Source organism: Scyliorhinus canicula, chromosome 8 (genome assembly GCF_902713615.1).
Source record: "Scyliorhinus canicula chromosome 8, sScyCan1.1, whole genome shotgun sequence".
Lineage (NCBI taxonomy): Eukaryota > Metazoa > Chordata > Chondrichthyes > Carcharhiniformes > Scyliorhinidae > Scyliorhinus > Scyliorhinus canicula.
In genome coordinates, this window is record NC_052153.1 from 184818744 (window position 1) to 184890832 (window position 72089).

At 47.6% G+C, this 72089-nt stretch overlaps 1 protein-coding gene across 1 annotated transcript; it reads right to left on the reverse strand.

Annotated features, from left to right (window-relative positions):
* Positions 1-916: 916 nt before the first annotated feature.
* On the reverse strand, positions 917-40848 carry LOC119970726 (microfibrillar-associated protein 3-like). The gene is made up of 3 exons (XM_038805800.1): positions 40546-40848; positions 37846-38258; positions 917-2311 (listed from the first exon to the last, which is right to left on the reverse strand). The coding sequence occupies exons 2-3, from the start codon at positions 38108-38110 to the stop codon at positions 1377-1379; spliced, it is 1200 nt and encodes a 399-aa protein (XP_038661728.1). The 5' UTR covers positions 38111-38258; positions 40546-40848; the 3' UTR covers positions 917-1376.
* Between the last annotated feature and the right edge of the window lie 31241 nt (positions 40849-72089).

Here is a 72089-nt window from a genome sequence, read left to right on the forward strand (position 1 = left end):
CCGGGGAGGTTTGAACGGCAACATCAGAGGGAAAAGCATGGAAAATCATGGGAAAGACTCCTCCGGCCGGGGAACGCTTCGGGGAACATTGGGTCGGCCCCGTGTGGCGCAACCCCCCCCCCCCCCCCCCCCCCACCACCACCGCTGATAGGGGATCCCCAACGCCAGCCCATACATCCCCCACCCCTAGTGGCTCTGATTTGCTGCATCATTGGAGCATCTCTGCGAATCACTAGTTCAGTAACAGAACCGTTCAGCACCACAAGAACAGGACTTTCCTTTTTCCTTTTATGTTTTTCCTCCTGACGGGTCAGCTGGGGCTCAGTGGGGCTCTTGTCTCTGAAGCAGAGCGCTGCGGGTTCAAACCCCTGGTGCAGAGAGCAAAGCAGCGAACCCCACGTGGAAACCGGTCTGGTATTGGGGAGGGCAGGTGGGGAGTGTGTGTGTGTGTGTGGGGGGGGGGGTTTGGGAGGGCCGCTGAGACTCTTTTCTGCCCTTTCAGGTGAGTGTAAAAGACCCCACCGGACTCTAGGAGCAGGAATTCTCCGCAGCCAACTCTTAGGCCCGAATCCAAGCCACTAAATCAGATTGCCGCTAATGGGGTCTTGTTGTGTACAAATAGGCTGCTATGTTTTTCCACATCACGACACACTTCGAAAAGTGCTTCATCGTAAGGTGCTGTCAGAGGTCTGGAGGTGGGTGGGTGCTACACAACTGTAGGTTATATTTTTCTCCTTTCTTTTGCCGTGTAAAATAATTCTCATCTCCCCAGTTCCGAAGAACGATCTCCATCTAAAACACTAATCGATCTTTCTTTGACTGATTTACAGTGCCTTGCCAGTATTTTCTGAGTGATTTCCAACCCTCCGCCCCCTCCCAACACTCCCTTTTCAATCACAGGAATGAGATACTTGCGTACGGGTGTTTGGAAATTTACTCCAAAGATTACAGAATTTCTAGCAGGCCACCTGGTTTCTGCTTGAAGCATGTGCGCGACAACTTAATAACGTACCTGACCAACTGAGAGTGGGGCAGTGAGCTCAAATTGCCAGAATAAATAGTTCAATGGATGGTTACATTGGCCTACAAGTGTCTCGCTGAGCAGAATTTTGAAGTGGGAGTTTACTTGTTTAAGGAAACCTTCAAAGTCGTTTTTGTTTTGTCCCCAAGCCTGTCAAGCACCTAGATACAATGTCAGTGATAACCTAGAGCATCCTAATGCAACAGAATTTAAACAAAATTCATGCATTATTACATTTGCTTCTCTTCTGCAATGATCCTCGTCTGGTTAAGGCTTTTATTGTTAAGGTCACATCATGTGGTGGCCCCCCCCCAAGCACGAAGGGGTATGAGGAGGGTGCCCAGCTTTGGCCCAGTTACACATGGCTCTCGTAAATAACCCGGGGGGTTCTCCCAATCACGGCCGGCTTCGGAAGGGTGCCGTTTTCCACCACCACTGCCGTGACGTTGTTGGCCTTCTCAGTCACCGCTGGCTCAACCTCGACGGCACCTTCCGTCACCGCCGGCCCAACCTGCGGGCTATTTTCAACCCCAGCGTGCTCTGCCTCCACCTGCGTGGTCTCTTGCTCTGGCGGCCGTTCGCTAGCCTGTTGGCACTCGCTCTCAAGGTTCTCCTCGCTGCTCAAGGGGTGCACCGAGACTTTAATTGCAATGTGCTGGGGCTGCTCGTGCAAGGACGACTCGTCCGAGTCCCCGGCCGAAGAGTTACTCCGCTTTAAAGAATTGGGGATAGTGTACACTTCGTCTCGGGGGTCTTGGCTCGCTGGCCCAGCTCCGACGTAGATATGGCTGGGCTCCTCCATGCCCACAACCTCCATCATCTCCTCCACAAACATCTTGCAGTTCATGATGAGAGGCGGAAGGGGAACACTTCGGGCAAGTTCCTCAATGTACCGGGCAAACTCCATCGTCTTAAACTGGGTGACTTTAGCCAGTTCCAGCGTCTTGGCGGAGGTGATGATCGGGATGCGCTTGGCGATCTCAAAGGCCTTTTGCAGCTTCTCCGCTCCCTCGGTCCTGAAGAACTCATTGATGGCTTTCTCCGTCTTCTTGAGGTGGCTGCTCATCATGCACAGGCGGGTGATGTTCAGGATCATCACAATGGTGAACGCGACTAGGCAAACAATCATATAGTAAATGCCCATATCTCCCGAGGTGAAGATGACCCTGAGAGTCACCGTGTAATTGACACTGCCATAGAGGTTTGAGGCCACACATGTATACTTGCCTCGGTCACCAAACGAAACCGTGGTGATGTTTAACAGTCCACTATCCGAAATCCAACTATTTTCTGGTGAAACAATAAAGAAAAACCTTTTTAAGTCAATCAAGCAGCAAAACGCTCATCAAGAATAAAAACTATCTCACACCAAACTTTTTATTTAAGCTTTTCCAATAATTTGCCCCCCTCCCACACATATGTAGTTTTTTTGGGGGGGATTAGATTGTAGATTCAAAGAACATACAGTGCAGAAGGAGGCCATTCGGCCCATCAAGTCTGCACCGACCCACTTAACCCCCACACTTGGTTGATAATTCCCCTATTGTAAAGGTAAGATAAAGTCACCAGAGTCCCAGATGACCATAGGCTGCTCTCCCCTTTGAGGGGGAGAGAGAGCTGGCCGGTGGTGGTTTAACCTGAGGGTCGCCACGTCTCAGGCGAGGGGCAAGGTTGAGAAGGTGGGGCCTTCATGGATAACCTCAGATCTTGACTAGGGCACGGCGGGGGAGGGGGGGGGGGGGGAACACTTTCTTCAAAATATTGCCATGGGATCTTTTTCATCCACATGGGTACACCTTGATTGAAAGCGTCAATTGAACCCACGCTGATGGCCTTGCCCTGCATTGCGAACCAGCCATCCAGCCAACTGAGCTGAAGTCTTAACTGCCCGTCCGTTGCTGCCCCGAGGGCAGAAAGAGTGTCATGCCCATGTTGCCCACAACCTAAGTACAATGCTTTGTGTAAACTAAGCCAATATCAATTCACAACCATTTTCGCCAGACAGAATAACACCTTCACTTTGTTAGATTTATAGGACCATAACTGGAGTATGAGGCCCAGAAATCTCAGTTCTATTTCTTTATTGTTGGTTTGTCCTATTTGTAATAGAACAGCACCTTGTATTTATTTAAAGTCATGAACTTAGTGAGGCATAGGTTTTTATAAAATGCCAAGGTACTTCTCAGGAGCATAATCAGGTCAAAACTAGCACTCAACCAAAGAGGAGGCATTAAGACAGACGAGGAGGCATTAAGACAGACGAGGGGGCCAAATGCTTAGTCAAGGAGGTTGGTTCTAAGCAGCGGCTGAAAGAAGGAGAGAGAGGGCGGGGGGGGGGGGGATAGAGAGAGAGGTGTGGAGACAAAAAGGAATCTCAGAATTTAGGACCTGCATGGCACGGGTACTAATGTCAGGGTGAAGAAAATGGGTGATGTGGAAGAGGTCAGGGTTGGCCGGGGGGGGGGGGGGGGGGGCAGAGAGTTGTAGGACTGGAAGAGGGTGCGGAGATAGGCAGGAGTGAGGCCATGGAGGGAATACAGGAACTGAAGTACTTTGATTCTCACTGTGGTTTGATAACGGCTTTTCTTGGCACCGTTGCTTCTTTGGTAGATCAGCCTTAAAGCGGAACACCAATATCTGTTACATCTACAGATCAGCGTTGATGCAAATTAATGGAAATTTAATAATTAATGGATTAGAAGCAAAGTAATGAAGTTGCATCAATGTAACAACCTCAAAGCACTTTACAGCCAATTAAATACTCCTGAATTGCAGCCACTGTTGTAATGCAGCAATAATGGCAATTGACTGGCACAGAGCAAGCCCATAAATAAATGGAAATGCCACCTGATTGGAGAAGAATATTGACTAGGGCACTGGGGGGGAGGAACACTTTCTTCAATATATTGCCATGGGATCTTTTTCATCCACATGGGAATACTTTGGTTGAAAGCGTGATCAAACCTGCAACAGTGCAGCACTCTCCCAATACTGCACTGGAGTGTCAGCCAATATTTTTTGTTCAAGACGACAGTGGGATTTGAACCCACAACCATGTCCAAATGCAGAAAGACCTGGACAATATCCTAGCTTGGGCTGACAAGTAACAAGTAACATTCACGCCACACAAGTGCCAGGCGACGACCATTTCCAATAAGAGGGAATCAAATCATCGCCTCGTGATATTCAATGACATTAACACCACTGAGACCCCCACTATCAACACCCTGGGGTTTTACCATTGATCGGAAACTGAACTGGACTCGCCACATAAATACTGTGGCTACAAGAGCAGGTCAAAGGCTGGGAATTCTGCGGTGAATAACTCACTTACAGACTCCCCAAAGCGTGTCCACCACCGACAAGGTACAAGTCAGAAGTGTGATCATAGAATTTACATAGAATAATAGAATTTACAGTGCAGAAGGAGGCCATTCAGCCCATCCAGTCTGCACCAGCTCTTGGAAAGAGCACCCTACCCAAGCCCACACCGCCACCCTATCCCCATAACCCAGCAACCCCACCCAACACTAAGGGCAATTTTGGACACTAAGGGCAATTTAGCACGGCCAATCCACCTAACCTGCACATCTTTGGACTGTGGGAGGAAACCGGAGCACCCGGAGGAAACCAACGCAGACATGAGGAGAACGTTCAGACTCCGCACAGACAGTGACCCAAGCCAGGAACCAAACCTGGGACCCTGGAGCTGTGACGCAATTGTGCTAGCCACAATGCTACCGTGCTGCCCCTACCGTGTAATGGAATATTCCCCACTTTCCTGGATGACATTGAACTCAAAATGTTCCATGTCATCCAGGACAAAGCAGCCCGCTCGATTGCTCCGCTTATCCAGGGCGAAACACATTGGGATTATCATCACCATTGGCAGCATTAAGATAATCAACTGCATCTCGGTGTGACAGAAATGCCCAGCTGGATTGTTTCCTTACAATGGCCAAACCACTGATGGATGACAGTACCAGACATCAAGCAGTTGGCAAGAGTGCACATTATATCAGCAGGCTTCATATCTCTGCAAGGCTTTGGGGGTTATTTAAAAATAGCATGGTGAAGTGCCGCGTGGGACTTCCAGAAGTGCTGAATTACATCAATGTTCTTGCAATCTTGAAGAACAGGACGGCGGGAATAACTGACTCCATCCCCTACAGTGATAATTTGAAACAAAATGATATCTTCTTATTCCTGGCCCCAACTTGCAATGTACCAAATCTCTGTCTTACCCGTCAAACACACCACCACGGGCCATCCAGCATCGACCTCAGAATTGGAAACCACGATGGCAAGTCCAGCCCTGTCGACATTCCTTACTAATATCTTGGAGCTGGTGTCAAAATGGGGAGAGCTGTCTCACAGACTAATCAAGCAACAGCCTGACATAGTCACACTCACGGAATCATGCCTTACACGTGAACTGCTTCAGTATCTGAGGAGTCACGAATGGTGCTGAACATTGTGCAGGCGTCAGCGAACATCCTCACATCTGACCTTATGTTGGAGGGAAGGCCACTGGTGAAGCAGCTGAAGATGAGGACACTACCCTGAGGAACTCCGGCAGTGATGTCCTGGAGCTGAGATGATTGACCTCCAATCACCGCAACTAGCTTCCTTTGTGCCAGGTATGACTCCAACCAGTGGAGAGTTCCCCCCTTATTCCCATTGACTCCAGTTTAGCTCGGGCTCCTTGACACCAAACTCGATCAAATGTTGCCTTAATGACAAAGGAGGACACTCTCACCTCACCTAAGCCAAAGCTGTAATGAGGTCAGGAGCTCAGTGACCCTGGCAGAATCCAAACGTCCCAGACACCACTATCACCATGCCTGGGTATGTCCTGTCTCAGCGGAAGGACAGACCCAGCAGAGGTGGCGACACAGTGGTATCTGGGCGGGAGGGAGTTGTCCTGGAAGTCCTCAACATTGACTCTGGACCCCATGAAGTCTCATGGCTACTACTGGCCAGGCCTTAAGGGCATAACAGCTAGACTGGGTCTGCGACAGGTAGTGGGGGAGCCAACAAGAGGGAAAAACATACTGGAACTCATGCTCACCATTTGTCCATGACCACCTCACAGTCCATGGGGAGACAAAGTCCCGATTTCACATTGAGGATACCCCGCCACCGTGTTAAATGGGACAGATTCAGAACAGATTTAGTAACTCAAGACTGAGGCGCCGTGGGCCATCAGCAGCAGCAGAATTATGCTCAGCCACAATCTGTAACCTCATTGCCTGGCCTTTCCCCCATGCTACCCTTACCACAGGGGCTGGTTTAGCACAGTGGGCTAAACAGCTGGCTTGTGAAGCAGAACAAGGCCAGCAGTGTGGGTTCAATTCCCATACCAGCCTCCCCGAACAGGCGGCGGAATGTGGCAACTAGGGGCTTTTCACAGTAACTTCATTTGAAGCCTACTTGTGACAATAAGCGATTTGCATTTCATAAGGGCTGGTTTAGCACACAGGGCTAAATCGCTGGCTTTTAAAGCATACCAAGGCAGGCCAGCAGAATGGGTCGGTTCCCGTACCAGCCTCCCCGAACAGGCGCCGGAATGTGGCGACTAGGGGCTTTTCACAGTAACTTTATTTGAAGCCTACTTGTGATAATAAGCGATTTTCATTTCATTTTTTCACAAAGCCAGGGGACCAACCCTGGTTCGATGAAGATTGCTGGAGGACATGCCAGGAGCAACGCCGGGCATACCAAAAAATGAGGTGTCGAACTAGTGAAGCTACAACTCAGGACTACTTGTGTGCCGAGCAACAGAAGCAGCAAATGATAGACAGAGCTAAGCGATCCCACAGCCAACGGATCAGATCTAAGCTCTGCAGTCCTGCCATATCCAGCCGTGAAACAACTCACTGGAGGAGGAGGAGGTTCCACAAATATCCCCATCCTCTATGATGGAGGATCCCAGGACATCAGTGAAAAAGACAAGTATTCACACTAATCTTCAGCCAGGGGTGCCAAGTGGGCAATCCATCTCGGCGTCCTACACAGATGTCAGTCTTCAGCCAATTCGATTCACCCCATGTGATATTAAGAAGCAGCTGAAGGCACTGGATACTGCAAAGGCTATGGGCCCTGACAATATTCCATTAATAGCATTGAAGCCTTGTGCTTCAGAACTTGCTGCACCCCTAGCCAAGCTGCTCCAGTATAACTATACCACGGGCATCTACCCGGCAAAGTGAAAAATGTATCCTGAACACATAACCCAGGACAAATCCAACTCAGTCCTAAAAGTCTACTCTCACAATCAGTAAAGTAATGAAAGGAGTCATCAACAGTGCTATCAAGCAGCACTTACTCAGCAATAACCCGGTCACGGACACTCAGTTTGGGTTCTGCCAGGGTCACTAAGCTCCTGACCTCATTACAGCTTTGGCTTAAACATGGGAGAAGGAGCTGAATGCCAGAGGTGAGGTGAGAGTAACTTCCTTTGTCATTAAGCCATCATTTGATCGAGTTTGGTGTCAAGGAGCCCGAGCTCCTTGGAGTCAATGGGAATAAGGGCGGAACTCTCCACTGGTTGGAGTCATACCTGGCACAAAGGAAGAAGATGGTTGTGGTGGTTGGAGGTCAGTCATCTCAGCTCCAGGACATCACTGCAGGAGTTCCTCAGGGTAGTGTCCTAGGCCCAACCATCTTCAGCTGCTTCATCAATGACCTTCCTTCCAACATAAGGTCAGATGTGAGGATGTTCGCTGTTGACTGCACAATGTTCAGCACCATTCATGCCTCCTCAGATACTGAAGCAGTTCACGTGCAAGTAACATTCACACCAGGCAAGTGCAGGACAATGACCATCACCAACGAGAGAGAATCAAACCATCGCCCAATGACATTCAATGGCATTACCATCACTGAATCCCTCATTATCAACATCCTGGGGGTTGCCACTGATCAGAACCTGATCTGGCCTACCCATATTAATATTGTGGATACCAGGGCAGATCAAAGGTTAGGAATTTTACAGCGAATAACTTACCTCCTGACCCCCCAAAGCCTGTCCACCAACTGCAAGGCACAAGTCAGGAGTGTGCAGGAATACTCTTGCCTGAGTGAGTGCAGCTCCAACACTCAAGAAGCTCGACACCATCCAGGACAAAGCAGCCCCGCTTGATTGGCACCCCTTCCAAAAACATTCAAACCCTCCATCACTGACGGACAGTAACAGCCGTGTGTACCATCTGCAAGATGCACTGAAGCAACTCACCAAGGCCTCTGAGGCAGCACCTTCCAAATTCATGCCCACTGCCACCTGCGAACACCACCACCTAGAGGTTCCCCTCCAAGTCACTCACCATCCTGACTTGGAAATATATGGGCGTTCCTTCACTGTCACTGGGTCAAAATTCTGAAATTCACTCCCTAACAGCACAGTGGGTGTACCTACACCTGAAGGACTGCAAAAATCCCGTACCAGCCTCCCCGAACAGGCGCCGGAATGTGGCGACTAGGGGCTTTTCACAGTAACTTCATTGAAGCCTACTTGTGACAATAAGTGATTTTTATTTCATTTCATTTCATATGAGAAGGCAACTCAGCACCACCTTCCGAAGGACAATTAAGGATTTGCAATGATGCAGGCCTAACCAGGGAAGCCCACGTCCCGTGAAAATAAATTTAAAAAGATATTTCAAATGTACTTTTCAGCAGTCAATGAAATAGGCTCGAACAAAAGATAGATAGACAGACTTACATTTATATAGCACCTTCCACATCCTAAGACCATCCCAATCCCTTACAGAATCACAGAACTGTTACGTCGCAGATGGCGGCCATTTGGCCCATCGTGCCTACATTGGCTCTTCCGGCGAACATCATGATTCAGGCCATCTCCTTGTCTTTTCCCCGTATCCCCTGTTTCTGTTTGGTTCTGTTCAAATAATCATCTAATGCCCTCTTGAATTGAACCTACATCCACCACGTTTCCAGGCAGTGCGTTCCAGACCCGACCCACTGGCTGTGTGAAAATGTTATTTCTCACATCACATTTGCTTCTTTTGCAAATCATTTTAAATCCGTTCCCTCTCTTTCTCGATCCTTTTCCAAGCGGGAAAAGTAAAGGACTCGGTTATCAGGAAAATCGCAGTTTATTTGTACACAAGCGAGGCGGTCCCACACAACTCCAATGTGATGAGGACCTGTAGTTTTCTATTGAGCGATGTTGGATGAGCGGGGAATGTTGGCCAGGAGCTGGGGATAGGTTGCAGAGAGCGCGGGGGTTCACGAGAGAGGGAGTATAGATCCTCGGTTTAACGGATCACCCAGACGGCAAATCCAGCAGTGCAGCATTCCCTCAGCACCGCACCAGTGTATTAGCCTGGACTTTGGATACAGAACTGGCTAGGTCATAGAAGGCAGAGAGTAGCAATGGAAGGGTGCTTTTCTGATTGGAGAGCTGTGACCAGTGGTGTTCCGCAGGGATCAGTGCTGGGCCCTTTGCTGTTCGCAGTATATATCAATGATTTGGAGGAAAACGTAACTGGTCTGATTAGTAAGTTTGCAAACGACACAAAGGTTGGTGGAATTGCGGATAGCGATGAGGACTGTCAGAGGACACAGCAGGATTTAGATCGTTTGGAGACTTGGGCGGAGAGATAGCAGATGGAGTTTAATCCGGACAAATGTGAAGTAATGCATTTTCGAAGGTCTAATACAGATAGGGATATACAGTGAATGGTAGAACCCTCAAGAGCATTGACAGTCAGAGAGATCTTGGTGTACACGTCCACAGGTCACTGAAAGGGGCAACACAGGTAGAGAAGGTAGTCAAGAAGGCATACGGCATGCTTGCCTTCATTGGCCGGGGCATTGAGTATAAAAATTGGCAAGTCATGATGCAGCTGTATAGAACCTTAGTTAGGCCACACTTGGAGTATAGTGTTCAGTTCTGGTCGCCACACTACCAGAAGGATGTGGAGGCTTTAGAGAGGGTGCAGAAGAGATTTAGCAGGATGTTGCCTTGTATGGAGGGCATTAGCTGTGAGAAGAGGTTGAATAAACTCGGTTTGTTCTCACTGGAATGAAGGAGGTTGAGGGGCGACCTGATAGAGGTCTACAAAATTATGAGGGGCATAGACAGAGTGGATAGTCAGAGACTTTTTCCCATGGTAGCGGGGTCAATTACTAGGGGGCATAGGTTTAAGGTGCGAGGGGCAAGGTTTAGAGGAGATGTACGAGGCAAGGTTTTTACACAGAGGGTAGTGGGTGCCTGGAACTCACTGCCGGAGGAGGTAGTGGAAGCAGGGACCATAGTGACATTTAAGGGGAATCGACAAATAAATGGATAGGATGGGGATAGAGGGATACAGACCCCGGAAGTGTAGAAGATTTTAGTTTAGACGGGCAGCACGGTCGGCTTAGGCTTGGAGGGCCGAAGGGCCTGTTCCTGTGCTGTACTTTTTTCTTCTTTGTTTTTTATGTTCTGCAGTTGACTGTCATAGACAAGCTTCTGACTCGTTACTACACACTAAGCTAAAGCTGACACCTACCATTTTAATGGTGCAATTAAATGTACTTCGTACCCATTTACAATTCAACTATCGATACTTAGTTTTCCTCTAAATCAAACCTGAAGCCTTGAAATATGCACGGTCAGCTGAAATGAAATATTTGCTTCCATTTTTAAAAATTTATTTGCCTCTTTAATAAGCCTCTGTGGTTTGTGTTCGAGCCCCATGCCTTTTGTGATAAAATGAGCAATCTATGTACACCCAACAACATCTGAGATAAGAAATGATTTTCAAATGAATGCTCTTCACCTGCTTAAAAGATTAAACTATCATTTCTCTTTTTGGACAATGGAAGATCGAGGAAACCTAGATTGTTCCTAAAGTCAGGTCAGCTGAGTCTCAACATGTGGCACTCCAGCAATACGACAGTGGCTATCACTGCTCAATTGGCATTGTATTAATGACGATACTAACGGGCAACTCTAAAGTGCATTGAATTAGGTGCAGGAGGAGCCAATTCAGCCAGCTCCACCATTCAATAAGATCGTGACATATCTAATTGAGGCCTCAGCTTCACATTCTGCCTACCTCCAATAACCTTTGACTCCCTTCTTCCCATCTCCACCTTCAATAGGAGAACGCTTCTTTTTAAATGTTGTCCTCTAGTTCTCCAGCCAGACGAGACATCCTTTCTGCACGCTCCAGATCTTGTATGTTTCAATAAGATCGCCTCTCATTCTTTTGAACTCCAATGGAAACAGGCCCAAGCCTGTCCAACCTTTCCTCATAAGGCAACCCCTTCCCATCCCAGGTATCAAGCCAAGTGAACCATCTGTGAACTGCTTCTAATGCATTTTCATCCTTCAATGCAAGCGTTTCAAGCCTCTTTTCTGGGACGATGGCAAATCAGTACACTAACTGTCAACAGAGAGGGTCCACAGAGAGAAATTTAAGTGGGTTACAGGGCCTGTAATTAACTGGAAGCCATTGACCATCTCCAATATCATGTAACCTCAGTAAAGCCACACACACGACTAAAGAGAAATGTGCATTTTATTAAATTAGGCCTTCGGTTCCACTGCCAGAAGATGCTTCCTTCAAGCTTGCGGGTTCCAAGGATATAAACAGATTACATAGATACATAGAAGATAGGAGCAGGAGGAGGCCTTTTGGCCCTTCGAGCCTGCTCCGCCATTTATCACAAGCGTGGCTGATTGTCCAACTCAATAGCCTAATCCTGCTTTCTCCCCATAGCCTTTGATCTCATTCACCCAAGTGCTACATCTAGCCGCCTCTTGAATATATTCAATGTTTTAGCATCAACTACTTCCTGTGGCAATGAATTCCACAGGCGCACCACTCTTTGTGTGAAGAAATGTCTCCTCATCTCTGTCTGAAATGGTTTACCCAGAATCCTCAGACTGTGACCCCTGATCCTGGACACACTCACCATTGGGAACATCTTCCCTGCATCTACCCTGTCTAGTCCTGTTAGAATTTTATAAATCTCCATGAGATCCCCCCCATCATTCGTCTGACCTCCAGCGAGAACAATCCCAACCTAGTCAACCTCTGCTCATATGACAGTCCCGCCATCCCTGGAATCAGTCTGGTAAACCTTCGCTGCACTCCCTTGAGAGCAAGAACATCCTTCCTCATAAAAGGAGACCAAAACTGCGCACAATACTCCAAGTGTGGCCTCACCAAGGCCCTGTACAATAGCAGCAACACATTCCTGCTTCTATACTTGAAACCTCTCGCAATGAAGGCCAACATACCATTAGCCTTCTTTACCGCCTACTGCACCTGCATGCTTACCTTCAGCGACTGGTGCACAAGGACACCCAGGTCCCGCTGCACACTCCCAATTTACAACCATTCAGGTAGTATTCTGCCTTCCTGTTTTTGCTTCCAAAGTGAATAACCTCACACTTATCCAAATTATACTGCATCTGCCATTGATTTGCCCACTCGCCCAACCTGTCCAGATCTTGCTGTACGATTCCTACATCCTTGTCACAATTCACCCTCCCACCCAACTTGATATCATCTGCAAACTTTGAGATGTTACATTTTGTTCCCTCATCCAAATCATTAATATATATTGTGAATTGCTGGGGTCTCAGCACCGATCCCTGTGGTACCCCACTAGTTACTGCCTGCCAATTTGAAAAGGACCCATTAATCCCTACTCTTTGTTTCCTCTCTGCCAACCAGTTTTCTATCCACCTCAATACACTTCCCCCAATTCCATGTGCTTTAATTTTGCACAATAATCTCTTATGCGGGACTTTGTCAAACGCCTTCTGAAAGTCCAAAAATACCACTTCGACTGGCTCCCCCTTGTCAACTGTACTGGTTACATCTTCAAAGAATTCCAACAGATTTGTCAAGCATGATTTCCCCTTCATAAATCCATGCTGACTCTGACTGATCCTGCCACTGCTTTCTAAATGTTCCGCAATAAAGTCCTTGATTGGGCAGCACGGTGGCACAAGTGGATAGCACTGTGGCTTCACAGCGCCAGGGTCCCAGGTTTGATTCCCTGCTGGGTCACTGTCTCTGCAGAGTGTGCAAGCTCTCTTTATGTCTGCGTGGGTTTCCTCCCACAGTCCAAAGACGTGCAGGTTAGGTGGATTGGCCATGATAAATTGCCCTTAGTGACCAAAAAGGTTAGGAGGGGTTATTGGGTTAGGGTGAAAGTGAGGGATTAAGTGGGTCGGTGCAGACTTGATAGGCCGAATGGCCTCCTTCTGCACTGTAAGTTCCATGTTCTATTAATAGTGTCAGTGCATGGCACAGCAATATGTTAAGATTGACACACTATGCAAGGAAGTAGTGGGGCGATCTACAATCCCACACACATTGTGTTCCTGACTGAGGCTAGACCACACCTGGGAGCAACCACCAGAGAAGGAAGAAATGAATTCAGGTAGTACACCGTCTCACATCCTCTGGATATCCCAAAGTACCTGGCAACCAATCCAAGTGTAGTCACCATTGCTACATGGCTAATTGGGCACAGCAGGGAGGGGCAAGAAACACATCAGAAGAACAACCAAGTTGACCTGGTTTTTTGTTGACGTAGTTATGATCAAGGGATAACTGTTGGCCACAACGATTCTCCATTATTTTTCAAACTCTATCACAGGATTGTTTACATTGCTTAAACCACCTGACAGACAACAGCACTCAAAACTGCAATTTTTAAATTATTTTGTGGGATGTGGGGGTCATTGGCAAGTCCGGCAATTGTTGCCCATCCCTAATTGCCCTTTCACTGAGGGGGCAATTAAGATTCAACCACGTTGCTGTGGATCTGGAGTCACATGTAGGCCAGACCAGGTACGGACGGCAGATTTCCTTCCCTGAAGGGCAGGAGTAAACCAGATAGTTTTCTTTTTACAATAACCGATGATAGTTTCATGGTCACCATCATGTGCATTTTCTTAAATTAGTTCTTCAGCTACATTTCCAAAATATCCTGCATTCAAGCTTGTAGTGCTCCAACTGTCGTGTTATTCACCCTGGAGTAACACGGACTGCAACTGGATGCAGCTGTACTGGAAAGTAGACTCCAAACTTAGACGTTGGTTCAATACGCTTTATTGAACTTCTGTAACAGTGAACACAGCTTGCTGTGGGTTGACACCCTACTAATCTAAGTGTGCTAACTATAACTATCTAGACCAGTATATCTCTCAGCCACGTGTAGAAGGTGCTAACTGATTTATACACCCTGACTATCACTACAGTTGTCATCAGTGGAAAGAGGCAGAGTGCTGATGCCTCGTGTGTTTTATAGTGGGAGACCCCGCCTCTAGTCTGGTGATTGGTTGTGTTCTGTCCTGTGTGTTGATTGACTGCACTGGGTGTCTGTCACTGCCTGTCTGTATCTCATTATGTGCATGAGTGCATATCTTGACAACAACATTTGAAACAGGTTAATAGTGTCAGTGGGTGGCACTGCGAGTTGTTAAGATTGACACACTGTGCAGAGAAGCAGTGGGGATGATCTACAATTCCACACATATCCAGAGAACCTTAGAATCCCTAGAGTGCAGAAGGAGGCATCTCAGCCCCTCGAGACTTCACCGAGCCTCTGAAAGAGCACCCTATCTAGGCCCCCGCCCCCGCATATCCCTGTAACCCGACATAAGGGACGGCGGGACTGTCATATGAGGAGAGATTGACTAGGTTGGGATTGTTCTCGCTGGAGTTCAGAAGAATGAGGGGGGATCTCACAGAGACTTATAAAATTCTAACCGGACTAGACAGGGTAGATGCAGGGAAGATGTTACCAATGATGGGTGTGTCCAGAACCAGGGGTCACAGTCTGAGGATTCAGGGTAAACCATTTCGGACAGAGATAAGGAGACATTTCTTACACAAAGAGTGGTGAGCCGGTGGAATTCATTGCCACAGGAAGTAGTTGATGCTAAAACTTTGAATATATTCAAGAGGCGGTTGGATATAGCACTTAGGGAGAATGGGATCAAAGGCTATGGGGAGAAAGCAGGAATAGGCTATTGAGTTGGATGATCAGCCATGACAGCACGGTAGCATTGTGGATAGCACAATCGCTTCACAGCTCCAGGGTCCCAGGTTCGATTCCGGCTTGGGTCACTGTCTGTGCAGAGTCTGCACATCCTCCCCGTGTGTGCATGGGTTTCCTCCGGGTACTCCGGAATTGCCCTTAGTGTCCAAAATTGCCCTTAGTGTTGGATGGGGTTACTGAGTTATGGGGATAGGGCGGAGGTGTTGACCTTGGGTAGGATGCTCTTTCCAAGAGCCGGTGCAGACTCGATGGGCCGAATGGCCTCCTTCTGCACTGTAAATTTTATGTAAAAAAAAAATATTCTATGTAAGACAGTGATGAATGGCGGAGCAGGCTCGGAGGGCCAAAAGGCCTCCTCCTGCTCCCATTTTCTATGTGTCTATGTATAACCAAAGGGCAATTTTTAGCATGGCCAACCCACCTGACCCACACATCTTTGGAATTTGTCATCTGATTGAAGCTGGACCACATTTTATGTTCCAGATTTATTAGTTGAATTTAAATGCCACGAGTGGCAGCGGTGGGATCTGAACACAAGAGTATTCTCTGGATTACTTCCAGCTGGAATGTTGTGTGGAATTCTGAACACGAGAGTAGAAAGGAGGGCAAGAGCTGGGAGACCACGCAGAGGAGGGTTACTGGAATGTCAACAGAGAGGAGGGAGTTCAGTTGTGTGAATAGAAAGGGAAATCTCCTTCGAGCACAGAGGTTAAAGGGAGATGCGGCAGAGGTGCTCAAGATCAAAAGGCATTATGGAGTAGAGAGAGAGAGACTGTTACCAATGAATGAAGAGGCGGAGGTAACAGATTTAAGATAACTGGTTAAAAAACAAACAGGGATGAGACAAGGAGAATTTTTTTAAAGCAGGAACCAGGATGTGAAAGGTGCTGTCTCAAAAAGGTGGTGGTCTCAACGGGAACATGGAAATTGGATATTCACTTTAAAAAGAAACATTTACAGGGCCACGGTGAAGGAGCAGGGGAATGAGGTTCTCTGCCAATCCTTTCACACTGCTGGCACTGATAGCCCACATGTGACCCCCATTGTGTTAACACATCACTCAGAAACAGGGCAGTTCGTGGATTTGACGAAACACCGCAAGCCACCCTCAGCTTTTATTCTGAGCCAAAGGTCAACGTGACATGTTCAGCCGGCAACCACAGGGGTTAGATCTCCACCTGTTGTTGTTCACTACGTATTGCAAAACACTAAACAGACGCCTGTTTGCACAAAGGGAGCAACAGAAAATGTTGGAAAGAATCAGCAGGTCTGGCAGCATCTGTGGAGAGAGAAAGAGGGTTAACGTGTCAGGTCAACAATCCTTCGGCTGAACTGGAAAATGCTAGAGATTTAATAATAATCGCTTATTGTCACAAGTAGGCTTCAATGAAGTTACTGTGAAAAGCCCCTGGTCGCCACATTCCGGAACCTGCTGGCATTTTTCTGCATTACAAGCCAGCTGTTTAGCCCACTGTGCTAAACCAGCCCCTAACATAGGAGATATAAATGGAACCATCACTTCCGCACCCACTCTTTCCAATTCTGGACTTGTCCCGTTGCCACCCTTTTTTGCCTTGCACGGTCTTCCCTTTTGTCATTTAAACAATTCTCCCCGTATCTGATCCTTTATAATACAGGAGGGAGATAGAGAATACAGGAGGGAGAATACAGGAGGGAGATAGAGAACCTAGTGGAGTGGTGTAACGACAACAATCTCTCCCTCAATGCCAGCAAAACTAAAGAGCCGGTGAAGCAAAGTACTGTATACACCCCTGTCAGCATCAACGGGGCCGAGGTGGAGATGGTTAGCAGTTTCAAATTCCTAGGGGTGCACATCACCAAAAATCTGTCCTGGTCCACCCACGTCGACGCTATCACCAAGAAAGCACAACAGCGCCTATACTTCCTCAGGAAACTAAGGAAATTCGGCATGTCCACATTAACTATTACCAACTTTTACAGATGCACCATAGAAAACATCCCATCGGGCAACTGCTCAGCCCAGGACCGCAAGGAACTTCAGAGTCGTGAATACCGCCCAGTCCATCACACGAACCTGCCTCCCATCCATGGACTCCATCTACACCTCCCGCTGCCGGGGGAAAGCGGGCAGCATGATCAAGGATCCCTCCCACCCGGCTTACCCACTTTTCCAACTTCTTCCATCAGGCAGGGGATACAGAAGTCTGAGAACACGCACGAACAGACTCAAAAATAGCGTTTTCCCCGCTGTCACCAGACTCCTAAATGACCCTCTTATTGACTGACCTCATTAACACTACACCCTGTATGCTTCATCCGATGCCAATGCTTATGTAGTTACATTGTATATCTTGTGTTGCCCTATTATGTATTTTCATGGATTTTCTTGAATTTTGTTTAATTCCCTTTTCTTCCATGTACTGAATGATCTGTTGAGCTGCTTGCAGAAAAATACTTTTCACTGTACCTCGGCACACGTGACAATAAACAAATCCAATCCAATCCAATCCAATAATCCTTCCACCCCGCACGTTTTTCCCCAGGTTTGCACTGCTCAGAGGCAGTTGAATCTCTAACTTCTTCCAGTTCTGGCAGGAGCTGGTCGCCCTGAAACGTAACTATGTTTTGCTCTGCACACATTTTCTGTTTTTACACCGATTTGCCAGCTACCAGGCTATTTTGCTCTTGGCTGGCATATTCATGGGTTGCTCCTCGAAAACAAGTGCCAGCGTTTCACCCAAAACGTGATGACAGAACGTTGGTTAAGGTTCTGGATTAGAGTTTTAGCAACAGCGAAACTGAGCAACGTATCCCACCGATTGTTTCCCGGTGACGAGGGGTGTAGTCATCGAGAAATCCCGTGGACACAGGCGATGCCACTGACGAGCTGTCTCCGGCGCTGGGAACCACACGGTGGGTTGGACGGTAAATCCCACCATGAGTAACTTTGTTTCGGCCCTGGGGAGTTCCTCCCCGGTCCAGCCCAGACTTAGAATTATTTTCATCACCGGGGAGCTGAACTCACTGACCAGACCGGCTCCTCAGAGATTGGCCCACCATTTTGAAAGGATTCCCCGATCTCTAAGTGAGCTTGAGAGTCCCCTACACCACTAACCCACTGGCAATGTCACCCCCACCCCCTCACACACACAGATGGGCATCACCCCACCCACACCCCAAATGATGACACCCCTCTGTGGGGTCGCTGAGGGACCCCCTTTTTCATGCCTTCTCACAACCCCTTTGGGCCCCCCCTTTCCAGGGCCCCCACCCTTCACACACCCCCTTTATTCTCGCCCTGCATCCCCCCCACCCCTCATACAACCCACCCTCCTTTCATGGGCATGGCCCCCCCCCCCCTCAAGCCTTGACACTTGGCAGTGGACCCTGGCATCCAGGCACTCTGGCACTGCCACCCTGGCAGTACCACCCAGACACCTTGGCAATTCCACATTCAAGGGGGAGGGCCAGAGGAGCCACCCTGCCCTGACCCTGACCACCCATGACCTCTGATGGCCTGGGGGAAGCCCCCAATGTGCCATTCTGCCTGGTCCACGTTTACATGGACCAGTACTGAACAGCGCCCGACTGGGGACTCCCTGGGGAGGCCGGCAGCCCGATCGACCCTGGGCTGAGCACGCCAAAGTGGGTTTTAAACCTACTTAGATGGGCAAGGCTCGGTGAGGCGTACTGCCTGTCGGGAAACCTGCGCCGGGGGGGGGGGGGGGGGGGGAGCCTCTCCCAGCATCTACCGGCCACACTGGCTCCTATCCGGGTGGAACGCGGCCGGAAGATCACCCCCATAATTTACACATCTCCCCTCTGGCTCAACAGCGAAGTTGAGAGACAGGCTCAAGCCACGATCTCATGGCTCTCCCATGAAGAGATAGGTTTCAAAGGAGTATTTTAGTGATACTGGGAGGAACAAAAACACAATGTAAGAGAAACCGTGCTCACTGTGGTCCAGTGAAACACAGAGAAAAGAGTTCAGAGAGTCTATGTTAGAGGGGGAAGACAGGAGTTCTAAGCTCTCTGATAATAAATACTGCAAGTTCCAGAACTGGCAGAGGGCAGGCATCAGAACGATGGGAGATCTGTTCATAGACGGAAGCTTTCCCAGTTTGAACGCGCTAGAGGACAAATTTAATCTGCCGCCAGGAAACGCCTTTAAATATCTGCAAGTACGAGCCTTCCTGAAAAAACAGGTAGTGGCCGTTCTGACGCTGCCGCCACTGAGGGTACAGGACAGGGTGGTCTCCGGCATCTGGGTGGGGGAGGGGAGAGTGTCAGATATCTACCAGGAACTACAGGAGGCGGAGGAAACCCCGGTGGAGGAGCTCAAGGGCAAGTGGGAGGAGGAGCTAGATGAGGAGTTGGGAGCGGGTCTGTGGGCAGAGGTCCTGGGCAGGGTTAATTCCTCCTCATCATGTGCCAGGCTCAGTCTAATTCAATTTAAGGTGGTCCACCGGGCACACATGATGGCAGCGAGAATGAGCAGGTTTTTTGGGGTAGAAGACAGTTGTATGAGGTGCAAGGGCAGACCTGCAAACCATGCCCACATGTTTTGGGCATGCCCGGAGCTTAGAGTGTCTGGCAAGGGTTCGCGAGGACAATGTCCAAGGTGCTTAACACACGGGTGGTGCAGAGTCCAGAGATAGCGATCTTTGGAATGTCAGAAGACCCGGGAGTTCAGGGGGCGAAAGAGGCCGACGTCTTGGCCTTTGCCTCCCTAGTAGCCCGGAGACGGATTTTATTAATGTGGAGGGACTCGAAGGCCCCGAGTGTAAAGACTTGGGTTAACGACATGGCTGGGTTTCTCAGCCTCGAGAAAATAAAGTTTGCCTTAAGAGGGTCTACGCTAGGGTTCTCTTGGAGGTGGCAGCCGTTCGTCGACTTTCTCGGGGAAAATTAAAATGTCAGTGATGCACTATCAATTACGACAAGACGAGAGTAGAATGTAAATGGCTGCTGTACGGAGGGCACACATATATATACTCCGCCTCCTGGGCGGAGCCAGCAGGCAGGGATCTACCCCCGTACCTGTAGTTCAGGGGCCATACTGTAAAGCACATATATGTACAGTATATACATCAGTGGTGACTATCAGTCAGCAGCAGCAGCAATCCGTGGGGGGGGGCTTCATTGGAATGGTGTGGGAAGACTGGGTCGGGTGGGGTAATGTCTATTTAATTGTTATTGTATATTCTCTTTTTGCACTCTGTTAATGTTCACTCTAGTTTGTTTTGTTATTAACGTTACTACTGTTTTATTATGAAAAATTATGCAAAGCCTTAATAAAAATACTTTAAAAATTAAATACTGCAAGTTCCATAGCGAGCATGTTTAGCCAAGTGTTGTCCGGCGTTCAGAGTGCCGAGACACCGCACACGCTTTCGAACGGGACTCTGTTCCGGCATTCAGAGTGCCGAGACACCGCACACGCTTTCGAACGGGACTCTGTTCCGGCGTTCAGAGTGCCGAGACACCGCACACGCTTTCGAACGGGACTCTGTTCCGGCATTCAGAGTGCCGAGACACCGCACACGCTTTCGAACGGGACTCTGTTCCGGCGTTCAGAGTGCCGAGACACCGCACACGCTTTCGAACGGGACTCTGTTCCGCCGTTCAGAGTGCCGAGACACCGCACACGCTTTCGAACGGGACTCTGTTCCGGCGTTCAGAGTGCCGAGACACCGCACACGCTTTCGAACGGGACTCTGTTCCGGCGTTCAGAGTGCCGAGACACCGCACACGCTTTCGAACGGGACTCTGTTCCGGCGTTCAGAGTGCCGAGACACCGCACACGCTTTCGAACAGGACTCTGTTCCGGCGTTCAGAGTGCCGAGACACCGCACACGCTTTCGAACGGGACTCTGTTCCGCCGTTCAGAGTGCCGAGACACCGCACACGCTTTCGAACGGGACTCTGTTCCGGCGTTCAGAGTGCCGAGACACCGCACACGCTTTCGAACGGGACTCTGTTCCGGCGTTCAGAGTGCCGAGACACCGCACACGCTTTCGAACGGGACTCTGTTCCGGCGTTCAGAGTGCCGAGACACCGCACACGCTTTCGAACGGGACTCTGTTCCGGCGTTCAGAGTGCCGAGACACCGCACACGCTTTCGAACGGGACTCTGTTCCGGCGTTCAGAGTGCCGAGACACCGCACACGCTTTGGAACGGGACTCTGTTCCGGCGTTCAGAGTGCCGAGACACCGCACACGCTTTCGAACGGGACTCTGTTCCGGCGTTCAGAGTGCCGAGACACCGCACACGCTTTCGAACGGGACTCTGTTCCGGCGTTCAGAGTGCCGAGACACCGCACACGCTTTCGAACGGGACTCTGTTCCGGGCAAGTTCAAGGCCTCTGCTGGAACTCACCGACGAGGTCGCACTTCGTCCCGTCTTTTGCACTGAGGAGATCCGCTCGGCAGAAGGCAAATGGCATCCCAATCTCTGGACCTCCTTCCCCCCAACACGATCCTTGAACCCCCACCCCCCCAAGGCCTGAATCACCTATAAGTGGGTCCTCAGGCCCCCTTGCACCGGCGCAGGGCACTGCCAGCCTGGCATTCTGACAGCATGCCTGCCAGCTGGCAGTGCCACTTGGGCACCTTGGCAGTGCCACGGTACCAGTGCCAGGGTGCCCAGGTGGTACCAGCAGTGTCAGGGTGCCATCCTGCCCAGAGGGCAATCACATGGGAATCTCCAATGCCTGGGAAGACCCCCACAAACGCCTGGTCCCCGTTGGTGGAGACCAGCACTGAACAGTGTTCGCCCGAGCTATCCTCGGCAAAGGGGTTAGATCCCAATGCCTTTGGTTAGATTGTGGGAGCGCATAGTAGAGTAAGTCTAGCTGTCTCACTCTGATATGCAGATTTTCCAAAAAAAATGATCCCACCCACATCATAACATTAGATCTTGCGAGGCGTGGCAAGCCAGGTAGATCCCAGAAAAGGGCATCACCCAGCCACGGGTGGGTCTACCACCCACGACAGGCCGCGCTACCTTTCAGGCATGACGCGGCCAGTAGATCACGCTCCATGTGTTTGCTCTGTGGTTGAAGTAATAATGAGTTCAGAATGTTATTTTGGATGTCTCAGAGAGAGATAGCAGCTGGGGCAAATGCATCTAGGGGAGGTGGTGGCGTAGTCATAGTGTCACTGGACTAGTAATGTAGAGACCCAGGGTAATGAATTCAAGAGAAATCTGGAATTGCAAGTCGAATGGTGGCCACAATATCTTTGTCCTAACTGGTTCACTAACGTTCTTTGGGGCAGGAAAGCTGCCATCCTTGTCTGGTCTGGCCTACATGTGACTCCAGACTCAAAGCAATGCGGTTGACTCTTAAATGCCCTCTGAAAGCGAGACACTCAGATGGGCAACAACTGCAGACCGTGCCAGCAATTCCCGCATCCCATGAAAAGAGCCTTCAAAAATCTAGTAAAGCCTCAGGGACCTTGGCGCCATAAGGCATCAGTGCTAACCAATGTGCCACCATGCCGTCCCGGCATTAGTACAATAGATGACCCTAGTCCGAGAGATCAAGATAGAATCAGTTTGGGTTGCAATGAGAAGTTTAAGAAGTCACTTGTGGGAGTGGTTTCTGGGCCCCTAACTGTAACCACACTATAGGGTGGGTACACAGGAAGAAATAATGGGAGCTTGTGAGAAATGTTCGGCAATAATCATGGGCGACTTTAATCGACACGTAGATTGGAAGCATCAAGGTTGACAAGGTAGCCTGGATGATGAGTTCATAAAGTGTTTTCTGGACAGTTTATTAGAGCAGCAACTTTTAGCACCAACCTTAGAACAGGCTTTACTAGATCTGGTAATGTGCAATGAGGCAGGATTAATTAATGACCTCACAGTGAAGGCACGCCTAGATAGCAGTCATCACAGTACGACTGAATTTCACACTCAGTTTGAGGGAGAGAGGAGTGGATGTGAGACTAGTGTTTGAACCTTAAACAAGGGCAATTATGAGGACATGAAGACAGAGCTGGCTAAAGTGAACAGGGAAATGATCATGTGGCGATGCCGGCGTTGGACTGGGGTGAGCACATTAAGAAATCTTACAACACCAGGTTAACGTCCAACAGGTTTGTTTCGAATCACGAGCTTTTGGAGCACTGCTCCTTCCTCAGGTGAATGAAGAATCTACCTCTTCATTCACCTGAGGAAGGAGCAGTGCTCCGAAAGCTAGTGATTCAAAACAAACCTGTTGGACTTTAACCTGGTGTTGTAAGATTTCTTACAGGGAAATGATGCTAACGGAAAGGAAGAGATACATTGGCAAACATTTATCATAGAATTTACAGTGCAGAAGGAGGCCATTCGGCCCATCGAGTCCGCACCGGCTCTTGGAAAGAGCACCCTACCCAAGGTCAACACCTCCTCACTATCCCCATAACCCAGTAACCCCACCCAACACTAAGGGCAATTTTGGACACTAAGGGCAATTTATCACGGCCAATCCACCTAACCTGCACATCTTTGGACTATGGGAGGAAAGCGGCGCACCCGGAGGAAACCCACGCACACACGGGGAGAACGTGCAGACTCCACACAGACAGTGACCCAAGCCGAAATCGAACCTGGGACCCTGGAGCGGTGAAGCAATTGTGCTATCCACAATGCTACCATGCTGCCCTTTTAGCACCAAGCTTAGAATAGGCTATACTAGATCTGGTAATGTGCAATGAGGCAGGATTAATTAATGACCTCATAGTGAAGGAGGAGGATTTGAGGAGATATTTCAGAAAAGATGCATTCCATTGCGAAAGATAGACTGTAGGGGAAGGACGCATCTCATCATCCATGGCTAACTAAAAACGTTAAAGATAGTATCAACTTGAAAGGTAAAATGTATAATTCCACAAAAATAAGTGGCAGGTCTCAAGGTTGGATAGAATATCAGACAAGACTAAATAAGGCGGGAGAGAGTACTAGAAAAAGCTAGCTGGAAATATAAAAACAGTTTTACCATAGAATCTACAGTGCAAAAGGAGGCCATTCAGCCCATCGAGTCTGCACTGGCTCTTGGAAAGAATACCCTACCCAAGGTCAACACCTCCACCCTATCCCCATAACCCAGTAACCCCACCCAACACTAAGGGCATTTTGGACACTAAGGGCAATTTATCATGGCCAATCCACCTAACCTGCACATCTTTGGACTGTGGGAGGAAACCGGAGCACCCGGAGGAAACCCACGCACACACGGGGAGGATGTGCAGACTCCGCACAGACAGTGACACAAGCCGGAATCGAACCTTGGGATCCTGGAGCTGTGAAGCAATTGTGCTATCCACAATGCTACCGTGCTGCCCAGTTAGCAAGAGTTCATGCAGGTATTTACAAAGGAAAAAAAGTAGAGCGGGATGGTGGCACAGTGGTTAGCTCCGTTGCCTCGTGGCACTGAGGACCCGCGTTTGATCCTGGCCACGGGTTACTGTGGAGTTTGCACATTCTCCCTGTCTTATGACACTGATAAAGATTATATTATAATATAATAAAGATTATTATTATTATTCCCCCCCCTCTCACAACCTAAAAGATGTACCGGGTAGCTGAATGGGCCACGCTAAATTGCCCCTTAATTGGGAAAATAAAAGAATTGGATACTCTAAATTTATAAAATTAATTTTTTTTTAAAAAGGGAAAAAGTAAAGCTAGCATTGGTCCTTCAGAAAGTGAGTCTGGGAATTTAACAATGGAAATGAAGGAGTTGGCAGATGAATTCAACAGATAGTTTGCATCTGTCTTCACTGCCAATAATATTCCAAAAATAATCAAGTGAAAGGGAGGAAAGAACTCAAAAACAATTGCAATCACCAGGGAAACGATACTGAGAAAATTATTAGAATTAAGAGCTGACACGTTCCCAGGTCCTGATGGACTTCATCTTAAGAGTTTTAAAGGAGTGGCTGCTGAGATGCATTGCTTTTAATCTTCCATTCAGGAAATGCCCCTGCAGATTGAAAATAGCAAATGTGACGACACTATTCAAGAAAGGGGGGAGACGGAAAGCAGGAAACTACAGGTCAGTTAGCTGAACATCTGATGTAGGGAAATTGCTGGAATCTATTATTAAGGAGGTTAGAATCATAGAATCCCAAGAGTGCAGAAGGAGGCCATTCGACCCATCGGGTCTGCACCGACCCTACAAGAGTACCCCAGCTGGGCCCACTCCCCCGCCCCAGCCCCGTAACCCCACCTAATCTGCACACATCTGGACATTAAGGGGCAATTTTGCATGGCCAATCCACCTAACCTGCACATCTTTAGACTGCGGGAGGAAACCTAAGCACTCGGAGGAAACCCACGCAGACACGGGGAGAACATGAAAATTCCACACAGACAGCTTCAGGACACTTAGAAAATCTCAGTGCAGAATTCTGGAAGTGGGTGGCGGGGACGGTGTCGAGGGTGGTTGGATCCGGGGTCAAACCAGGGTGGGGACTCGCGATTTTCGGAGTTATGGTGGAGCCGGGAGTGCAGGAGGCGAAAGAGGCCGGTGTCCTGGCCTTTGCGTCCCTAGTAGCCCGGCGGAGGATCTTGCTGCAGTGGAAGGATGCGAGGACCCCAAGTGTGGAGACCTGGGTCAATGACATGGCGGGATTTATAAAGTTGGAAAGGGTTAAATTTGCCCTGAGAGGATCAGTACAAGGGTTCTATAAACGGTCCTGGAGTCCTTTGAGGAAGTAACAAGCAACGTGGATAAGAAGGGAACGCGTGGAACTTCCAGAGAGCATTTGACAAGGTGGAGGGTTTACGTATTAGCATGATAGAGGATAGATTAGATAACGTGAAGCGGAGAGCTGGGACAAATGTGTCTGTTTCAGGGTGGCAAGCTGTAATGAATGGGGTGCCACTGGGGTCTGTGCTGGAGCCTGAACTATTTACAATTTATAATCAATGACTTGGATGATTGCTAAATTTTCTCATCACACAAGGAAAGGAAAGTAAGTTGTGAAGAGGACATGAGGAGACTGAAAAGAATGGTAACAGGTTAAGTGAGTAGGCAAAAAATTGGCAGATGGAATGTAAAGTGGGAAAATATGAACTGGTCCATTTTGGCAGGAAAAATGGAAAAGCAATATATTATTTAAATGGAGAGAGAATTGCAGAGCTCTGAGACACAGAGGAATCCGGGTGTCCAGGTACATGAATCCGGAAAGGTAGCATGCAGGTACAGCCTGTGAATGGTAAGGTAAATGAAATACTGATTATTAGGTGGAGACAGTACCACAGTGATAGTGGCATTGGGCGAGTAAACAAGATTCCTAGGATAATGTCCTGGAGATATGGGTTCAAATCACACCACAGCAGCTAATGAATAAATTAAATTAATAAAAATCTGGATTTAAAGCTAGTCTCAATAATTATATTAGACTGTCGCCCCCTAACGGCTGTCAAGTGTGTAGGAGGGTAGGTGAGGGAAAAGGAGGTTTGAAGGAAGAGGGAAGAAGTATTTAGTCATTTTTTCAAATGGTTGAAAATGAATTGAATTTGAACAAAGCTGGGCAACGCCTCTAACGATCAATCTTCACTCTCTTCTCGTTCAGTATAAATGGGAAGGCGGTGATGGTGGCAGTGTAGTGGTATTGTTAATGGATTAGTAATCACGAGACCCAGGATAATGGTCTGGGGCCCTGGTTTGAATCCCACCATGGCCGATGGTAAAATTTGAAACTATTAAAAATCTGGAATTTAAGTCTAACGATAACCAGAAACGAGTCTTCGGTTGTTGTAAAAACCCATCTGGTTCACTAATGTCCTTTAGGGAAGGAAATCTGCCGTCCTTACCTGTTCTGGCCTAAATGAGGCTCCGGACCCACGGCGATGTGGTAGATACTTAAATGCCCTCTGAAGGGGCCGAGCAAGTCAAGCCGCTCAGTTCAAGGGCCAATAAGGGATAGGCAAATAAAAAAATTGTTATCCTGATGAATGCAAGATGAAAAGCTTTGATGGCCTGCCTCATTTATCAGCAATACCTTTCTCCTTTATCCTTCAATTAATCTAATCCAGATTGCTGGTGATTCCTCATCCTTGGAATTGAATTCGGCCATTCGGCCCGTCAAGTCAGCACCGCCCGCCCTGAAAGAGCTCCCTATATAGGCCCAATCCCACACCCCCACCTATCCCTGCAAACCCACTAAGGGTCAATTTAGCATATCTAATCCACCTAACCTGCACATCTTTACAATGTGAGGAAACCGGAGCACCCGGAGGAAACCCACGCAAACAAGGGAAGAACGTGCAGACTCCACACAACCAGTCGCCCGAGGTCGGAACCGAACCCGGGTCCCTGGCGCTGTGAGGCAGCAGTGCTAACCACAGTGCCAACCGTGGCTACAGGAAACAATTTGCTTCTATCTGACTTGTTCCACCCTTTCAGAATTTCAGACGGCGGAGGAAAGGAGGCCAGCCGACAGAGAGGCCGGCCCGCCGATCGGTGGGCCCCGATCGCGGGCCAGACACCATCGGAGGCCCCCCACCCCTGGTGAGGGAACCCTCGTTCCCCCCCTCCCACAGGCCGCCCCCCCCCCCCGGGCGTTCCCGCAGAGTTCCCGCCGGCAGCGTCTGGGGTGAACGGCGCCGGCGGGACTCTGTCGTGTTGGAGCCGCCGCTCGGTCCATCCAGGCTGGAAAATCGGCGGCCCCGATGGCCCGAAATGGTGCCGATTCTCCGCACCTCGGAGAATTGCGCGCGGCATCAGGGCATTGTGGCGCAGTGCCTCCAATTCTCCGGCACGGCGCGGGGCTCGGAGAATCGTCCCCGTGCTGTTAGGTGAATTGGACATTCTGAATTCTCCCTCCGTGTCCCCGACAGGCGCCGGAATGTGGCGACGAGGGGATTTTCACAGTAACTTCACTGCAGTGTTAATGTAAGCCTACTTGTGACAATAAAGATTATTAATTAATTTAATTAATTGATATTCTGTACCTCCAGCCTTAATCTAGTTTTTTATCCCGGTAGCCTTATCAACTCAAACTGTTGCCCCTAAAGTACTCTGAATCTATAGGCCCGAACTTTCCTGCTCATTCACAAAATCAAGCCTACTTTCGTTCAGAGTACAATCACCTGACTGACACCAAATTTCACCTGCCAGTTATAAGCCTTTGCCCCTTCTTCTCATCATCCCTTTGCAGCTTGCTCTGGTCTTGTAAAACAAAATCACTTTACCTCCCATTTGTTTGCACCAACCCCCAATTCCAACACTAGTCTCTCTATAACTTTATGCAAATCACTGATATCGACGGGGAACAGAAGCAGCAACAGAACGGAATCCCTGCCTGGCATAATCTCTGCCCACTTCCAGCACCATTGTAAAAACCCCCATGTTTTCATTGAATTTCTACCGCACAGTAGTCCATTCGGCCCATCGAGTCTCCGAAAGAGCATCTTTACCTCGGTCTACTCCCCTACCCATCCCCGTAACCTAACCTGCCCATCCTTGGACACTAAGGGGCAATTCAGCATGGCCAATACACCTAACCTGCCCATCTTTGGAATGTGGGAGGAAACCGGAGCACCCGGACGAAACCCACGCACACAGGGGGAGAACGTGCAGACTCCGCACAGACAGTCACCCAGCGGGGAATTGAACCCGAGTCCCTGGCGATGTGAAGTAGCAGCACCAACCACCTTCCAACCAATTTTTAATGCAGTTGACTATTCTCTCCCGAATTCCAAATCTCCCTCATAATCTCTTAGGGGGTGCCTTGCCGAACGATTTCCTGAGGTCCACATCCACCATATCTACCGTATGAACTACGTCCAACCTCTTTAAAGAATTCTGAGCACAATGTTCCCTTTGAAATCTATTTTTGTCACTTCTACTTTATCTAAAGGCTCGATCATTAGAACCTTAATTAGAGAATATGCAATTGACTCCCACAGATGTTAAATGAAGCGGCCTTTGATGTCCCCAAATTGTCACAGACTCTTTTTTTTTAAAAAGAACATTATAGTGAGAACTCTGTAGTTCTCTGGCTCACCCAGTAATGCCCCTACCCATAATTACTGGGGCCGCAGTGATACGTTCCCTCACTCAGGATTCTGGGATGCATCTCATCGGAATGGAGTACTTGTTTCACTTCGGACTCACTAGTTAATGCAAAATGTTCCCTTTATCCATCATAATCATATTCACCTCTCTCCCAATCCCGACAGGATTCATCTTCTGTCCCTTCTAATTGGGCAAGATAATCAGGAACTTTCTAAATGGAAGTATTTCACTGTTCAGGTGATGTGGAAGCCCAGTGAATTTGCAATTTTTCCAATGTTTCATTTTTTCGGGTTGCTTTGTTTTGGAAGCGGTCTTCTTCGACCGTGCTGACAACTTGCTTTTTGATGAATTTCCAAATCCAATTTTAATTAATAATCTTCATTGTCACAAGTAGGCTTACATTAACACTGCAATGAAGTTACTGTGAAAAGCCCCTAGTCGCGTCGCCACATTCCGGCGCCTGTTCGGGTACACAGAGGGGGAATTCAGAATTTCCCATTCACCTAACAGCACGTCTTTCGGGACTTGTGGGAAGAAACCGGAGCACCCGGAGGAAACCCGTGCAGGACAAGGGGAGAACGTGCAGACTCCGCACAGATAGTGACCCAAGCCGGAAATAGAATCTGGGACCCTGACGCTGTGGTGCGACAGTGCTAACCACTGTGCTGCTATGCAGCTGGGTAACTTCCGCTCATCCAAAGTCCTACTGTCCGTTTCCTGATTGCATCAAATTGCATTCACTCATCAGCTCTTTCTTCACCAACCTGCATTGAGGCATTGCAGGGCCGGAAGCCAATGTTAAAATTCTCATCCTCATATTTTAAATGGATCTGGGTGTCCTGGTACTTGAATCAGGAAAAGTAGCACGCAGGTACAGTATGTGAATGGGAAGGCAAATGAAATGGTGTTTATTAGTTGGAGACAGTATCATAGTGATAGTGGCATTGGGCTAGTAACCCAGATGCCCAGAATAATGTCCTGGAGATATGGGTTCAAATCACACCATCGCAGCTAATAAATAATTAATTAATTTAATTAATACAAATCCGGAATTAGAAGTCTAATGATGACCCTGAACCTGTCGTTGATTGTTGTAAAAACCCATTTGGCTCACTAATGACCTTTAGGGAAGGAAATCTGCCTTCCTTATCCTGATCTGATCTGGCCGACAATGGAGTCCAGACCCACAGCAATGTGATTTACTCTTAAATGCCCTCTGAAATAGCCGAGCAAGTTACTCAGTTCAAGCAGCAAAGAGATAGGCAAATAAAAAAAAATTGTTGTTCCCCTGTTGCAGTTTGATCATTTAGTAGCCTGTCACTTTTTTCAGCAATACCTAACGCTTTCCCCCTCGGGATCTTTCTGCTCCTTCAATATAGTCTTACACATCTACAATTTTTATCACTCCTCGAAGGCCATTTATTCAGTCGCCAAGGCCCAAAAACTCAGCGATTCCGTCCCTAAATTTCTCGTCCTCTCTTTCCCCCTTTAAGATGCTCCTTAAGAGCAATCTCTTTGACCAAGCTTATACTCAGCTGTTCCAATAGTTTTGTACTGTGGTTCTGCATCAAATTCTGCTTGATAATGCTCCAGTGAAACACCTTGGCACGTTTTACTATGCTAAAGGCGCTATAAAAATGCAAGTTGTCATTAGAATATATCAAATCACAATCCACTTCTCAAGAGCTGCTTATAACCAGCATCTGGAGAGCCTTGATGCAAACATTGTGGTGTCCACAGTCCACTTGCTGCGCAAAGTGCAACAAGGTCTGAAACAAAGTTTTAAGAAACCCTTAAAAAATCCTCAGGATCAGAAAAGGGCGTAAGGTTAAAATATGCTGTTTTCAACCGCTTGAGCATTTTCTTGCCAATTCCCACAATTCTGCTGTCTCCAAACACATCGATTCCTGGCTGGGTCACTGTCTGTGTGGAGTCTGCACGTCCTCCCCGTGTGTGCGTGGGTTTCCTCCGGGTGCTCCGGTTTCCTCCCACAGTCCAAAGATGTGTGGGTTAGGTGGATTGGTCATGCTAAATTGCCCGTAGTGTAAGGTTAATGGGGGGATTGTTGGGTTACGTGGGTTTAAGTAGGGTGATCATTGCTCGGCACAACATCGAGGGCCGAAGGGCCTGTTCTGTGCTGTACTGTTCTAAATTCTAAATTCTAAATCACTTGCATCCACCCGAGGGATTATCCGCTTTTAAAACATTCTCTGATAAACCTGTACAGTTCTTTATTCTGTGGGTGAAAAAACAATCGGCTTCCCTTATTACACCAAACACCCTGATCTTTTACATCTTCCTGAGCACCGGCTTAATTCAGTCTCCTCTGTTTAAAAGGATGAAGATTCAAACCCAGGACATGCGCACATAATGTAGATTGGCACCTCAGCGGATGCCTAAACAATGGTGTCAGTGACTTGTACTGCATTAGATTGTCAGCTATGATTCCGTGCTCAACTGTCTGGAGTGGGGCTTGAGCCAACAACTTGCTGACTCAGTGCTCCTTCAGAACCACTGCGTCAAAGCATTACCATGTTGTCCTCTTAAAAATACCTGTTTGAGAAGCTTCAAGTTAAATTTTCAGGAGAGCCAGGCAAGTGGCATCGGATTCGATTCCTGGCACACCCTGAGAAACAACTTAATCAGGAATCTATGAAGGGAGAGCAATGATCCCACAATTAGGAATGGGAACATTGACTGAACTTCCTCTGGTCAAATTGTCCACCGATAGTCTCAGCTCACTGAGTGTACCTACAGTAGGTGTACTGACACAACGTGGGCTGAAGCAGTTCAAGAAGGCACCTTCTCAAGGGCAATTAGAGATGGGCAATCAATGCTGGCCTGGCCAATGAAACCCATTCCCTTGAATGAATCAAAAAAAAGTCTTAAATTAGGGGCCTCACGGTAGCATGGTGGTTAGCATCAATGCTTCACAGCTCCAGGGTCCCAGGTTCGATTCCCGGCTGGGTCACTGTCTGTGTGGAGTCTGCACGTCCTCCCCGCGTGTGCGTGGGTTTCCTCCGGGTGCTCCGGTTTCCTCCCACAGTCCAAAGATGTGCGGGTTAGGTGGATTGGCCATGCTAAATTGCCCGTAGTGTAAGGTTGATGGGGGGATTGTTGGGTTACGGGTATACGGGTTACGTGGGTTTAAGTAGGGTGATCATTGCTCGGCACAACATCGAGGGCCGAAGGGCCTGTTCTGTGCTGTACTGTTCTATGTTCTATGTTCTAAATTTGCAAACTCCCTTTAATGCTATGCAATTTGATCTTGGCATTTGTGGACTTGACCTACAAAGAAAACACCTGGACTTAATTTTCAGCGATGAAGAATCAGTGGGGGAACATTTTGTTGACAGCGATCATAAGTCCATTAGATTCAAGATTGTTATGGAAAAGGGCAGCGATGGGCCTGAGATCAAAGTTGTAGATTGAGGGAAGGCCTATTTGAATAAGATCAGATGTGATTTGGCTAGAGTGGAATGGGAGCAGATACATTTAGGTAAATCTGTGACAGAATAGTGGGATGCATTCAAGAGGGAAATGGGGAGAATGCAGGGCTACCATGTTCCAATAAAGAAAAAGGGTGGGACCAACAAATCCAGTGAACCCCAGATACCTAGGGATATACAGCATTGGATAAGGAGAGAAAAGGGAGGCCCATGGCAGATATTGAGGGCTCAAAACAGCAGAAGCCTAGAGGCGTATAGAATGTGCGAGAGGGAACTTCAAAAGGAAATTTGGAGAGCAAAAACGGGTCATGAAAGGATACTGGCTGGTAAAATAAAGGAAAATCCTCAGTGGTTTTAAGGGTAAAAGGATATCTAGGGAAAGCGTAAGGCCCATTAAGGACCACAATGGTAATTTGTGCGTGGAGCCGGAGGATGTAGGTAGGGTTCTGAATGAATGCTTTGTGTTAGTGTTCACTCATGAGAGGGACAGTGTGGGGAAAAGGACTGTGATAAAATTAAAGAGATTAACATAGACAGAGAGTAGGTTCTGAGTGGTCAATCAGGCTTTAAAAGTAGATAAATCTCCAGGGTCAGATGAAATGTGTCCCAGGATGTTGAGTGAGGCAAGGGAGGAAATAGCAGGGGCGCTGGCAATAAGTTTCAATTCCTCTCTGGCCACAGGCGAGGTACCGGAGCACTGGATATCTAATGTGGTACCATTATTCAAGAAGGGAGGAAGGGATAAACCAGGAGACGATAGAAAAGTCAGGCTAACCTCAGCGATGGTGAAACTATTGGAAGCAATTCTGAGAGACAGAATTAATCTGTATTTGGAGAGGCAGGGATTAATCAAGAACAGTCAGCATGGTTTTGTTCAGGGGAGGTCATGTCTGACCAACTTGATTGAGTTTTCCAAAGAGGTGACCAGGTGTGTCGATGAGGGCAATGCATTTGATGTGGTCTACTTGGACTTCAGCAAGGCTTTTGATAAGGTCCCACATACGAGACTAACAGTGAAGGTAAGAGCCCCTGGGATCCAAGGAAATTTGGCAAATTGGATCCAACATTAGCTGAGTGGCAGGAAGCAGAGGGTGATGGTCGAGGGGTGTTTTTCTGACTGGAAGCCAGTGGTGTCCCGCAGGGATCAGTGTTGGGACCCTTGCTGTTTGTGGTTTATCGAAATGATTAGACTTGAATGTAGGAGGGTTGATCAGTAAGTTTGCGGACGATGCAAAAATTGTTGGGGTGGCAAATAGTGAGGAGAATAGCCTTAGATTACAGGAGGATATTAACAGGCTGGTCAGATGAGCTGATCAGTGGCAAATGGAATTTAATCCAGATAAGTGTGAGGTGATGCACTTGGGCAGGACAAGCAAGACAAGGGAATATGTGATAAGCGGCAGGACCCTGGGAAGCACCGAGGATCAGACGGATCTTGGTGAGCATGTGAACCGGTCCCTTAAGGTGGCAGGGCAGGTGGATACAGTGGTTAAGAAGGCAAATGGTATACTTGCCTCTAATAGCCAAGGCATAGAATTGAAGAGCAGGGAGATTATACTGGAACTTAATAAAATGTTGGTCAGGCCACAACTAGAGTATTGTGTGCAGTTCTGGAATCCCCATTATAGGAGGGATGTGATAGCGCTGGAAAGGGGGTAGAGGAGATTTACCAGGATGTTGCCTGGACTGGAGTTGTTTTACTTGGAGCAGAGGAGACTGAGGGAGACATGATTGAGATGTATAAGATTATGAGGGGCACAGATAGAGTAGATAGGAAGAAATTTTTCCCCTTGGTGGAGAGGTCAATGACCAGATTTAAGGTGAGGGGCAGGAGGTTTAGAGGGGGTGTGAGGAAAAGCTTTTTCACTCAGAGGGTGGTGGGAGTTTGGAATTCGCTGTCTGAAAGGGTGGTGGAGGCAGAGACCCTCATAACATTTAAGAAGTATTTAGGTGTGCAGTTGCAATGCCAAGGCATGCAAGGCTACGGAACGAAAGAGAAAATGCCGGAAAATCTCAGCAGGTCCGGCAGCATCCGCAGGGAGAGAAAAGAGCCAACGTTTCGAGGCCAGATGACTCTTTGTCAAAGTAGTAATTTGCTTTTATACAAGGCTATGGGTCAAGTGCTGGTAAATGGGATTAGAATGGTTAGCTGGTTGTTTTTGACCAGCAGTGGCACGATGGGCTGAAGGGCCTTTTCTGTGGTGCATGGCTCTACGGTTCTATGACCAATTTAATTCATAATTAGCAAAAGAACCAGAGGGAGACAAGGAGAATCTCTAAAAGCAGTGATTGTTACCCTCTGGAATGCACAGCCTGAAATACTGGTTAGACGTTGCTTCAATAACAACTTTAAAAAGGAATTAGGTAAACCAGGATTATCGGGCAGGGGAGTGGCCCTAATTGGATCACCATTTCGAGGAGCCCAGAGAGGCACATTAGGCCAAATGGCTTTCTTCTGCAATACATTCATGCATTGAACATTTCCACACGCAGTTTAAAGGACACATTGCATCAGTAATATATAGTCCCCCTTCTCAATTGAGCTAGTCCTGTTAATTTAAGGCTTACTAGTAACTTGCATTATGGGCTGGCTTTTCGCCGAGTCAAGGTGACTAGAGAACTCTTTAAAAATGCCGCGGATGTCCCATTTCCGGGGGGGGGTCCCAACTTCATTCCAGGGATTTCCGATTTTCGGGCATGCCTTTTAAGGGTGCAGACTGGTTCGAGTCGCAAGCCCACACCTTGCACAACTCGACCTGGCCGGCTCCAGTGCGGGGATAGGCCACCTCAAGAGGCGTTGTGAAGCACAGTCTGCAGGAGGGAATGTTTTAAAGGGCAAGTTCAAGACCCTCCTTACCCGCAACCTCCCCCTCTCCCCATCCCCACCACGCTCCCCTGTCAAAGTATTCCCCCCAAAATAATCCCAGAACCCCTCAAATCCCCGATGCCAAGGTCTGCCCCCGAAACAACCTCCAGGGACACTCATGCCAATTTATGGCAGCTACATGCACATTCATCCACATTACACTGAATAGAAGCAATTGACCCTAAAGTGACAAGAGGATGTGTAAATAAAGCTTTTAAAGTGATCTATTGATAAGTTTCTTTTTTTATTCATTCCTTTTTAATACAGCCAAAGAAAAGCGTAATTCATCTAGTCCTTTTAAATTATCAATTTGCTGAAAATTCAGCACCTGAAACCTCTTTACCTTATGTTAATCAACATCACAAAACTGACAGCATAGATGAACTGAAATGAAATGAAAATTGCTTATTGTCACAAGTCGGCTTCAGTGAAGTTACTGTGAAAAGCCCCTAGTCGCCACATTCCGGCGCCTGTTCGGGGAGGCTGGTACGGGAATCGAACCGTGTTGCTGGCCTGCCTTGGTCTGCTTTAAAAGCCAGCGATTTAGCCCAGTGTGCTAAACCGATGAGAGTGCCAGAGCAGTAAATCAAGTAATGTTTTCCCCTGGGGTTCAGGTGTTTCCGTACTCTAATGGATGCCCCAGCCTAGCCTCATTATATATTATTGGCCCAGAAATCCATTAGTCTGCTAAGAATCCTAAGCCATAGAGCTGCACTGAGATGCAGCTTTAAGACTGCCCAGGTTGATCTATGTGGGCACACCCTCGGGTCAACCAGAGATTAATTGTCAAGGGAAGCATCTACAGTTTGGTAATTGCTTGTAAAACCATGATTCCTGCTGCTGGGGAGTGGGATCAGGTGACCAGGATTTTAAGAAAAAAGGAAAGGATTGGCTTTCTTTCTATATTTCTGCCATTTTGAAGAGGAATGATCAAATGCTAAACACAACCATTTTTTAATGCAAACGAATAAGTGAGGTGCATATTTGGAAGGGTGGGGCAACAGAGTAATATTGATGAAATTATATTTGTTTGTTGTTTGCATATCTTGAAGGATTGTTCTCCATAGAGCAAAGAGGTTAATAGAAGATTTAGTACAGGTATTCAGATTGTCAAGGGGCTTAGACAGATTTCTTCCCAGTTCTCTACTTGCAATGGCAGGAGTAAGGGCAACCACATTTTAAATAGTTGACAAAAGAACTAGGGAGGAAATGCATTTTTTAAATGCCGTGAATAGTAATGTTTTGGAATGTGCTGTCTGAACTTACACAGGTTCAATTGGAACTTTCAAAGAGGGCACTTGAAAAGGAGCCAATGACAGGGCTATGGCTAAGACCAGGGAGGGTTGGATGAGTTGGTTAAAAAAGAACAATGTAGGGCAGCACGGTGGCGCAGTGGGTTAGCACTGCGGCCTCACGGTGTCGAGGACCCGGGTTCGATCCCGGCTCTGGGTCACTGTCCGTGTGGAGTTTGCACATTCTCGCCATGTCTGCATGGGTTCCACCCCACACAACCTAAAGATGTGCAGGGTAGGTGGATTGGCCATTCTATTGCCCCTTAATTGGAAAAAAATTAATTGTGCACTCTAAAATTTGAAAAAACAAAAAAAATAGAACAATGTAGGCACAACGGACTAGACACCTGGCACAGACACTTATAGAACAGTACAGCACAGAACAGGCCCTTCGGCCCTCGATGTTGTGCCGAGCAATGATCACCCTATTCAAACCCACATATCCACCCTATACCCGTAACCCAACCCCCCTTAACCTTACTTTTTAGGACACTACGGGCAAATTTAGCATGGCCAATCCACCAAACCCGCACATCTTTGGACTGTGGGAGGAAACCGGAGCACCCGGAGGAAACCCACGCACACACGGGGAGGACGTGCAGACTCCACACAGACAGTGACCCAGCCGGGATTCGAACCTGGGACCCTGGAGCTGTGAAGCATTTATGCTAACCACCATGCTACCGTGCTGCCCAAATGGGCTGACTGGCCTCTTTCTGCACTACAACTTCTCAATGGTTTTATAGTTTCTCTGCTGTATCATTCAATGATAAATCGGTCGAGGTTACCTCGTCAACACACTGTTATAGCCCTGTGTGAATATCTAAGCTTTACTTTCAGTGATCATTATTGTCACTGTCTAAGTCGAACATCTTCCAGACTTGGGAATATTTTGCTGCTACTTCGCTGCCACTGGATCAAAATCCTGAAACTCCTTCCCTGACAGCGCTGTGGATGTACCTGCACCACAGGGACTGCAGCGGTTCAAGGCTCACCACCTAAGGGCAATGAGGGATGGGGCAATAAATGCTGGCGGCACTGACATCCCAAGAATGAATGACCAGCAATGTTGCAGGATTGAACCTCCTCTACCCCTGGTGACTTTTAGCAAGTGCTTCTGACTTTTATTTCACCTGAGCGGAGAGTTGGGAGTGTGGCGGGCGGTGGGATTCCAACTTACCACTTTCCTGGCTCAGCAAGCGGCCATTGGAGTTGTACCACTGGATCTGCGGCACCGGGTTGCCGCTGACGTTGCAGTTCATCGTCACGCTGACCCCCTCCTTCACGATGATGTGATCCAGTCGGGATGTGACGAAAGGCACCCACCCAAGCACTTGCTCCGTGGCATTTCCAGTACTGCCATTTACATCCTGGGCAAGGGCGCACGTCAAGCCACTGGCAGCCAGCAGGAGAAAGCGGCAGCCCAGGCTGAGCAACGCAAACATCTTCCTGCGAAATGGTCACTTTGACCTCCTCCTCGTTAAACGCGTGAGTTGGGAATTTCTTCTCCCCATATTAAGATACATATACTGTTTCGACTTGGTAACAGGCTGTAGGCATGGAACCTTCTAAATGAGCCACATTCAATGCCACCTGGAAATTAAAACAAACGTATTTTAAAGTGGGTGCAAGAACAGGGAGATAAGAACAGTGCACTAATCGTTGAAAGTGCAAGAGCAGGTTAACAGAACAGTGGATAAAGCCTGCGCGATTCTGGCCTTTATACATAGACGTATAGATTACAAAAGCCAGGAAGTTATACTGTGCCGACACAAAACACAAGCAGCACTGTCTCCAATTCCAGACACCATACTGGAGTGGGGGATTACAGTTACCTGGGCAGACTGGAGCAGCTGGGGGTTGTTCTCCTGAGAACAGAGCTTAAGAGATGTTTTAAATACTGAAGGATATAAATAGAGTAAATACAGGGAAACTGTTTCCAACGGGTGAAGTGCGGAGAATCAGAGGGCACAGCTTTGAGCTGATTAGCAAAACAACCAGAGACAACACAAGGAAAACCCTTTCATATGCAGCAATAGATTAGGGATTGCTATGCAATGCCTGATATGGGTGAAAAACGATCTAATTGCAGTCCTTGAAAGGGGTTGGATTAATAAGCAGAGAATAAAGGTTGTAGGGATGTGGTGAAAGGGCAGGAGAGTGGGATCAACGGGATTGCTGTTCAAGGGAGCTAGTGCTGACCCAATGGGCTGAGTGGCCTCATTCTCATAATTTAATGCTACATAATTCTACGATATATAAACTTCCTATCGTGGTTCCGAACTGGGAAACATTCAAGCCAATTCCGATTCCCTTCTATAGAACGTGCAGGTTTTCCTCCAAAGACAATGTGTGAAAGGTCTTTTGGTTTATTCCAAAAGGCTGCTTTGATTTCATGAAACCCCCCAAAAAACCACCGTGTGGAAGACCATAAGACGTATGAGCAGAAGTAGGCCTTTTGGCCCGTCGAATCTGTTTTGCCATTCAAAGAGATCATGGCTGATCTGATATAATCCTCAACTCCACTTTCCCGCCTTGTCCCCATAACCCTCGATTCCCTGACTGATTAAAAATCTGTCTCTCTCAGCCTTGAAAAGACTTAACGACTCAACCTTTATGCTGGTAAAGAATTCCACAGATTCACTACCCTCTGAAAGAATACATTCCTCCTCCTCTCTGTTTTAAATGAACGACCCCTTAATCTGAGATTGTGCCCTCTGGTCCTCGACTCTCCCACAAGGGGAAACAACCTCTCAGCCTCGACCCTGTCAAACCCTGGGCAGCACGGTAGCTTAGTGGTTAGCCCAATTGCTTCACAGCTCCAGAGTCCCAGGTTAGATTCCCGGCTTGCGTCACTGTCTGTGCGGAGTCTGCACGTTCTCCCCGTGTGTGCGTGGGTTTCCTCCGGGTGCTCCGGTTTCCTCCCACAGTCTAAAGATGTGGATTGGCCATGCTAAATTGGCCTTAGTGTCCAAAATTACCCTTAGTGTTGGGTGGGGGGGTTACTGGGTTATGGGGATATGGTGGGGGTGTGCGCTTGGGTGGGGTGCTCTTTCCAAGAGCCGGTGCAGACTCGATGGGCTGAATGGCCTCCTTCTGCACTGTAAATTCTATGAAACCACCCCCCCCCCCTCCCCCCGAGTATCTGACACGTCTCAATAAGGTCGCCTCACTTTCTTCTAAACTCCAAATGAGTCAAGGCCCAACCTACTCAACCTCTCCTTATCAGAAAATCCCTCCATACCCGGGACCAACCTCTGGGCTGCCTCCAAGGGCAGAATATCTTTCCTTAGATAAGAGGACCAAAAGCGTACCAGAGACAGAAAACAGACGTTACACATCTCCACAGAAAGGCTAGAGATTGGCAGTGTTAGCACTATATATTAAAGAATTGATATATTAAAGAACTGATATATGGATGACACAGACTAGATATTGGCCATAGCAGAGGGGCAGATATAGGAACATTAAAAATCTACAGCAGAGGAGTCATTCGGATGCATTGTGTCTGTGAGGCAGCCAAACTGGAGCTGTTCAGCTCAATGCCCACTTTTCGCCTCCTGGCTTGGTAACCTTGTGGCTGACGGCAATTCCAGCGCACATCCAAGGCACATAAAACAAACAGATTACGTACGCACAAAATATGATTCGAGGCAGGTTGGTGATGGAATGTGCGGCTAGGGTCAGAAGGGAGCCATGCAATGTAAGAGGTTTATCAGATTATGGCATTTATACAGATCACCCATGTGCATTGCCCAGAATACGGCGATCCTGCGGGGGTTATGGAGTGTTGAGCAGGAAATCCTCACCCCGATCTCTGGGTGTATAATGGGGGTGCAGGCAGGTAAATGCTGACTGACAGTGAGTGTGTGTTACTCACCAGCTGATCTCTGTCCTTTCCAGCGGCAGCACTGTGTCCTCTTTCCCTCTGCTTGCCCTCAGCTCTGCAATCCTCTCAATGCATTTTTTAAAAAAAACTAAAACATTATATTTTTTAAATGAAAAAAAGAGGGTTGTTATTATTTTTTCCGGGTTTCCTTATTCCGATCCCGTCGGGCTGCGTTTAGACTTGTTGCAAATGTTGCATTAATTTTTTGCTGCTCTGAGCCCCCCCTCCCCCCTCTCTCTCTACCCCTCTGGAGAGGAGCTGGCACCGGGCTCATAAGGCAACGCAGAGCTACTGCTGCTGTATTTTGCTGCTGCCTCCGCTACACTGACGGAACAGTCAGCCCGGCCCGCCCGGGACGCTGCATATCATCATCGCCGCCCCAACCACCGGCGGCGGCGGCAGCCACAGATAGAGAGACAAGGTGCCGCCCCGCGCCCTGAATGCCCTATACCCGCGGCCGCACACGTAGCACCGCCCCGACCCGACCCGGGAATCTGAATGCGCATGCCCTCTCCCCGCACCCTGGACGCTGTGTAACGAAGAAGCGCCAGCCCCACCGCTGGCAACTTCTTCCCATCAGGGAACTCTTCTGAATTCATGATTCGAAATAAAGAATTGGCATTTATAGTCACACCCCCCCCCCCCCCCCCAACCAAAGTGCTTTTGAAGACTGTTGCCATGTAGGTGCCAGCCAATGTGTGGAATGTGGCGACTCGGGGGCTTTTCACAGTAACTTCATTGCAGTGTTAATGTAAGCCTACTTGTGACACTGTTAGAAGTCTGACAACAGAAGGAGCAGTGCTCCGAAAGCTAGTGTTTGAAACAAACCTGGTGGACTTTAACCTGGTGTTGTCAGACTTCTTACTGTGCTCACCCCAGTCCAACGCCGGCATCTCCACATCGTGGCTACTTGTGACACTGATAAAGATTATTATTTGCACACAGCCATTCTGGTATATTTTTTTAAAGTGATATTAGTTGAGGGTGAAATGAACACCAGGGACGAATCCCGCTGCTCTACATCTAAATCAAGGGTGTCACGGTCGCACAGTGGTCAACTCTGCTGCTTCACAGGGCAGCAGGGTGGTGCAGTGAGTTAGCCCTGCCTCGTCACGCGCCGAGGTCCCAGGTTCGATCCCGGCTCTGGGATTTGCACATTCTCTCCGTGTTTGCGTGGGTTGCGCCCCCACAATCCAAAGATGTGCAGGCTAGGTGGATTGGCCACGCTAAATTGCCCCTTAATTGGAAAAAATGAATTGGATACTCAAAATTTATATTTAAAAAAAACTCTGCTGCTTCACAGCACCAGGGACCCAGGATCCGTTCCCTGCTTGGGTCACTGACTGTACAGAGTCTGCACGTTCTCCCCGTGTCTGCGTGGGTTTCCTCCGGGTGCTCCGGTTTCCTCCCACAAGTCCCGAAAGATGTGCTGATAGGTGAATTGGACATTCTGAATTCTCCCTCAGTGTACCCGAACAGGCGCCGGAGTGTGGCGACTAGGGGCTTTTCACAGTAACTTCATTGCAGTGTTAATGTAAGCCTACTTGTGACACTAATAAAGATTATTATTAAGGAGAAGACAGTTGACCTGGCATATGAGGAGAGACGACATCGGTCAGGATTATATTCATTTGAGTTTAGAAGGGTGACAGGGATATCATAGAAATTTTAACAGGATTAGACAGGGTAGATTCAGAAAGAATGTGGGGGGGGGGGGGGGGGGGGGGAGTCCAGAGCTAGGGGTCCTAGTTTGAGGATAAGGGGCAAACCTTTTAGGACTGAGGTGAGGGGAAATTTCTTCACCCAGAGAGTGGTGAATCTGTGGAATTCACTATCACAGAAAGTAGTTGAGGCCAAAATATTGTGTCATTTCAAGGAGGAATTAGTTATAGCTCTTGGGGCAAGAGGGATCAAGGGATATGGGGAGAAGGCGCAAACAGGGTATTGAACTTGATGATCGGCCATGATCATAATGAATGGTGGAGCAGGCTTGAAGGGCCGAATGGCGTCCTCCTGCTTCTATTTTCTTTGTTGACCTGGAACATTCATGTATTATTGACAGATGGATCATATCTCAATGAGAAGCGGCAGTGTTGGGTTAATGTCACAGGATGAGGAATCCTGAGGCCCAGGTTAATGTTCCGGGGACATGGGTTCAAATCCTACCACGACAGCTGGTGGGATTAAAATTCAGTTCAGGAATGTGAAGCATAAAACTCAGTCATGAAAAACTACCGTTGGTGGCTGTTTAAAAACCCATTTAGTTTTTGAAACATCAGAAATTATTTAGCAGTCGATGAATTACTTTGGACGTATTGTTGCTGTTAGAATCAGAGAAGGTTTATGGCACAGATCAGGGCCACCCTTGTCTGCACCGGACGGAAAACGGCCCACCCAGCCGGATCCCACTTTCCAGCACTTGGTCAGTAGCACCGCTGGTTACGGCACTTAGAAATAGAAATAGAACAGTACAGCACAGAACAGGCCCTTCGGCCCTCGATGTTGTGCCGAGCAATGATCACCCTACTCAAACCCACGTATCCACCCTATACCCGTAACCCAACAACCCCCCCCTTAACCTTACTTTTTAGGACACTACGGGCAATTTAGCATGGCCAATCCACCTAACCCGCACATCTTTGGACTGTGGGAGGAAACCGGAGCACCCGGAGGAAACCCACGCACACACGGGGAGGACGTGCAGACTCCGCACAGACAGTGACCCAGCCGGGAATCGAACCTGGGACCCTGGAGCTGTGAAGCATTTATGCTAACCACCATGCTACCGTGCTGCCCTTGAGGTCCATATCCAGCCACCGTTAAAACGAGTCAAGGGGTTCTGTCTCTACGACGCTTTCAGACAGTGAGTTGGTTCACAGACCCCCCACAACCCTCCGGGTGAAAAAGATTTTTCCTCATCTCCCCTCCAACCCTTCTATCAATGTCTTTTGTCATAGAATTTACAGTGCAGAAGGAGGCCATTCGGCCCATCGAGTCTGCATCAGCTCTTGGAAAGAGCACCCCACCCAAGCCCACACCCCCACCCCATCCCCACAACTCATTAACCCCACCCAACACAAAAGGCAATTTTGGACACTAAGGGCAATTTATCATGGCCAATCCACCTAACCGGCACATCTTTGGATTGTGGGAGGAAACCGGAGAACCCGGAGGAAACCCACACACACACGGGGAGACCATGCAGACTCCGCACAGACAGTGACCCAAGCCGGGAATCGAACCTGGGACCCTGGAGCTGTGAAGCAACTGTGCGAACCACAATGCTACCGTGCTGCTTTAAATCTATGTCCCACAGTCACTGACCTTCTGCTCAGGTAAATAGGCACTTCACTCTCTCCAGGTCTCACATGGTTTTGTACATCTTAATCAAATCTGCCCTCAGCCTCCTCTGTTCCAAGGAGATCAACCCCAGCCTAACCAAGCTCCCCTCAGAGCTGCTAATTCCCAGTCCTCGCAACATTGCAAGGAAGCACGGCATACACTACAAGCTCAGAGAGAGATATAAATATTCAATTAATCTGTGTTGTCGGGTTTAAGTGTTAGCTAGGACCCAGAGAGGTCCCTGCCATTCCGTGATTAGCGCCAAGGAATCTTTCACACCCACACGAGGTAGCAGACGGAGCCTCGCTTTAACGTCCCATCTTGAAGGAAGGAATGTCGGGCAATGAAAAGACCAGGAGGAAATATAGCACTTTACACAGGCTCAGCACATACCCGGGTGTTTTACAGACAATTACGCACTTTTGAAGTGTAGTCACTGTTGTGATGTAGGGCAGTGCAGCACTCCCTCACTGCTGCGCTGGAGTGTCAGCCTTGATTACATGTTCAAGCCCCTAGAGTGGAACTTGAAGCATCAACCTTTCCTGCCTCAAAGGTAAGATTGGCACCAACTGAAGCGTGGCTGACACAAATGGAAACGCAAGGCAGTTTGAAATGTGAATTGGTGTCATTCCTGGTTAGGAGCGACGAGACATGGCTTGTAGAAGGGAGTATTCTTCAGCTTGTCAACAGCAAGAATTTAGCTTCGAGCACTTTAGTTTTGCACGGAAGGCATTTTTTGATCCGCGGTGGCCAAACGATGGGGCGTTGCCAATCCAAGCAACTTCAAAGAGAGGGCAGGGAAGGAAAGAAAAAAAAGGTCCCAGAATGTCCCAGAGCACGTTGCGGCCAATGACGTACATTTGAAGAGTTGTCACTGTTGTAATGTCGGAGACATGTCAGCCAATTGGTGCACAGTAAGTCTCACAGGCAGCAATGTGGCCAGATCATCTACTTCTTTCTGCGTTGGCCCTGGGAGACTGGGGAGAACTCCCCTGAAACAGAGGGAGAGTTGTTGGAAAATAAAGAGCATGGGGTTGGGGGTAATCCGGTGTGATCGAGGGCGTGGGGTATATCCGGCGGACTGGGGGGGGGGGGGGGGGGGGTGCAGCATGTGGGAAGTAATAGAGTGAAAGCCAAGCATCAAGGATGAACTTCGAGAGAAATGTGTCACAAAATGAAAGAGTAGTTCAGCTTTAAGACGGCACACTTTGCAGAGCTCTCCCACAGCCTCATAGTTAATTGCCGTGTTCCTGCATCCCAGTTACTGTGAGATTGCAGTATTAACTATGCCTGTTCCAGGGCTGCTGCGGGTCAGCTACTTTATGGTGCCTCTAGTTAGCTGCATATAAAATTGGGTCATGTCGCCACTCTGCGTGCATTGGCCCCAGCCAATTAGGACTCTGTGTCAAGTTAAGGGGCTTTGGCAGCACTCAGCATTAAAGTGGCGGGGTGGGGGGGGGGGGGGGGGGGGGGGGCAATGTCAGCCACATCTTAACTTTCTCCAGTTTGAATTCACACTTGACGGACAGCAGTAACGTTGATATACACTGACAGGTAACAACACTAAAAATACCATTGACAACTCCAAAGGTCTTAGTATTGCCAACCATGTACCTGGGACTGTGTTCTAAGGTATAAAGTACATTGATATTGTTCCAATGGAGCTCTCTTCATAAGCCAAACACTGCAATGCTGTCACTGAATTGCTGCACAGATGAAATGTGCTGCAGTATTTGCTTTACATGAGTAGAATCTTTGAATCATAGAATTTACAGTGCAGAAGGAGGCCATTCGGCCCATCAAGTTTGCACCAGCTCTTGGAAAGAGCACCTTACTTAAGCCCTCACTTCCACCCTATCCCCAGAACCCATTAACCCCACCCAACACTATTTTGGACACTAAGGGCAATTTAGCATGGCCAATCCACCTAGCCTGCACATCTTTAGACTGTGGGAGGAAACCGGAGCACCCGGAGGAAACCCACGCAGACACGGGGACAACGTGTAGACTCTGCACAGACAGTGACCCAAGTCGGGAATCAAACCTGGGACCCTGGAGCTATGAAACAATTGTGCTAACCACTATGCTACCATGCTTCCCACTGTATACCAGTAAGCAAAGTTAAAAAAATCTTACATTAATAGGAACATTTCGCACTCTCAGGATTGCACCTAGTACAGTTATGAAGTGCAGTCATCATTTTCTTCTTACGCAAAGGGGGCAAGCCTGCAACAGATGGAAAGATCCAGCAAACAGCGATAAGACGTAAGCAATAAATTCTCTTGGTCTCGGTTGGGGGAAATGGTGTTGGCACAAACAACAAGCCAGCTCACAGCTTGTCCTCTCAACCAGTGTTTTTCAAACTTTTTCCCCATTTTTAGGTCTGGTTTAGCACAATGGGCTAAATAGCTGGCTTGTAATGCAGGACAAGGCAGCAGCGCGGGTTCAATTCCTGTACCGGCCTCCCCGAACAGGCGCCGGAGTGTGGCGACTAGGGGCTTTTCACAGGAACTTCATTGAAGCCTACTCGGGACAATAAGCGATTATTATTATTATCATTATTATTATTACCAAGCGGCCAACCTTCGGGACCTAAATTTCGGGAACCTTGGATAACGAGAGATATTGTAGGCCTCGTCAAAAATAAAAAGGAGGCATTTGTCAGGGCTAGAAGGCTGCAATCAGACGAAGCCTGCGTGGAATATAAGGAAAGTAGGAAGGAACTTAAGCAAGGTGTCAGGAGGGCGAGAAGGGGGGTCACGAAAAGTCATTGGCAAACAGGGTTAAGGAAAATCCCAAGGCTTTCTACACGTACATAAAAAGCAAGAGGGTAGCCAGGGAAAGGGTGGGCCCACTGAAGGACAGGGGAGGGAATCTATGCGTGGAGCCAGACGAAATGGGCGAGGTACTAAACAAATACTTTACATTAGTATTCACCAAAGAGAAGGAATTGGTGGATGTTGAGTCTGGAGAAGGATGTGTAGCTAGCCTGGGTCACATTGAGATCCAAAAAGACGAGGTGGTGGGCATCTTGAAAAATATTAAGGTAGATAAGTCCCCAGGGCCTGATGGGATCGACCCCATAATACTGAAGGAGGCTAGAGAGGAAATTGCTGAGGCCTTGACAGAAATTTTTGGATCCTCACTGTCTTCAGATGATGTCCCGGAGGACTGGAGAATAGCCAATGTTGTTCCTTTGTTTAAGAAGGGTAGCAAGGATAATCCAGGGAACTACAGGCCGGTGAGCCTTACGTCAGTGGTTGGGAAATTACTGGAGAGAATTCTTTGAGACAAGATCTACTCCCATTTGGAAGCAAATGGACGTATTAGCAAGAGGCAGCATGGTTTTGTGAAGGGGAGGTCGTGTCTCATTAACGATAGAGTTTATTGAAGAGGTCACAAAGATGATTGATGCAGGTAGGGCAGTGGATGTTGTCTACATGGACTTCAGTAAGGCCTTTAACAAGGTCCCTCATGGCAGACTGGTACAAAAGGTGAAGTCACATAGGATCAGGGGTGAGCTGGCAAGATGGATACAGAACTGGCTAGGTCATAGATGGCAGAGAGTAGCAATGGAAGGGTGCTTTTCTAATTGGAGGGCTGTGACTAGTGGTGTTCCACAGGGATCAGTGCTGGGACCTTTGCTGTTCGTAATATATATAAATTATTTGGAGGAAAATGTAAGTGGTCTGATTAGTAAGTTTGCAGACAACACAAAGGTTGGTGGAATTGCGGATAGCGATTGGGACTGTCAGAGGATACAGCAGGATTTAGGTCATTTGGAGACTTGGGCGGAGAGATGGCAGATGGAGTTTAATCCAGACAAATGTGAGGTAATGCATTTTGGAAGGTCTAATGCAGGTAGGAAATATACAGTGAATGGTAGAACCCTCAAGAGTATTGACAGTCAGAGAGATTTAGGTGCACAGGTCCACAGGTCACTGAAAGGGCAACACAGGTGGAGAAGGTAATCAAGAAGGCATATGGCATGCTTGCCTTCATTGGCCGGGGCATTGAGTATCAAAATTGGCAAGTCATGTTGCAGCTGTATAGAACCTTAGTTAGGCCACACTTGGAGTATAGTGTTCAATTCTGGTTGCCACACTGTCAGAAGGATGTGGAGGCTTTAGAGAGGGTGCAGAAGAGATTTAGCAGGATATTGCCTGGTATGGAGGGCATTAGCTATGAGGAGCGGTTGAATAAACTCGGTTTGTTCTCACTGGAATGACGGAGGTTGAGGGGCAACCTGATAGAGGTCTACAAAATTACGAGGGGCATAGACAGAGTGGATAGTCAGAGGCTTTTTCCCAGGGTAGAGGGGTCAATTACTAGGGGGCATATGTTTAAGGTACGAGGGGTAAGGTTTAGAGGAGATGTACGAGGCAAGTTTTTGACACAGAGGGTAGTGGGTGCCTGGAACTCGCTACCGGAGGAGGTGGTGGAAGCAGGGACGATAGTGACGTTTAAGCGGCATCTTGGCAAATACATGAATAGGATGGCAGTAGAGGAATACAGACCCAGGAAGTGTAGAAGATTTTAGTTCAGAGGGGCAGCATGGTCAGCACAGGCTTGGAGGGCCGTAGGGCCTGTTCCTGTACTGTACTTTTCTTTGTTCTTTGTTCTAACCCAGCCGACCTTCGCGACCCACCATTTTCTCTTACCGTGTTTAATTGTTGCTGACAAAAATGAAAGAAATGGTTTTGAGACCCTTTGGCCCCAATGGTCCCTTTGTCCCTTTGGCCCAAAGAACTTGTAAAAAAAAAGGCTGCGACCGTAGAAAAGAAAATACAGCCGCACTGCGCATGCGTTCGCCAATGATCATTGCGCATGCCCATAGTTTTGCGCAAGCTCACCGATGATCGGGCATAATTAAAAGCCGGCTGCTGCAGCTGTTACACGTGCATTTGCGCGATCGGGAGTGCCACAACGGACTGCTCCACGACTCTCCCAGCATCCACCCGCGACCCACCCTCGGGTCGTGCCCCCGAGTTTGACAATGCCTGCTCTAAACAAGCGCAGTTGCATGTTTAGTGTCCGCCGACGAAGGTAGCCAGGACCTTGGTTTAATGTCTCATCCCAACAACGGCACTCCTGATAGTGCAATGCTTCTCAGTGCTGCACTGGAGTGTCAGTCTGGGTGTGGTGGCACAGTGGTTAGCACTGCTGCCTCAGAGCTCCAGGGTTCCAGGTTCGATTCCCGGCTTGGGTCACTGTGTGGAGTCTGCACGTTCTCCCCGTGTCTGCATGGGTTTCCTCCGGGTGCTCCGGTTTCCTCCCACAGTCCAAAGATGTTCAGGTTAGGTGGATTGGCCATGATGAATTGCCCTTAGTGTCCAAAATTGCCCTTAGTGTCCAAAATTGCCCTCGGTGTTGGGTGGGGTTACTGGGTTATGGGGGTGGGGTGGGGGTGTGGGCTTGGGTGGGGTGCTCTTTCAGGTGCAGACCCAATGGGCACTGTAAATTCAATGAATCTATGATTACATTGTAAAATGTCCAGTGGTACTTTATGGGAGCATAAATCAGGCAGAATTGGCATGGGGCCAATCAACTAGTTACAACAACTACTTACATTTATATCCTGCCTTTAACATAACAGCATGTCCCAAGATACACGATTGGAGCAGTTTAAACAAAATATAACAACAAGCCACATAAGGATATATGACGATAGGTGGCCAGAAGATGTATATTTTAAGGAGCTTAAAAGGTGGAAAGGGAGGTTTAGAGAGGGGATTCCAGAGTTTACAGTCTCGGCAGCTGTAGGCATGGCCACCAATGGGGGGTGCAATTAAAATTGGGGATGCCCACGAGGCCAGAATTAGATGAACGTGGTTACCTGGGAGGATTCTGGGGCTCAAGGAGATGACAGAGACAGGGAGAGGTGGGGCTACGCGAGATTTGAAAACACGGATGAGAATTTTTCAGATCAAGACGTCGCTTGACTAAGGGCCAATATAGGTCACCGCCGTTAGGCAAACAGGGCCTGGTGCGAGAGAGAGGTCAGGCAGCAGAGTTTTGGATGGCCTCAGTTTTACGGAGGGGAGAATTGGGGAGCCCAACCAGGGGAAATGCATTGGGAATAGCCAAATCTAGAGGTAGGGACACGAATGAGGGTTTCATCAGCGAATGAGCTGAGGTACGGAGGAAAGCAGTGTTATGGAGGTGGAAATGGGTGGTCTTATTAATGGCACAAATATGTGATTGTAAACCCCTCTGTTACCAAATTTGACAACAAGGTTGCTAAGATTCTGGATTCAACCTTCCCAATATTTAATTGGAAGAAATTCAGCAGTCTGATCATTTAACAACAATGGAGTGGTCAAGAGAGGTGGCAGCGAGCTAGAGCTGGCTGTTGTCATTATACATATTGACGCTGTGCTTTTGGGTGGTGAGAAATAGGAAGGGGCCAAGGTTTGCACGGTGGCACAGTGGTTAGCACCGCTCCCTCACAGCGCCAGAGACACGGGTTCGATTCCGGCCTCCGGTGACCATCTGTGTGGAGTTTGCCCTTTCTCCCCGTGTCTGCGTGGGTTTCCTCCGGGTGCTCCAGTTTCCTCCCACAGTCCAAAGTTGTGCAGGTTAGGCGGATTGGCCATGATAAATTGCCCTTAGTGACCAAAAAGGTGAGGAAGGGTTACGGGGATAGGGTGGAAGTGAGGGTTTAAGTGGGTTGGTGCAGACTCTATGGGCCGAATGGTCTCCTTCTGCACTGTATGTTCCATTACTTAGTGTGGCGTTTGCCAGGCAACGAGGTGCGATTCCCCCCGGATGGCTCAGCAATATCCACAATCGCAATCCACCCGCACTTAGAAATTGGAGCCAGCGGTGATTCGTGCCGAAAATGTGATGTGTGGGAGCGAAGTGACTTGCAAGGTCGGATCCTCAGGGGCTGAGGTACCCATTTTAGAGGCCGCCCTAATCCTACAGCACCGCACCCCCGGTTGATACAGCCAGGTTGACACTGCCAGGGGCAGTGCCAGGGCACTGTTCAGCCATGTCACTGACCACCTGCGGGATACGACGGCCTTTAAGCCCCCCCCGCCCCCAGTGTGATCATCACATCTATCCAGCGTATTCAACAATGGCTGCGAGAAGGTCCTCATTGAGGAACCCTTGCACTTTAATGTCTGAGTGGTGCCAGCTGTTTCTACAGTGTGAAAGTACCAGGCATGCGGTTCAAGCATCAGAGGTCAAAAAAAAGATGCAGTCCAAAAAAATTGCTGTCAGATAGAGCACCTGATCTTTCTAGGAAGCACTTCAGACTTTAAACAAATCCACTATGTGAAAAATGCACTCAGACTCACTTGCTCTTTCCTGGAAGCAATTTAGAGTAGAAAAATATCCACAATAGGAATAATGCAGTTCGACAGGACACCTGCTCAAAAGAGGAAGCACTTCAAAGATAATGGAGTGCTATAAAAACAAGCAAACCTAATCCCTCCTTTAAAATAGCTGGCAATCAAGAGGCTCTTATAAGTCTTAAAATGGGGTGTGATATTCAATGTAGACAACCAAGTACAAGGGATAAAAATAGGCATACTGCAACAGTGAAAATGCAGAGGCTCAAATATCAATTGTATTTTAAATTCAATTTTTCTTTTAAAGTACAAAGGGAGGCAACAGTGAAGCCATACAGCCTATTGAAACTTTGTGGGGGGGTGGGCGTGAAATGGTGAATCAACAACCAAGTACAAAAGGATAATAGAAGGCAGACTGCAACATTGAAACCACAGAGCCCAGTGAAATTTCAAGGGGAATGAAATGCTTCTCCAGGGAAGAAGCTGCAGATTGGCTGTGCGGCGAGAGGATTTTAGGGCAGACAGGATGCAGCTGTGCTTTGCCCCGTTACGGGGTGTTCATCAAGAAGACTTGACAGACCCAAAATGACCCCCATCCGGGGGGCGACCACTGACCTGGCCCCCTCCAGCCCATCCTGAGCCCCCCCCCCCACCCCCCCCCCCCACCCCAATCCGCAGCATTACCATCACTGAATCCCCCACCGTGAGGGCAGCATGGTGGTACAGTGGTCTGCACTGCTGCCTCACGGCACCAGGGACCCGGGTTCAATTCCGGCCTTGGGTAACTGCCTATGCGGGGTCTGCACTTTCTTCCCGTGTCTGGGTGGGTTTCCTCCGGGCGCTCCGGTTTCCTCCCACAGTCCAAAGATGTGCAGGTCAGGTGGATGGGCCATGATAAATTGCCCCTTCTTGTCCAAAGATGTGCAGGTTAGGTGGATGGGCCATGATAAATTGCCCCTTCTTGTCCAAAGATGTGCAGGTTAGGTGGGCTTACGGGGATGGAGTAGGGGAGTGGGCCTCGGTAGGGTGCTCTTTCGGAGGGTAGATGCAGACTCGATGGGCTGAATGACCCCCTTCAGCGCTGTAGGGATTCTATGGATGGGAGAGGGTGATCATCGCACATGATAAAAATCCAGGTACAGAATTGCCAAGTTTACATTTTGGGCAACAAATTCACATCCATGATCCCACAAAAGGTACATGAAAACTAGCTGATGTGATAATCCTATGAGTTAATTGTAAAGGTGCAATGATGGGGCATAACCGAGGACAAATCAGGTCCATTCCACCTCCCCAGCCACCACACAATCCTATTGCATCGAGGACTAGATCCCAAATACAAACAGAAACAGAATAACCATCGTGCAGATCACTGTGAGCAATCAAAGAAACCTTCAGACAAGGTTACCGTTACAAGATCTGGGCACACCAGCAGATTACATTTATGCTTTAAAACCTTCTAGATTCATCAGTTCTATCACGTAACAGTAGCTAAACCTGAACATGTATTGTCAATAGTCAATAGGATCATCTCAACTACAGACTAACGCAACAGAGACTTTCAGCTACATGACAGGCTGTAAGGGAACAGGAAGGTCCCAAATTTGGAACAGGGAGATGGTGTAAGGACATCAACTGAATTAAAACGGATCACATCCACATGGGAATGAGGATACAGTTTGGGATCTGTATGGTTTGTAACTATATCTCTGGGTGGAAGGGCAGCACGGTAGCACAGTGGGTGGCACGGTTGCTTCATAGCTCCAGGGTCCCAGGTTTAATTCACTGTCACTGTCTGTGTGGAATCTACACGTTCTCCCCGTGTCTGCGTGGGTTTCTTCCGGGTGCTCCGGTTTCCTCTCACAAGTCCCAAAAGACGTGTTTCTTAGGTAAACTCTCCCTCCGTGTACCCAAACAGGTGCCGGAATGCGGTGACTTGGAGCTTTTCACAGTAACTTCATTGCAGTGTTAATGCAAGCCTACATGTGACAATAAAGATCATTATTATTATCAGTTATAGTTCTTTGGAAGGTGGGAACGTAGCTTTAAAAAGAAAGGGGGATGTTGTGATATGCCTTTAAGGAATATCAACAGACTTAACTATAACGGAAGTGTGTCATATGATCTGGTCTTAGTTTCGCTTTTGCTTTGAGCAGAGTTCTGATGCCTTCAAACTTTATACCTATGTATAACTGCCCTTACGTGCCAAGTCTTATTTCAAGAACTCAAAATGTGTTTACCTAATCCCTTATGAGTGATTGATGCCCTGTGTATTGTACAGTAAGTAAGATCATGGTATTATATCATTCTAATAATACGAGAAGCACAAGGGAATGTTAGTTAACGGGACTTACCATGAGATAGGATACAGGCCGCAGAGTTGTAAAAAGCAAAATCTCTGTAGTCTGGCAGTAAATTGTTCTCAACCTGTTAAATGTAGACCTTTGTCGGGTTTCTCACAGACTGGCAATCCTGCCAAATCATTTGCTCCTCTTCCAGCAGGAGTGATTTATTTGGCCTGTTGTATAGAGTGTACGGGAAGAATTTTCACAAAATGAAATAGTGTCCGACAAGTTAGTGAGGCACAGTGGAGGTGAAAACACTGGCGTTGTGCTAAACCACAGCAGGGCCGTACAATGGGAAGAGTTTCAGCGGATCAAATAACTTGTGCGGAACCCTTACATTCTCGTGCTGTGTAAATTGAACCTGATAAGGACCTCAGTGGGCCTGCTTGAACACATGTGGGTGAATAAGCCACAATCTGATTGTAACTGGAACTTATTTGCTCCACGTAATTTTGATGAAGTTGCGCGCCTTATTTCAGGTACGGCGTGAATTCAGCCAGGCCCAACAGTCCAACCCATCGCAACGTGTGAGCTTCCCTGGAACCGGGAACCGGATACTAAGTCGGGGCGCTGCCGCACGTTGCGGGATTGCATTAATTTATTTTTAAATTATTAGTTGGCAGGACGGGGGCGTCGTTGGCAAGCCCAGGATTTATTACCCGCCCCTAATGCTCTTTCAGAAGGTGGTGGCCAGCTGCCTTCGTGAATATTAATATGTGACTTCCTGGGCTATTTCAGAGGGCAGTTAAGAATCAACCACATTGCTATGGGTCTGGAATCCACACACAGGCCAGATTGTGAGAGGACAACAGATGTCCTTCCCTGAAGGACATCCGTGATGGGTTTTATGACATAGAACATAGAACATTACAGCGCAGTACAGGCCCTTCGGCCCTCGATGTTGCGCCGACCTGTGAAACCCCTCTAAAGCCCATCTACACTATTCCCTTATCGTCAGTCATTGCAGTGGCCACCATTGCAGTACTAGCTTTTTAATCTCAGGCTTATCGACTGAATTAAAATTTGCAACCTGACAAGGTAGGATTTGAACTCATGCCTCTGGATCAGTAGAGCAAATCTCTGAATTGCTAACTGTGATGATGTGCATAAGGCAAGTTTGTACATAACGTTATGTGTGACCTCCGACCACCAGGTGGCAGAGTAAACCCATCACGTGACCTTGTGGTCTGGGAGTTGGGAGTAGGTCGTGACGGAGGATAGACGTATTGTGCAGTAGTTCTACAATAATTAATTGGTGTTCGTAGTTCATTATTTTATTGATCCTAGTTATCTTATCATGCAGTTGTTCTGCAATAAATTATTGAAACTAAATGTTCTGTAGTTCATCATTCACTTCGGCCTATATCAAGCAGCATAACCACTCTGCTGCTGTGTACCGAAAACTGAAACTGTCCTTACATTGTACTGTGACTAAGTTCTGTCAGGGTACAGCCACACAGTATATATTAGCTTCCCTCTGAGTCAGACAATCATGGCTCAAAATCTCACTCCAGGGGCCTGGGTATATAATCTGGGTATAACAATATTAAAAAACCCTAGTTTGCCCATCAGCAGAGTGCAGCTGCTTAACCTGGTTCAGGGACCACCACAAAAAAACATGGTAGATATCTCCAGGAAGTCTATGGGGATTATTTATGGTTCATTGAAGCCAACCCTGCTCGAGTGGCTTCCTGTGCGAGCACACATTGAACCACCTGATGTCGGCAGGAAACATATCCTCCTCGAAACAGACCACTGACTGACAGCTAATGAAGCACTCCCACTGAAAGGACCTCAAAAAAAATCCCCACGTACTTGTCTGAAATCCTGTACCCCCATGGGAACACACTCTCCACCCTACAAACTGGCGACAACCCCACCTCCCAATATAACACCTCCTGGATGACTGCAATCATCAACCCCCAGAACCTGCCTCGAACAGTGACATCCCAGATTTCAGTAAGAAGTCTTACAACACCAGGTTAAAGTCCAACAGGTTTGTTTCAAACACGAGCTTTCGGAGCACGGCTCCTTCTTCAGGTGATTCACCTGAAGAAGGAGCCGTGCTCCGAAAGCTCGTGTTTGAACGTGACTTTAACCTGGTGTTGTAAGACTTCTTACTGTGCTCACCCCAGTCCAACGCCGGCATCTCCACATCATGGATCCCAGATTTCAACCTTCCTGGGAAAATCTGGACAAGCCTCAGCTGCGAAATGACCGGCAGGGACAAGGTGGAACACCAGGAAGAGCTCAAATTCATTTAAGAAAAATAATAGTCAGATTGGTTGAAGACTGGCATCTGTGATGCTAAGGATCTCCGGAGAGGGCTAGAGATGGATCATCCACTTGACCCTGCCTGAAGACTGTTACAAATGTTTCGGTGTCATCTTTTGCACTGATGTTCTGGGCCCTCCATCATTGAAGGTGGGAAAATTTCTGGAGCCTCCTCCTCCTGTTATTTGTTGATCTGTGCACCAGTAATCCAAAGACCCAGGGTCATCCTCTGGAGACCCGGGTTCGAATCCCACCACAGCAGGTGGTGGAATTTAAACTCAATAAAAACATCTGGAATTTAAAATGTCTAATGATGACCATGAAACCATTGTCGATTGTCTTAAAAACCCAACTGGTTCACTCGTGCCCTTGAGGGAAGGAAATCTGCCGTCCTCACCTGGTCCGACCCACATGTGACTCCAGACCCACAGCAATGTGATTGACTCTTAAATGGCCTCTGAAATGGCCGACCAAGCCACTGAGTTCCACAGATTCAACACCCTCTGGCTGAAGAAATTCCTCCTCGGCTCTGTTTTAAAGGGTTCTCCCTTCAGTCTGAGCTGTGCCCTTGGGTTCTAGTTTCTCCAACTAGTGGAAACATCCTCTCCACGTTCACTCTATCCAAGCTTCTCAGTATTCTGTAAGTTTCAATGAGATCCCCTCTCACCCTTCTAAACTCCATCAAGTCCAGACGCAGAGTCCTCAACCGCTCTTCATATGACAAGTCCTTCATTCCGGGGATCGGTCCTCTGAACCTCCTCTGGATCCTTTCCCAGGCCAGCACATCCTTCCTTAGATACGGGGCCCAAAACTGCCCACAATACTCCAAATGGGGTCTGACTGTCAAACGCCCCCTGACATTCTGACACCCAATGAAATTCCCTGTGTTTTTTCATACGCTCAGTCAGTGGAGCAGCCATACTGCTAAAATTTGGCATGGATTTCCATTAGAAACCAATCATGCCCAGAAATCTCTTAACTTCTGTTCTCATTAATGGTATTGGGAACTTCCCACTAGCTGTTGTTTTCACATTCCATGGGGCCATCCGACAATCTCCAACATTATGGCCTACGAATGTGATTGGGCTTTCGCAAGTTCACTTGTAGCCAGGTTTACCACCAAGTCAGCCTCCTGTAGTTAACCAAATAGTTCCTTTAAATGGTCCAAATGCTCCTTCCACATTTGTCTGAACACCGCCAGATCATCTATGTACACTCTACAATTCCTCAGTCCAGATATGACCTTATTGGTTAGTCTTTGGAATGTTGCTGGTGCATTTTTCATTGATACAGACCATTGGTGTTACAAAAGCTGACACTTCCTTCACCCTTGCGCATAAAGGTATCCTTTAAGTAAGTCACATTTGGTCATAAAATCTGTTTGTCCCACCTTTTTAATAGTCTTCCAAACGAGGAATACAATACCAATCTGACATCATAACTGCATTGACTTTGCTCTTGTCCACACATCTGTTTTTTGTACCATCACAATAGGTGAGCTCCCATCGGTGCAATTCTCTTCAATTATATCAGTCTTAAGCATTCTTCCAATTCCTTTTGAATCTGTGTCAACTTTAGTGGATTGAGTCAGTATGGATGTAGCTTAATTAGAATAGACGTTCCTACATCTACATCGCATATCATTACTTTTTTACTTTCTAGTGTGTTCCCACATATAGCTCGATGTGACTGTAATAACTCCTTCAGGTTACTCTGAGTTTCTTCTGGAAGGTAACTCAGTAATGTATCCCAATTTCATATCACTTCCTTATTGTGCAATCTAATTTGAAGAACGTCAAATTCAGAATCATCTGGATTTATCACTTCTCTCAGAGCTATGACTAATACATCCTCCTTCTACTTTCCTATCAAAATACTTTTTGAACATATTAACATGACACACTCTGTGAGTTTTCCTTCTATCTGGCATTCTTATTGAATAATTGACCTCACTCAGTTTCCTTTTGATTTGATAAGGCCCACTAAATCTTGCTTTTAATGTTTTTTTCATTATTTAAATTTAGAATACCGAGTACATTTTTTCCAATTAAGGGGCAATTTAGCGTGTCCAATCGACCTACCCTGCACATCTTTGGGTTGTGGGGGCGAAACCCACGCAAACTCGGGGAGAATGTGCAAACTCCACACGGACAGTGACCCGGGGCCGGGATTCGAACCTGGGATCTCAGCGCCATGAGGCAGCAGTGCTAATCATTGCGCCACAGTGCTGCCCTTGCTTTTAATGGTTAACCTACCACTGGTAATAATATTAATACTTTCTCCCCACTAACAAAACTAAAATTTTTGATTTCTTATCCACCGCTTTTTCATCACACACTAATAATTTTAAATGCTTTATAGCAACTCATCAGGTCTGATTAATCTCTCCCTAAAGTTTGACATAGTCCAACAATGTGTCTCCGAACGTTGACTCACCAATTTCTCCTTAATTAATTAAAGTAGTCCTCTTATCTCAGGATGAGAGCTCAATTTGAATAGACTAAGTTTAATTGATTCATTAGGTGCATCCCTAATTGCAAAATGTACAAATGGAATTCCTTAATTCTCTGGATAATCCTGACTATAGGCCCTTAACGTGGTCTTTAAAGTTTGGTGCCACCTTTCTAATGCTCCTTGTGATTCTGGATGAAACGCAGTGGATTTAAATTGTTCTACCCCGAAGCTATTCGTAACTTCCCTTAATACCTTTGATGTAAAATTCGGTCCTTGATCTGTGTCGATTACTTTTGGCAGTCTGTATGACAGCTAATGCTCTTAGCTGTAATATTTCGTAATGGAATGGCCTCTGGATATATAGTAGACACATCCATTATGGTGAACAAATACTGATTCCACTTTTTGTTTTAGGAAGGAGTCCCACGCAATCAATTAATGTCCTAATAAAAGGTTCCTCAAATACCAGAATGGGTAATAAGGGCACTAGTTTGATTATCGCTTATGGTTTTCCTATTACCTTATATGTGGCAAGTACGGCAAAATTCAGTTGCATCCTTATGCAGTCCAGGCCAATAAAAATATTTTTGTATTTTTGCTTGGGTTTTCCTTATTCCTAAATTACCCCCTACTGAAACCTCATGCACCACTCGCAAAACCTCCATTCTATAACCTGGAACACCACTTGAACTTCTGCTCATTTCTCACCTGCCTGGATATGGTAGGGCAGCACGGTAGCATTGTGGATAGCACAATTGCTTCACAGCTCCATGTTCGATTCCGGCTTGGGTCACTGTCTGTGCGGAGTCTGCACATCCTCCCCATGTGTGCGTGGGTTTCCTCCGGGTGCACCGGTTTCCTCCCACAGTCCAAAGATGTGCAGGTTAGGTGGACTGGGCACAATAAATTGCCCTTAGTGACCAAAATTGCCCTTAGTGTTGGGTGGGGTTGCTGGGTTATGGGGATAGGGTGGAGGTGTTGACCTTGGGTAGGGTGCTCTTTCCGGGAGCCGGTGCGGACTTGATGGGCTAAATGGCCTCCGTCTGCACTGTAAATTCTATGATAATCTACAAATTCTATGATATGTAATGGTCTCCACATCCTCATTAATACATTATTTCTAATTTAATAACACTCAGATTCTATTTCAGAATATGCTTTCTGATGCAACTGCTTTATCTAGATTTGGATTTGTTTATCGTCACGTTACCAAGATACGGTGAAAAGTATTTTTCTGCGTGCAGCTCAAACAGATCACTTAGTACAAGAAAATAAAATACATAAAAAGGCAACACAAGGTACACAATATAAATACGTAGACACCAGCATCGGATGAAACATACAGGAGTGTAGTATTAATCAGAGCAATCCATAAGCGGGCTATTTAGGAGTCTGGTAACAGCGGGGAAGAAGCTGTTTTTGAATCTGTGTGTGTGTTTTTTCAGAGTTTTGTATCTCCTGCCCGATAGAAGAAGTTGGAAGAGTGAATAAGCCGGGTGGGAAGCGTCTTTGATTATGCTGCCTGCTTTCCCAAGGCAGCGGGAGGTGTAGATGGTGTCAATGGATGGGAGGAGGGTTCGTGTGATGAACTGGGCTTTGTTCACAATTCTCTGTAGTTTCTTGCTGTCTTGGGTCAAGCAGTTGCCAGGCTGTGATGCAGCCAGATAGGATGCTTTCTGTGGTGCATCTGTAAAAGTTGGCAAGGGTCAATGTGGACATGCCGAATTTCCTTAGTTTCCAGAGGAAGTATAGGCGCTATCGTGCTTTCTTGGTCATAGCGTCAACGTGGGGGGACTAGGACAGATTGTTGGTGATGTGCACGCCTAGGAATATGAAGCTGTCAACCATCTCCACCTCAGCTCCATTGTTGCAGACAGGGGTGTGTACAATACTTTGCTTCCTGAAGTCAATGACCAGTTCTTGGGGCAGCTGCCTTATGCCTTATGGGTCACTGTCGGTGTGGAGTTTGCACATTCTCCCCATGTTTGCATGGGTTTCGCTCCCACAACCCAAAAGATATGCAGGGTAGGTGGACTGGCCACACTAAATTGCCACTTAATTGGAAAAATCAATTGGGTACTCTAAATTTAAAAGAAAAATGACCAGCTCTTAGTTTTGCTGGCATTGAGGGATAGATTGTTGTCGCTGAACCACTCCACTAGGTTCTCTATCTTCCTTCTGTATTCTGACTCGTCATTGTTCAAGATCCGACCCACTATGGTCGTGTTGTCAGCAAACCTGTAGCTGGAGTTGGAGCCAAGTTTTGCCACGCAGTCGTGTGTGTATAGGGAGTATAATAGGAGGCTCAGAACGCAGCCTTGTGGGACACCAATATTGAGGACTTAGTGGAGTACGTGTTGTTGTTTATTCTTACTGATTATGGTCTATGGGTCAGAAAGTCAAGGATCCAGTTGCAGAGAGAGGAGCCAAGACCTAAATTTTGGAGCTTTGATATGAGCTTCGCTGGAATTATGGTGTTGAAGGTGGAGCTGTAGTCAATAAACCGGAGTCTGATCTTGTTGTCGAGATGCTCCAGGGATGAGTGTCGGGTCAGGGAGATGGTGTCTGCTGTGGACCGGTTACGGTGGTATGTGAATTGCAGTGGATCAAGGCATTCTGGGAGTATGGAGGTGATATGCTTCATGACCAACCTGTCGAAGCACTTCATTACAACTGAACTCAGGGCCACTGGACGGTAGTCATTGAGGCACGTTGCCTGGTTCTTCTTTGGCACCGGTATGATGGTGGTCTTCTTGAAGTATGGAGTTGTTGATTTGGTGTTGATTTCAGTTGATTTGATTTATTGTCACATAATCACATGTACCGAAGTACTGTGAAAAGTACTTTTCTGTGGCCGAGCAATGTACACAATACGTACATAGTAGACACAAGAATAATCAACAGAGAGCATTGACAAATGGTACATCGACAAAACAGTGATTGATTACAGGGCGGAACAAGGGGCCTGTGGTAGTCACCACTGCTGTATATATTGTATATAGAGGATGTCGATGTATGTACTTTATGGTAAGGCCCTGTACTACAGGTACGGGGGTAGTTCCCTGCCTGCTGGCTCCGCCCAGTAGGCGGAGTATAAATATGTGTGCTCCCTGTACAGCAGCCATTTCGCCAGCTGCTGTAGGAGGCCACACATCTTAGTGTAATAAAGCCTCGATTGCATTCAACTCTCGTCTTTATGTACTTTATCGTGCATCGGGATCAAACAAAGCAAACAAAGCAAATACATGAGCAAGAGCAGCATTGGGCGTCGTGAATACTGTTCTTACAGGGAAACAGATCAGTCCGAGGGGGAGTCGTTGAGGAGTCTTGTTGCTGTGGGGAAGAAGCTGTTCCTATGTCTGGATGTGCAACTTCTGTACCTTCTGCCTGATGGAAGGGTCTGGAAGAAGGCAATGCCTGGGTGGGAGGGGTCTCTGATAATGGTGTCTGCCTTCCTGAGGCAGCAGGAGGTGTAGGCAGAATTAATGTGGGGATGGCAAGTTTGTGGGATACGTTGAGCTGAGTTTACCACACTCTGCAGTTTCTTGCGATCTTGGGCCCAGCAGTTGCCATACCAAGCTGTGATGCAGCCAGATAGGATGCTCTCTATCACACATCTGTAGAAGTTTGTGAGGGTCGATGCAGACATGCCAAATTTCTTTAGCTTCCGTAGGAAGTAGAGACGTTGTTGGGCTTTCTTGACTGTTGCATCAACGTGAGTGGACCAGGACAGACTGTTGGTGATGGTGACCTCCAGGAACTTAAAGATATCGACCATCTCCACTTGAGATTAAATGAAATTAAAATCGCTTATCGGAGCCATTAGATGGGAGTGTGTGTCGTGCTGCGCTTCCTGAAGTTGATGATCAGTTCCTTGGTCTTTCCAACACTTAGAGAGAGGTTGTTTTCGGTACACCATGCAACCAAGTGATTTACCTCCTTCCTGTAGTCTGATTCGTCGTTGTTTGAGATACGGCCCACTACCGTCGTATCATCCGCAAACTTATAGATTGAGTTGGAGTTAAATCTCGCCACACAGTCATGTGTGTATAGGGAGTACAGTAGAGGACTGAGCACACATCCTTGCGGGGCCCCGGTGTTGAGGACTATTGTGGAGGAGATGCTGTTGCCGATCCTGACAGATTTCAGTCTGTTGGTGAGGAAGTCAAGGATCCAGCTGCACAGGGAGAGGTCAAGTCCAAGGTTGCAGAGTTTGGTTATTAGTCTTGTCGGGATAATGGTGTTGAAGGCGGAGCTGTAGTCTATGAATAGCAGTCTGACGTAGGTGTCCTCGTAGGCGAGGTGTTCGAGTTGATGACCAACTCGTGACCTCATGACCAACCTCTCGAAGCACTTCATTACGATTGATGTCAGGGCCACCGGACGGTAGCCATTGAGGAGCGTTGTCTGTTTCATCTCTGAATCCTTCTTTTGTAATTCTGCCAACTTTCCTGAACTAAAGATATCAGATTCATCCTCCACGTGCTCTTGTTCCTTATCAACCATCTGGTCAACGATTGTTTCTGACAACTGATCTCAGCCTCCCTATCAGCTTGGGGGTGGGGTGGAGTGGGGGGGGGGGGGGGGGGGGAGGGTAGTGATGTTCAGGACATTGGCTGTAAGGTATGATTTGGTGAATATGACTACATCTTGTTTGCCTAGCCTGTGGGACAGCTCTCCTGATTCTGGCACAAAGCCCCCCAGATGTTAGTCAGGAGGGCTTTGCAGGGTTGGGTGAGCCATTATTGTTTCTGGTGCCATTGATGCCGCGTTGTCCATCCAGTTCCATTGCTTGCAGCCATCCAAGTTAGCCAATGCCTCCGTACTGAACTCCTACCCTGAGCCATCCATTCCTGGTGGCATCTCTCAACCATTCACATGGCATTAAGGGTAAAGTAGTAGCATGGATAGAGGATTGGTTAATTAATAGAAAGCAAAGAGTGGGGATTAATGGTTGTTTCTCTGGTTGGCAATCAGTAGCTAGTGGTGTCCCTCATGGATCAGCGTTGGACCCACAATTGTTCACAATTTACATAGGTGATTTGGAGTTGTGCAATGTGTCCAAGTTTGCAGATGACACTAAGATGAGTGGTAAAGCAAAAAGTGAAGAGGATACCGGAAGTCTGCAGAGGGATTTGGATAGGTTAAGTGAATGGGCTAGGGTCTGGCAGATGGAATAAAATATTGACCAGCGTTCTTCAAACTTTTTTCCGGGGACCCATTTTTACCAACCGGCCAACCTTCGGGACCCAACCCGGCCGACCTTCAGGACCCACCGTTTTCTCTTAACTTGTTTGCTGCTGACAAAAATAGAGGAAATGGTTTTGGGTCCCTTTGGCCCTCGTACACAGTCCTCCAATGGAACCTGTTGGATGAAGGTGAAGCCTTCCGGTGTCGGAAAGTATGGAGTCTCCATCTTCCCAAAGTTCTGAATTATTTCCTGTAAAATTTTATCAAATAACCCCCGCTCCGAACTTGTAAAAAAAAATTTTTTTTTTAAATGAGTAAAATAAATGAAAAAAATGAATAAAACCCCCCCCCCACCCCGAACTTGTAAAAAAAATAAAATGAATAAAATAAATGAAAAAAATAAAAATTAAATTAATAAAATAAATGAATAAATGAATATAACCACTGCAGAACTTATAAAACAAAAAGCTGCAATGGTTAAAAAAAATAGCGGCCGCACTGCGCATGTGTGCCCGATTCGTGCGCGAATGCGCAATTCGGGCGAATTTTTTTTCATCATGTTCGCGGCCGCTTGCAGTCGGCGTTATGAAAAGCCGGCTGCTGCGCAGGGATTTGCGCGTTCGGGAGCGCAGCGGACAATGGCTCCGCGACCCTCCCGACACCCGCCCACGACTCACCCGCGGGTCGCGCCCCCGACTTTGAAGAACACTGATGTTGACAAATGTGAGGTTATCCATTTGGTAGGAATAAAAGCAAAAGGGATTATTATTTAAATGATAAAATATTAAAACATGCTGCTGTGCAGAGAGACCTGGGTGTGCTAGTGCATGAGTCGCAAAAAGTTGGTTTACAGGTGCAACAGGTGATTAAGAAGGCAATGGAGTTCTGTCCTTCATTGCTAGAGGGATGGAGTTTAAGACTAGGGAGGTTATGCTGCAATTGTATAAGGTGTTAGTGAGGCCGCACCTGGAGTATTGTGTTCAGTTTTGGTCTCCTTACCTGAGAAAGGATGTACTGGCGCTGGAGGGTGTGCGGAGGAGATTCACTAGGTTAATCCCAGAGCTGAAGGGGTTGGAATACGAGGAGAGATTGAGTAGACTGGGACTGTACTCATTGGAATTTAGAAGGATGCGGGGGGATCTTATAGAAACATATAAAACTATGAAGGGAATAGATAGGATAAATGCGGGCAGGTTGTTTCCACTGGCGGGTGAAAGCAGAACTAGGGGGCATAGCCTCAAAATAAGGGGAAGTAGATTTAGGACTGAGTTTAGGATGAACTTCTTCACCCAAAGGGTTGTGAATCTATGGAATTCTCTGCCCAGTGAAGCAGTGGAGGCTCCTTCATTAAATGTTTTCAAGATAAAGACAGATAGTTTTTTGAAGAATAAGGGAATAAAGGTGTTTGGGCCGGAAAGTGGAGCTGAGTCCACAAAAGATCAGCCATGATCTCATTTAATGGCAGAGCAGGTTCGAAGGGCCAGGTGGCCTACTCCTGCTCCTAGTTCTTATGTTCTTATGTTCATATTGTGTCAGCTGAAAGTGTTGAATGGATTGTAAACTTCAGCATTGAACTATAACGCTGTTCTATGTTGTATAACGCCTTCCCCGGCCATCTTAAATATATACCAAAACACAGATTATCTAGTCATTGATGTGCTGTGTGACCTGTGTCTCCCCACATTACAAGAACACTACTTTAATTTGAAGCTCTCCTTGAAGGTGCGGCAGCATTGACATTAATGACTTGGAGCAACCTGCTGCCAGTCATTCCAAATGGCGACTATTTTTCCATCGAGCTGCCTCACTGAGCCGAAAAGTCCGGATGATGAGCCAGTGCGGCGGCAGCGAGGGAAAGAAGAGGAAGGAAATCCCGCACTCCTAATTCCATTGCCTCGTGGAACATCCTGCCCCAAAGGTCTACAGGTCCGAGAATTGGCCTGTTCGGTCACCCGAAGACCCATGGGAAAACCCGTGAGCCCGCGTGGATGTCATCCTTGAATTGAGAGCTAGCCGACGACGATTGCAAGAGTGACCATGCTTCAAAAGTACTTCATTGACGGTAAACGCGCTCTGCGACATCGAGGGGCCATGGTCTTTGGGCCGAGGAGTCAGGTGGAAGTCGGAAACGTTCGGCCAGTTACATCCCCCGGTTCGCCCTCGGACAAGACCTCTGGTAGGATGCAGAGGAGATTTACTCTACTGGCACGAGAGATGAAATACTTCAAATACAGCAACACACCAAGGCTCCTTCAGCGGCACCTTCCAAACCCACCACCGAGAAGGACAAGGGCAGCAAGAACACCAGAACCTGCAAGTTCCCCTCAAAGTCACACAGCATCCTGATGTAGAATAATAGAAAATTTACAGCACAGAAAGTGGCCACTCGGCCCATTGTTTCCGCGCCAGCCAGAAATTGAGCCACCCAGCCTAATTGTTCTTTCCAGCGTTGGTCCATAGCCCTGCTGCATACTGCACTTCAGTTGCAAATCCAGACACCTTTTAATTGAGTTGAGAGTTTCCGCCTCGATCACCCTTTCAGGCAGAGTTCCAGACAGTTATAACCCACATGGGTCTTAAGGGTGGGAATGATTAACTACCCTGTAGACCTTGCTGAATACAAGCCCCCCCCCCCCCCCCCCCCGCCCAGTAAGGAGGTGGGGGAACCTCTAACAATGCCTGGTTATCTATAAATAGAGTCGGCCAGTAAGGTACCAACTAGAGAAGACCCAGTAGGGTGCTACAGGAGCTGGATAGAATAGTAGTTGTAAAATAAAGTAAGTTTTTGTTTCTATAAACTCAGTGTGGACTTTTCGTGGCCTTATAGAACTGATAACGAGGATAAGAACATAAGAACTAGGAGCAGGAGTAGGCCATCTGGCCCCTCGAGCCTGCTCCGCCATTCAATTAGATCATGGCTGATCTTTTGTGGACTCAGCTCCACTTTCCGGCCCGAACACCATAACCCTTAATCCCTTTATTCTTCAAAAAACTATCTTTACCTTAAAAACATGTAATGAAGGAGCCTCAACTGCTTCACTGGGCAAGGAATTCCATAGTTTCACAACCCTTTGGGTGAAGAAGTTCCTCCTAAACTCAGTCCTAAATCTACTTCCCCTTATTTTGAGGCTATGCCCCCTAGTTCTGCTGTCACCCGCCAGTGGAAACAACCTGCCCGCATCTATCCTATCTATTCCCTTCATAATTTTAAATGTTTCTATAAGATCCCCCCTCATCCTTCTAAATTCCAACGAGTACAGTCCCAGTCTACTCAACCTCTCCTCATAATCCAACCCCTTCAGCTCTGGGATTAACCTAGTGAATCTCCTCTGCACACCCTCCAGCGCCAGTACGTTCTTTCTCAAGTAAGGAGACCAAAACTGAACACAATACTCCAGGTGTGGCCGCACTAACACCTTATACAATTGCAACATAACCTCCCTAGTCTTAAACTCCATCCCTCTAGCAATGAAGGACAAAATTCCATTTGCCTTCTTAATCACCTGTTGCACTTGTAAACCAACCTTCTGTGACTCATGCACTAGCACACCCAAGTCTCTCTGAACAGCGGCATGCTTTAATATTTTATCGTTTAAATAATAATCCCGTTTGCTGTTATTCCTACCAAAATGGATAACCTCACATTTGTCAACATTGTATTCCATCTGCCAGACCCGAGCCCATTCACTTAACCTATCCAAATCCCTCTGCAGACTTCCAGTATCCTCTGCACTTTTCGCTTTACCACTCATCTTAGTGTCATCTGCAAACTTGGACACATTGCCCTTGGTCCCCAACTCCAAATCATCAATGTAAATTGTGAACAATGATGATTTGGAGTTGGGGATGGGATACTAGGCTAGCTTGATTCTTGTTTTCATAGAAGGAGGCTATTCGGCCTATCAAGTCTACCCTGGCCCTGAAAGAGCACCCAAACTAAGCCCATTCCTCCACCCCATCCCACAACCCAGCAACCCCACCTAACCTTTGGACACTAAGCGGCAATTTAGCATGGCCAACCCACCTAACCTGCACGTCTTTGGACTGTGGGAGGAAACCGGAGCACCCGGAGGAAACCCACGCAGACACTGGGAGAACGTGCAGACTCCACGCAGGCAGTGACCCAAGCCGGGAATTGAACCCGGGTCCGTGGCACTGTGAGGCCACAGTGCTAACCACTGTGCTACCGTGCCGCCCGACAGGACCACGCCGCACGTAGTAACTGGAGTGGCCCCCGCTGAAATACTGATGGTCCGGAGACTTTGTAACCACCTTCGTATGATTTTTCCAGACACAAGTGTGAAAGTGCACCACAGCCAGGAGTATCATGGGCGTTGCCCCATTTGCGTTGACTAGTCAGGCGCTGTAGCAGGTGATTCAGTGTTTGGTTGAAACCTTGCTGACGGTGTCCAGTGGGGCTCTGGTATTATCCTCCGCCAACACGGCCGATTTCTTCAGGGATTTGTGGACACTCACTCCAAGGTCCCTATTGACCTCTCACTATCCTCCTATTTTGTCTTGTTTGCCCTCCCTAAATGCATCACCATGTACTTCATAGATGTCATAGAAGGAGGCCATTCAGTCCATCGAGTCTTCACCGGCCCTTAGAAAGAGCACCTTACTCAAGCCCAGACCTCCACCCTATCCCCGTAACCCAGTATCCCCACCTAACCTTTTTTGGACACTAAGGGCAATGTAGCATAGGCAATCCACAGAACAAGCACATCTTTGGACTGTGGATGAAACCGGAGCACACGGAGGAAACCCACCCAGACACAGGGAGAATGTGCAGACTCTGCACAGACAGTGACCCAAGCTGGGACTTGAACCTGGCACCTTACAGCCGTGGAGCAATTGTGCTAACCACTGTGCCACCATGCCACCCCTGCCACCATGCCGACCCGGCTTAAATTCCAATTTATCTTGTCCCACAGAAATAATTCTAATACCTTCCCACTAGCGAGGCCAGACTGACTGTCCTGTAATTATGGGGTTTATTACTCATTCTCTTTTTAAACAAAGGCACAAAATTGGCTGAACTCCAATCTTCCAGTAGCCCACCTGTATTCAGTGAGGATCGGAAAATGGTAGGAAAATTGGATTGCAATTTCTTCCCTGGCTTCTTTTAACAGCCTGGGGCACATTTCAGCTGGCCCTCGAGATTTGTCCACTTTCAAAGATGCCAATCCCTTAATATTTCCTCCCTCCCTACATTTATCACACTTCATGCTTCACACTCCTTCTACTTAACTACAGAGTCTGCAATTTCCCCCTTCTTTTGTGAAGACAAATGCAAAGTATCCATTTAGAACCATATCTGTCTTCTCCATCTCCATATACAGGTTACCTTTTTGGTCTTTTATGGACCCTAATCTTTCCTTAGTTATCCTTTTATTCTTAATGTATCAATGAAGTATGGGCGCAAAGACTTTGGATCGTATAAATTGCTCCTGACTCTGCAAGTGGCTTTGTAGATAATGCTGTTGAACCCTATTTAAATATGGATGGCACAGTGGTACAGTGGTTAGCACTGATGCCTCACAGCGCCAGCGACTTGGGTTCAATTGCGGCCTTGGGTGATTGGGTGGAGTTTGCACGTTCTCCCCGTTTCTGCGTGGGCTTCCTCCGAGTGCTCCGGTTTCCTCCCACAGTCCAAAGATGAGCAGGTTGGGTGGATTGGCCATGCTAAATTGGCCCTGAGTGTCCGAAAATGTGCAGGTTAGGTGGATTGGCTATGCTAAAATTGCCCCTCAGTCTCCAGGGATGTGCAGGTTAGGTGGTGTTCGGGGATAGGGCGGGGGAATGGGCCTAGGTAAGGGGCTCTTTCGAAGGATTGGTGCAGACTTGACGGGCCGCATTGCCTCCTTCTGCACTGCAGGAATGTTATGATTCTAATGTCCTTGACATCCAGTGGGTTCTCGATCTGACCATCCTATCCTTATTCTTTGTGGGAAGATGTTTACTCTGAATCCCTTCAATTTCCCCTTTGAACGCCTCCCATTGCTCTGACATTAATTTACCTTCAGGTAGCTGTTTTCAGTCCACATTGTCTAAATCACTCCTCAAACGAGTAAAATTAGCTTTGCCTCAATTTAGAACCTTACATTCAGTTCTATCTTTGTCCTTTTCCTGAATTATGATCACTACCACCAAAATGCTCTCCCTCAGTTGCCCCTTCCTCATGTCAACTTAATTTCTCAAAATGACCAGAGCTGCACTCTCTCGTTGGCCAAAAATGTTCTTCTCAGTCATAGAGTTTTACAGCAAAAAAAGAGGTTATTTGGCCCGTCATGTCTTTACCAGCCATCAAACACCAGGCGCCGGAATGTGGCGACTAGGGGCTTTTCACAGTAACTTCATTGCAGTGTTAATGTAAGCCTACTTGGGACAATAAAGGTTATTATTATAACACCTTAATAAGTCTTTAAAATCCTTTTCTCACCATTACAGTGCAGAAGGAGGCCATTCGGCCCATTGCGTCTGCACCAACCTTGCGAAAGAGCACCCGACCCAAGCCCTCACTCCCGCCCTATCCCGTAACCCCACTGAACCTGCGCATCTTTGGATTGTGGGAGGAAACCAGAGCACCCGGAGGAAACCCACGCTGACACGGGAAGAACGAGCAGATTCTGCACAGACAGTCACCCAAGTGTTATGGGCCAGGGTTTAGAGAACCCCAACGAGTATCATGGAGTTCACCAGACCCACAACTTTTCATAGATTGTGGTATGGGGAGCACACGGCCCACTCTACAGGTGTGGTACAGCAGAAATGGAAAAGTACATTTTTAAAGCAAAACAATGTTTATTCCATGAACTCAAGTTAACCTTTTTAAAACATACAGTGTACATCTTAGCAACCATTAATTCAAATACAACCCCCAATGAATACCACACTAAATAATCCTTACTTTCCTTTTAACATCCATAAGACTTTTTTTTTAAAATGTTTAACAGAAGCACATCAGGTTTAAATTCACTACTGAGAACAGTTATAACTCTGAATTCACTAAATAATCAAGAGATGGTCTTTACATGGCAGAGAGAACAACATTACACATTCTCTGGCTGACTACAGCTCCAACACTGAAATGAAACCAAAAGAACACAGACACACCCAAGCTTTTCTCAGTGAAACTAAAAGCTGACAGACTGCCCAGCTCCACCCACACTCTGACATCACTGCAGTAATAAGCACCCATTTCTTAAAGGTACACCCACTACAGTTACTCTCACATGACACAAGGATGGAATCGAACCCGTATCTCCTGCACTGAGGCAGCAGTGCTAACCACTGTGCCACCATGCCACCCCTTTCACACTAAAACTATCCTAGTTAACATTGGGGTAGTTAAAATTTCCTCCTATTAATGCCCTACAATTTTTGCACTTTTCAGAGATTTGCCGACATATATGCTCTTCTATCTCTTAATCTGACTGTTTGGGGTCCACGGTACACCCCAGTGTGATTGTCCCTTTTTTGTTCCTTAACTCATCTGCAGAGCCTCAATTAAAGGTCTTCTAACATATCAGCCCTCCTCACAGCTGCAATTGCTTCTTGACATTTCATCTGAATCCCTGTAACCAGCAATGCTGAGCAGCCATTCCTGTCCCTCTTTAAGCCATATTTCTCTATTAGCTATGAGACCACACCACCACGTTTCTCTCTCTGCCCCAGCTTGCCTGCTTTATTTATTGTATTCCTGTATTAATGCATAGACCCTTGAGCACTGCCAAACTGTCTCTTTTTATTTATTGCTTTTTTTTCAGTCTGTCAGACTCACTCACTGACTTTCTACCTCCCATTTCCAGTTGTGACTTTGCCCCAACTGAGGCTACATGGGGCAGTGCTGCCTGATTGGTCCATGGGACAGTGCTGCCTGATTTGTTAATGGGACATTGTTGTCTGATTGGTTCATGGGACAATGCTGTCTGATTGGTCCATGGGACAGTGCTGTCTGATTGGTTCATGGGACAGTGCTGCCTGATTGGTTCATGGGATAGTGCTCCCTGATTGGTTCATGAGACAGTGCTGCCTGATTGGTTCATTGGACATTGTTGTCTGATTGGTTCATGGAACACCGCTGTCTGATTGGTTCATGGGACAGTGCTGTCTGATTGGTTCATGGGACAGTGTTGCCTGATTGGTTCATTGGACATTGTTGTCTGATTGGTTCATGGGACAGTGCTGTCATAGAACATAGAAAGGAGAACATACAGTGCAGAAGGAGGTCATCCGGCCCATCGAATCTGCACCGACCCACTTAAGCCCTCACTTCCACCCTATCCCCGTAACCCAATAGCCCCTCCTAACCTTTTTTGGTCACTACGGGCAATTTATCATGGCCAATCCACCTGACCTGCACGTCTTTGGACTGTGGGAGGAAACCGGAGCACCCGGAGGAAACCCACACAGACCCGGGGAGAATGTGCAGACTCCGCACAGACAGTGACCCAGCGGAGAATCGAACCTGGGACTCTGGTGCTGTTAAGCTACAGTGTTATCCGCTTGTGCTATCGTGCTGCCCGTGTTGCCTGATTGGTTAATGAGACAGTGTTGCCTGATTGGTTCATGGAACAGTGCTGTCTGATTGGTTCATGAGACAGTGTTGTCTGATTGGTTCATGGGACAG

Bases quoted from the DNA above. Each gene is read 5' to 3' on its own strand.
- LOC119970726 (XM_038805800.1), bottom strand. From the start codon at position 38,110: ATGTTTGCGTTGCTCAGCCTGGGCTGCCGCTTTCTCCTGCTGGCTGCC. The intron at 2,312-37,845 runs GTAAGTTGGAAT...TTGTTTCACCAG, and splicing joins CTTGCTGAGCCAGGAAAGTG to AAAATAGTTGGATTTCGGAT.